A 72,089-nucleotide genomic window follows, 5' to 3' on the forward strand; every position below is an offset into this window, starting at 1 on the left:
GAAACTTGTTATCACAATCTACATGGAACAGATTCAATGACATACACAGTTAATCATCTTTAACAAAATAACAGTTTGTTTATGACCCTTTGGCTTCATGTACCTGCTGTTTTATCAGGATGTATAGTGTATTTTAATGTTCTTGGTTTTGTGCTCACACCTGTGTAATCATGTGACATTTGACAGAAAACATTCATGTCCATTCTCTTCTATGCAACTTTGACATAGACACGATACTGACACGTCGACACTAGTAATAATTTGATAAATCAAATCAATTGAATGCAATCACATGTGTTAATTTCGACACTGACACGTCAACACGAGTAATAATTTGATAAATCAAATCAATTGAATGCAATCACATGTGTTAATTTCGGACATCAACACGATACTGACATTACATGCATATGTGATTCAACAAAAATTGACATTTTAGAATTTGCAGAGTGAAGTAAAGCTAACATGCTTTCCATATCAGAATATTGACAGTTGTTTATTAGCATATACATTTTGTTAATTTGCAGAATTATTATGCATCAAGACTAAATGTCAGGCCAAAAAAAAAAATCAGAAGTGCACGTAATAACTGATGAGATTTATGGCCTAATGACTAGCAAAATCAGCATTTTCATTTTTTTTTTCCCTTCAAATTATGACCTAACTTACTCATACAGCTTAGAGATATGTTGGAAGCTTATTGGAGATGTGACATAGCATAAATGTAACCTGCTAATGATTACTTATTGACTCTCTCTCTATATCAATCTTCAATCTTTTTGGTTGCAAGAAAGTCATTCCTGACCATTTAAATGTGAGGCTCAATTTTGAGTGGTGGGGTAGCAAAAACATAATGGCTATGCATGATTAACCATTTTTTCACCAGACATAGAATCAAATGGAAAAATATACTACAGTATGTCCCTCAAAGTGCATGAAATCATTTCATGTTAGAATTTTCTGTTTTCAAATTTCAATAGAAATTGCTAGTAAGCTTCCCCAGATAAGTACGGATAGCTGACATTCAGATTTGGTATCATGTCATGCTATAACTTCAGTATAACGCTATGATTTCTAACACAAATAGTCCGTTAGCACTATGAAGTATCAAACACAGACATGTCGACATTGATAATAGTTTGAAAAATTAAATCAATTGAATGTATTCATATTGATCAGTGTCGGACACTAAATAGTGGACATGTCTTAGATCAGAAGTGTCAGTGCTATATACAGAAGATTAGGAAGTATTTTGAATTTACAAGTAGAGTCTGAAAATTGCATAAACATATCACAATATTTTCAACTTATTTTGTACAAAGTACAAACCATATATACTACTACCTCAAGTCCTATAAATCAGATACAGTCCTACTCCATATGATCACCATTACCAATTTCATTGCTGTGTTGAGGTGATGAATGTGGATGAGAAGAAGCACCAGCAAATCCTAAGTGTTGCATTAAAGCCACCACTTGTTTTCTAGTCTCACTCAACTCTTGTTTCATTTCTAATTTCTCTTGTTCCTGGTTTTGCAGCGACTCATTAAGTGCATGAATCCGACTTCTTAAAGAACAAGTAGCAGCTTTAATGCAATACTTGGGATTTGCCGCCTCTTCTTCTCGTCCGCATTCATCACCTCAAGACAGCAATGAAATTGAAAATGGCAATGATGATGATAGTGATGGTGATCATATGGAATTTATATCTTTTCATCTTACTCAAACAAATTCAGGTCATTTCAATTATAATCACTAATATACAATCACGAATGTGATTAAAAGTATTGTGAGAAGCATAAAAGATGTGCAAAAGTATTGCAAGACGCGTAAAATATGTTCGATCGTTAACTGAGGTTGCTCGACTAAGTTAGTTATGTGTGCAGAATTCTTTTTTGAGTCTCCGATGGTTTTCAAATCTGCTGAGATTTGCAGGTTTCTTTGTATCTGGTTGGACCTCTTTCGCGTTGGAGTTGACATCTTGGAGGCGGACTGCGAGCTGGGACTTATCTGCCTAGGCTTTCTTTCTACCGCTGTCCCATCATGATTAAAAGTATTGTGAGAAGCATAAAAGATGTGCAAAAGACAAAAGTATTGCAAGACACGGAAAATATGTTCGATCGATAACTGAGGTTGCTCGACTAAGTTAGTTATGTTGTCTATTAGCAACACTTCTATATGTGAAGCTTAGCTCTCACATGAAACATGTTATCATTGTTTCTTCTGTTGATGTTCTCATGAAACATGTTCCATAAAATTTTAAACAAAGAAAACTTAAAAGTTTGTAGAACACCATTATTTTTTTTTATTATATCAGACATTTGATTATTTTGTTTATTTATTTATTATATTAAAGGGAAAAATAGGCACATATACAAATGAATGGTGTTAGGCACATTCGCAACAAGTAAAAAAAAAAAAATCAAAAAGAAAATGTCAAAATTGTTAGTGTCGGATGTTAGGACCGGGGTTCGAATCCCGGTCACTCCACTTTGTATGTATGAATTTTCAATGATTTTGTCATTTCATCTCTCAACCAAAAAAATTATATCAGTGACAAATTTTTTGATTTTTTAAATTTGTTGATATAAAAACAAAAACTCAAAGTAATATACAAAAAACTAACTAGATTTATAGCTAGCAAGTATATTATTGAAAGTGTTGAAATTTGAACTTCAAAATTTTCATTTCTTTACACTTAATGTGTGAGCATCGACCGAATTGATACAAGTGATAATGGTCTTGATCTCCTAAACATATAGTCGGAGATACGTTTCCTGACTATATGTATGGAGAAAATTCGGCTGGGATGAAATAATTCATCTTATTCATCCTATCATAGGATTCCTATGTGCCACATAAGTTCCCGACGGAGATTAGTCAACGCTTAGTGAAGTTTTCTACAATTTTTGCTATAAATTTAGGGAAATATGTGATTAGTAAACTTTTTATTTGCAATATTGCAAATTTTAACTACAATCTTTGTTTTTGAATTTCTGATCTTCTACAGAAATAATTGAGATATAATTTGGATTTTGTCTTTGCATTTCTGATCAATATCTTCGATTCTTGGCTGTGTTTCTGATCTTCTATAAGAGTGTGTTTTGATTCTAGGTTTCAGTTTGTAGGTTGCTATAGTGTGAACTGAGGTTTTAAGCAGTTATGATAATTTTCCTGTAATTAAGTGCTTATGTATAAGCTATTTCTATAAAAATGAAGATAAAATTAAGTCAAATTGTTTTCTTATAAGCTATAATCTGTTTTTATAAGTTATCTTGGAGTGCTTGTAGAAGTAAGCTGTAAATAGCTTCTTGACATGTCATAAGTTGTTTCATTAGCTCTTCCATCAGTCTCGCAAGTGCTTATGCTAGTAGGGGACCATTTGGATTGACTAATTTTTGAGTTTGTGCAAAACAATTTATGCAAATAAATAAGTTTTTCAAGGTAGTTTATGAAAAAACAGTTTATAAAGATACAATTTTTGTTAGTGAAAACTTATAAATTAACATAAAAGTTTATTTATTTGAATAAGCTAAAAAATAAGTCAATTCAAATGGTCCCCTAGTGATCAGGAGTTCGACTAGGAGGGTAGTAAAGCATGACAAAAAATTATTCATTCTAGGACTTGAGGTAGTAGTATATTTGGTTTGTACTAAATATTGTGATATGTGTATGCTTTTCTGACTCTACTGTGTAATTTCAAAATACTTCCTAATTTACTTGTGAAAATTTCTTATGAATTCTTTTGCAAAATTATTTGTTGTGAATTTAAATGTTTGTTTTTACAAATTTATTTGTTGTGAATTTAAATGTTTCTTTCAATTCAAAGAGTTTTATTTATTTATTTATCTATTATTCTCATTGTTTAGTAAAAAATAGGATGTCTAATCAGTGATCGTTTGTAGCGCCGACACTTCTGATCATAGGTGTATTCCGTGTCCGACACCGACACAATACCAATATTACATTTAATTAAATAATTATGTTAGAAATCATAGCATGACATGATACCAAATCTGAATGTCTGCTATCTGGACTTATCTGGGGAAGCTTACTAGCAATTTCTGTTGAAATTCGAAAACAGAAAATTCTAACATGAAATGATTTCATGCACTTTGAGGGACATACTGTAGTATATTTTTCCATTTGATTCTATGTCTGGTGAAAAAATGGTTAATCATGCATAGCCATTATGTTCTTGCTACCCCACCACTCAAAATTGAGCCTCACATTTAAATGGTCAGGAATGATTTTCTTGCAACCAAAAAGATTGATATAGAGAGTCAATAAGTAATCATTAGCAAGTTACATTTGTGCTATGTCATATCTCCAATAAGCTTCCAACATATCTCTAACCTGTTTTATACTACTGACACTTATGAGTAAGTTAGGTCATAATTTGAAGGAAAAAATAAATAAATAAAGTGATTCAATATAATCGCGTAAATCGGCATCACACACGAGACATATTTTCAATTTGAAGTGCTAGTGATACATAGTTTCTATATGCTATAATTAGAAGAAAAAAGTTGAATTTGTTTGAAAGAGTTAATTTAGCTTATTTGAACTTAATAGTATAAACACATAAGTTTTTAGAAGAGTTTATGAAAATAACTTACTATATATCTCAATATTTGTCTCTCAATAAATGTGTTTATCCAAACACACCCTTCTCATTCAACATGCTGAAATAAATAGATAAGTTTTTTAAGAAGTCTTCTTAAAAAAATAAATACATTTTCTGTAAGTTTGAGAAGTAAAACAAGAACTGATCTAACAAAGAATCGCATTGCCTACACAGTTGTATTCTTAATCAGATATATAGTTATCATAATCTGTTCAATTTTAAGGGAAGTTTTCTGCACAAGCAATGACACTATATCCTATAACAGAAAGTTCTGCAATTGAAAATGGATGATATTGATCACATAATATAATTCACAAAATCTTTATGGCAATAATATTCTCACAGGTTGAGTCAACATACATAATTTGTAAAAAAAATGACAATCTGTATTTATAGAAAAGCAAAAAAAAAGTGTCCTAGCATTAGACATAAGGCAATCAGGAATGAAACCAAACCATCTTGACAATTTTGGCTATTTAACCTAGCAATATAAATAGATAAAACATGGAACACGACTAATTTAATGAAAAGACAAAACAAAACTTACATAATAACGCCAAGGCATCACATTCATGTAAACAAAAACCATCACGCAATAAATAATTGAAGCTCTGGATGAACCTTATTCAGTTTCATCAAAAGTTCATTACATTTAATGTTTTCTGCTACAGATGTATGTTGTGAAAATTTTGGAAGTATCTTCTTTATATCAAGATCTTTTGACATGTTACATAGGCAAGCTAAGATTGTTGAAGTTAATTTTGAGTCCAGAACAACGTTCTTATCAGCCATTTGTTGAAGCATGGAAACAACTTTTTCTGTCTTTCCCTTTGAACTATATCCCTTTAGCAAAGAATCAAATAGCACAGCATCTGGTATGTGACCACAAGAGACCATTCTCTCATAATGCGTCGTGGCCTCATCCAACTGCCCAAGTTTTAAGAGCCTGTTTATTAATATAGAAAATGTAATATTGTCGAGGACCAAATTCATGTTAACCATCTCCAATAACAATTCGTTGGCTGATTTAATATCTCTAGCTTTGAGGGTTCCGTCGATGATTATATTAAACGAGACAACATCAGGATTGTGATTCGCGTTTCTCATTTCTTGAAATAAACTCCTAGCCTGCTCCAAACTATCTTCTTTGCACAAGGATAACATTAGTGTATTGTATTCACTTACTGTCGGTCTAGTTCCAGAAGCTCTTTTTTTATTGAAAAGTCCTTTTGCAATACTTAGCATTTGCATTTTGCAAAAACCATTAATCAAGACAGTATAGGTCATTGAATTTGGGGAAAATCCCGAGTCTAATGCATCCTTCCATAATTCCAATGCCTTGGTAAGCTTTCCAGCGCTTAGATAACCGTCAATCAAAATATTATAAGTTACTATGTTACGCGAGAACCCCCTTTCAACCATTGTATGGTAGACCCTTTTGGCACAACGAAGACGCCGTTCTTTGCAAAGTCCTTGAATTACCAAATTAAACGCAAAGACATCGGGTTTCATATGGAACTCATTGCTCATCAACAGATTCAAAAGGTCCATTGCCTCATCAATTTTTCCAACTCCACATAGTCCTTTCACTAATGTATTGTAGGTAACCACATCAGGTTTCTTCCCCTTCTTCGCCATAGTTTCAAGAATCCTAAGTGCATCATCTACCCGACCTTCCTTACAAAGTCCATTTACGATAGCATTATATGTTACATTATTCGGCTCTTCCCCTTCTTGAACCATCAAATCCAATACTTTAATCGCATCCGACGCACGCCCATTTTTGCAAAGCCCATCAACTAAAACCGTATACACAACAACATCAGGACGAACCTTACAAGCCGTCATATCATCCAACATTTTCGAGGCTTCTTGCCACTTTTGTTTCTTACAAAGAGCATTCATCAAACAACTATAAGTAACAACATTAGGAGTAACATTCTTCCTCAACATCTCACTAAAAAGTTCCTTCCCCCTCTCAATATCACCTTTATTACAAAATCCACTAATCAAAGAACTATACACAAACACATCAGCCTCCAAACCCATCTTCTCCATATCCTCCAACAAACCAAAACCCTCCTCAACCATCCCATCCTTACAAAAACCATCAATCAAAGCACTAAACGTAACCGAATTCGGCTTGCAATCTCCAACCTTCATCTCCTCAAACAAATCCTTAGCTTCAACAAATCTCTTACCTTTACAAAGTCCATTAATAACCGTATTATAACTAACCCTATCAAGAACCACATAATTCCTCTTCATCATATAAAACAAATCCATAGCTTTGTCACAATAACTACTTTGACAAAAACCCTTTAACAAAAGGTTAAAATTATACACATTTATATGAAAACCACGCTTTATAATCAACCCCAGAACGCCAAAAGCAAAACTTGGGTTCTGGGTATTGACAAAACTTTCAATCAAAGTAGATAAAGAAGTAAAACAGGGGAAAACAGAGACACTGACCATTTTTGAATGAACAGAGATTACATGGTCGTAGTGTTTTGCTTTTCGTAGGTTGTCTATGAGAGTGTTGCAAGATGAATAAGAGGGTACTGAATTGGGGTAGTTTTCGAGGGAACGATGGAACTGAGAAAGGGATTCGAGAAGGGGAGTTGAAGAAGAAGAAGCAGATGAAGAAAGATGAAAGGAGTGAATAGAAAAGGTGGGATGAGAAGAGTGAAGGAGGCGTTTTGATATCATTGTTAGAAGGTGGTGGCGAGGTTTTGGGTGTAGGGTGGTTCTCACGGCGGAAGGGCTTAACGAAGTTCAGCCGGTGGCGGGCTAGGACCCTGCATTACAGGTGCAAACTAAGAGACTGAAGTACTGAACATGAACAAATCATTTTTTTGGTTATGGACTTATGGTATGAAATTTTTACTGTCGTTAACAATACTAGTCTCTGTCGAGAAATTTATGGAGCACATAAGGTGAATTCTCTTCGACCACATACTTAAGGGTAAGAGATCAGACACAAACTAAAATATTTATCCTCTTAACCAAGAAATCTATGGAGCATATAAGGTGAATTCTCCTCGAAATCGCATCAGGGAGTTATGCATCAATAAGGGAATGTGTTTGTTTTTTGTGTTGTTTTTCCTTATGACAAGAGAATGTTTGAGAATTTAATCACTTAAATTATAGAATCAAATTCTTGTCTTATTGTATTTCAATATCAATATGTACAACAAATCTCAAATGTAGCCGGCTTCATAGAATTCTTTACAATGCAATGCCATTTGTAGTTTTGTCCATTGTGTTATTTCTTCTCCATAAAATTAAAAGATGTGCATAACATAAATTCATTTACATGATACAAATTATTAGAATTCTTAGACACAAACATGTCACATGAAATTATTGAGGAGACAAAGGAAGTGTCTCATTGGTTTATCAACACAAAAGATCAAAAGGAAAAGATTATGAAGATTATTCAATTCCAAAAATCTCAATATTTGTCTACAACATCATCATCACCATCTTTGTTATCTTCAGCTGCATCTTCTTCATCTTACTCTAAATCTAGAAGTTTGTTGGAATTGATGAAAGGTGGAAGCACTTCTCTGAGGAGATTATTTGACATGGAGCTTACAAGTTTATCAAATCATTTTGATTATTATAGTGGTTCACCTATTATTAAGCCTATTTCTTTGTGGGATAGTGATTCAGAAAGAGAATTTCAAGACCCTTGGGCCTTGATCAAGAAGATTGGATCCACAAGTTCTTATGGTATTGATAGAGAAAGTGAGTTAGCTTCAAAGGGTAGTCACATGGATGGAGATTTTGGTTGTCAAAATATAAATGACAAAAAGGGTAAGCACAAATTGACTAGGAAGAAAAAATTTAGGAGATTGCCTGGATTAGGATTTTGGATATGCGGAAGATTCGTATTCACTTTGAGATTAAGACGAATTAAATTTCGAATTTGGAGTAAAAAATTCAGCTAGAGACTTCCGATTTACATTGGATTTTGATTTCAAACATGATTGAAATCAAGGTTTAACGAAAAGGTCATCGACGACAACCTGAATTACAACATCAAAGTTTTGTATGTCTCTGCAACAAAAACACGGCTGCAAGACTGCAATATCAAGGATCGTGATGCAACCTTGATGATTAAGGCTACATACATTATTATCCACAATATCAAAGATTGTGATGCGACCTAGATTTAAAACCTTAATTGAAATCATCAAGTGGAGAGTCTATGAGTTAAAAGAGAATTCCTTCACAAGTTACAAAGTGTTCCTATACATTAGAGAAAAAACTATTACACCTTACAAGTGACACAATGATTTGATACAAGTTTTGCTAAGACACTTCCTTCTTCAATAACCAATCCACTACTTTGTTTATTCCAAAGATGAATCCCATAAGTCTCACCACTAAGTTGTCTCAATTTGGCTTCAACCCATTTTGCTTCACTTCTATCTTTAGGCTTCTTAAAAAATCCACTTATCTTATTCCAATCAGCTGGATAAAAAGCAAAAGGTGGCAAAATTGAAAATTTCAAACCATGTTTTTCCCCAAGTCTTTCAACAACTCTAGAAACAAGGTAAGGACCATTATGCCCCCATTTATTTCCATCAAAAGTCAAAGCAAATTCATTAATGAACTTTAGAAGAAGTGGATGATTCTTATCAAAAATAAGAACAGCATTGTTTAATCTAGTCCAATGTTTAGTACCATAATCCATGCTTTGTGATCCAATACAATTCCTTAAACCAATCAAAGGTTTCAATAGTATAAAATCAATGTCTAAATACACACCACCATATTTATACAAAACAACTAGTCTTATCAAATTTGATAGATTTTGAAACAAAGGAATCTCACCAGGATCTTGTTTTCCTTTCCTTAACTCATGAAACCAAGATTCAGCTAGAGTGTCTTTGAACAAAAATGGCAAGTTTGGTGCTATAGCTTGAACTTTGAACCCTTTATCAATGAATGGTTTGAGAATTTTGTAGCCATGAATTGAGTCCAAACTTCTTGATAGAATTGTCAAACATGCTTTAGGTTGAACTTTGAAAACACTTTCTATAGACAAAAACTCTCTTTCTCCAAATGAACTTGATGGTGAAATCCATGTCATGAAGAATTGTGACTCACATGAGTCATTTTTGAGAAACTTATGGATTCTAGTATGGAATTGTTTTGCCAATTTATTTGGCTTTAGAATCTTGAACTCTTGTAGATTCTCTTTAAACCATGTAATTCTTTGTTCTTTGTTGAGATTGAATGGAGCAACTAGTACTTTTGGATTTGCATAATCAACCTCATCTAATTTCTCCTCTTGCATGGAAATTAAAGGTTTGACATTGTGATCAATTCTACTAAGAGTTGACCTTTGAGCTTGTAACATAACAAGACCTTCTTTTTTTGTAGCATGGAGTATAAGAGAATCATGGTGGATAACATGATCACCTTGTATGATAAAGAATATGGTAGATAATGTGATTAGAGAAAAGATAGAAAAAATCTTGGTATGTTGTTTAATCTTGGGATTAAACATTCTATTAGAGTTAGAAGATGTTCTATTAGTTTTTATGAGAGTTTTATTGGGAAAAGGACTTTTAGGATAGATATAACTTTAGGTTTGACTTTGATGTTATGATGAACATATTTTAATTTTGGCGATTTTTGAAGAAATTGATGTATGTTGTCTTTGTTTGAAGTATTCGAAGTTAAGTGAAGATTGGCTGAATTTCAACCATAAGGATAGCCGCCAAAGTCATAAACACACACGTCTTAGTAATACACATTATTAATCATTTAATTTTTGGTTTCCCTATTATAACGATGACTAATCTCCGTCGGAGAACTTGTTGGGCACATAAGGTGTGTGTTATATGCTTTCAACCGAATTTTCTTTATACGCATGAGTCAGGAATTGAACTTCTGACTACATATTTAAAGGGATCAAGACCATTATCACTTGGACTAATTCATCGTTGGTATAAACATTATTAATTTAATGGTGGAATATAGGAGTAAGTCCCCATGAATTCCAAGAAATGTTAAATTACATACATATCCTTCACTAAATTTAGATAATCTATTAATATATCTATTTGAGAGCCGGTTTTCAAAGACTTTTTGTACACGTGATAGCCTCTAAGTCATTCTTCTTCCATATTATTTTGGCCATAAATGAATTAAATACTTTATATGATTTTTCGTTTTCTTTTTCATTATTCCTCAGTGGTTTTTCAACTTTTACCCATGTCATAATAATAATAATAATAATAATAATAATATTTGAGTGGGCTAATTTAGCTTCTTCAAAAAAAAAAGTAATAATAATAATAATAATAATTGCCATTAAATCTTACAAAAGGAATTGTTTCTGAAGTTTTGTATATAGTTACAATTATATAGTCATTATTTTTATTGAAAGGAAGATTGTCAGCTGCCTGGATTAATTAGGAATAATAAGCAATAAGTTACAAATTAGTGTACCAAAAAAAAAGCTACAAATTTTTGTTTTTTTTTTTACTCAAGCTACAAATTTTTTTGAATTCCCACAATCTTCTCTCACACGTATTGTTTTAGCATTTAATGTGACGCGTAGACATTAAAGAAATTAAAGGAATGGTCAAAATATGATTCTCCTATCACTGTAAAAAGAAACAAATTAAAAACATTAAAGGAATTGACGCCAACTTTTTTTTTTTTTTTGAACCAAATTGACGCCAACTATTTGTATACAATTCAAAACAGGCAATAAAAAGTTGACATTCAAAACACTGTTAATGTACAAAAAAAATAATAGTAATCAATTCATCCTTCCCATACTTTTTTTAAAAAATAATTTATTAAAAACCTTTTCTTTACAATATAAAAATTTAAAACATTTTCCTTACAATATAAAAAAAAAAAATCATTGACAAAAATACATATTTTAATTCGTTTTTTTTATTTTATGCCAAAATTAATAACAAAATTATTTACTATATAATATATACAGCCAAATTCAAAGGCTTCCTCATGCATCCCATCTCTGGATCTTTTACCGATCAAGTTCAAAACAAATTATCAAGTGACTGTGCGCCATAGGATATAGAACAAATAGTATAATATTGAGATTGTTCTTTAATTCAAAAATACTGCAAATAGTTTGTGAATTTTGAATGTGATTGTGAATAATAAATAATACTGGATCCATTTTATTTTTGTAAATTATACCGGAGTTTATATGGGGTTCGAAGTTCGAACCCCGGTCCTTTGCATATATAATGCAATATCCAACCAATTGAGTTAAGCTTACGGGACACTGTAGTTTATATTCTACTCTATATTAAGGCGGAAGCCTATTTTTTATTATAATTTCGGCGTACCTATATTTCAACTCAATCATCAATGCAACAACCTATTTTTATATTTCTACTTATGCATTAATAATACAGATGTTTTTTTGTTTTTTATAATTTCTACTTCTTTTTTTTTTGACGCATTTATAATTTCTACTTAAATCTATATTTTTACTCATATATTAATATGAAAACCTATTTATTTTATAATTTTTACGGAATCAATATTTTTAGTCATATATATTAACAGCGAGACTCTTTTTTTTTATTTTTTAATTTCAACTGGAACCTATATTTATGCTTATACATATTAGTACGGGAATCGATTTGTTTTATTTATATTGTAGGCTATATTTCTACTCATATATTGGATACACATACTTTTTATTTTGTAATTCATATCCACCTAAAAGCGTTTTTAGGAAACCTCAAAGTCTCTTCCATATATCCCATAAAGAAATTATTTTTCATCAACTTTATAATTCTTTTAGCGGAGAATAATATAAACAACAACTATGATATATTTTCAATTGGATAAAAAAAAAACGAACTATAGGAATTTTCCCTAAAAAATATATGACACTATACATAAATTTTACGATTAGTTTTTTTATCACAAAGTGTTATTTTAATTATGAAATTATATAAGATTTTAAATGGTAATGTAGTTGTCATTATCTTCCATTAGCATTAAATTTTTAATTTTTCAGTTTAAAGTAGAATATATTAAAATATATTTTTCACAAGTCAATAAATCTAAACACATTTTTACCCGTGCTTGGTACGGATCTGGATACTAGTTATACTAGTTACAATAATGCCATGCCCTATTGAAACAAATTCCATGTATACGTTTTTCTTTTGTTGAATTGTCGCATCATATACTAATGAAACTAATTCCACATGTACATAGTTTAATACATAATGGTATGTAAGTGATTATACTTGGGCAGATTTTGTTATTAAAAAACATCTTAAAAGCCTATTAGGCAGATCATTAGGAAGCATAGTATCATGACAGGTATCCATGTTTCTTTTTCCTCTTAAATTTTACTTTTTTGCCCTTCAATAAAAACTTCGGTTTCTATGAATCAGATTTTTTTTGCCTTTAAGAAAAAATTTGATTTCTATTAACTGAATTTGAACTAGAAAAAACTTTGGTTTCTGCAAACCGAAATTTTTATCAAGGGTAAAATTGAATTTTTTTGGAATATAAAAGAAATATGGAGGGAATATAGAGAAGCCATCTCATATCATACTATATATTTGGGGTTTGTGCCTTATTTCAATCATGTGAATAAGTCAAACTGTATTCGAAAAAGCATATTCAAAGCATGTGGCATTACCCTAAGAGATCTAATTACGATTTAAGTATAATAAAAAAAAGAGTCAGGATCCGTTGACACCAACTAGTTTGACACCAAATGTTACACCTCTCAATAACGTTTTAACCGATATAAATTTTATAAAATCCACCGTTGGATTGAAAGTTTACATCATATAGATCATTTGTGTAAAATTTCAAATAAATCCAAAGTCATTTGATATGTTATTGAGATACATCAAAATTAACGGTTTTTGTATTTTTTTTAAATGCCGTTAATCTTTATGTGTCTCAATAGCATATCAAATGATTTTGGATTTGTCTGAAATTTTACACAAATGATCTATATGATGTAAACTTTCAATCCAACGGTGGATTTTATAAAATTTATATCGGTTAAAACGTTATTGAGAGGTGTAACATTTGGTGTCAAACTAGTTGGTGTCAACGGATCCTGACTCTAAAAAAAATATTCTTTATAAGCTATTAACAAGATGGTTAAGTAACAATCATAGAATCATACTAATTAAAGCTTTAACAAATGATCCAAACAAAACCAACCTTAGAGTATGTAGAGTCTCACATGAAATAAAAAAAACCTATAAAATTATAACTAACCTAACATCACTCATCTAATTGAGCATATGAAACAACATAATAGAACATTAAATACTTGTTCAAAGATTGAAGTGCAGAGACCTCATAATAAAAATGAGTAATGCGTAGAATCTCATTTTATTCATCTAAACGGGAGAGAATTTATACGAACATCTGAGAATACATGGTGAGAGCAAAGCTTGACGTATAGAAGTGTTGCTAATAGACAACATAACTAACTTAGTCGAGCAACCTCAGTTAACGATCGAACATATTACACGCATCTTGCAATACTTTTGCACATGCTTCTCACAATACTTTTAATCACATTCATGATTATAATTGATGAAATGACCTAAATTTGTCTGAGCAAGATGAAAAGATATAAATTACAGTCATAAGACAACAAAGAACACATAACATTTTTTCTCATATAAAAAGCTTATTCATATATCCATAAAAATATGTAACTAGTTTTACTTAAATTATACCAGAAATGTTTTAAGCATTATCGAACACTAAATGTGAACAAATCTTCCAAGCTCAAATCAAGAAACGAACCTTTGTTCCTCGCATAGGTGATGAGAATATAATGACATAAATAGAATTTTACATCGTAATCTAAATCGATCGTTAGGTTTTGAAAGTGAAACCAACACATGCTTAGCCTGGGTTAAACTATATTTAGGATATTTTCAGAATTTTCTTTGATAGTTTCCACAGTAAAGCATCCAACAAATGCAAAAAACATCATAACATGTTCAACTTTTTTTGTAGGAAACAAATATACCAACTGAAGTTCTATAAGTCAGATGCAATCAATCCTACTCCAAATGATCACCATCACTATCATCAGCATCGCCATTATCAATTTCATTGCTGTCTTGAGGTGATGAATGCGGACGAGAAGAAGAGGCGGCAAACCCCAAGTGTTGCATTAAAGCTGCTACTTGTTGTTTAGTTTCGGTCAACTCATGTTTCATTTCTAATTTCTCTTGTTCCTGTTTTTGCAGTGACTCGTTAAGTGCATGAATCTGACTTCTTAAAGCATTGACATCTTCTGAATTAGCAGAAAGTTTAACAGATGTAACCAATTTTTTGTTTACAGATCCGAGACCAAAAACCCTTCCTTTTTTCGTTCCAACTGAATCTACCCATATATCCAATTCAGACGGCATATCACCTCCATTCTCACTCGAAACAATCTTGGAAGATAATTCCAATTTTCTTCGTTCAAATTTATCCTGCATCACGTTTGAATACATCAGAAAAATATAAATAACTATTACAAAAGATAAAGATAGGACCAATTAATTCAATATGCAAAGAAAGGCAGACAGTGAGACCTGTAAACTGAAACAAAAATTCTGATAGGAGAATGACTAAAAAAAACAAGAATGGAGTGCTAAAATCACAACACTATCCACTACTAACCATCCGTAATCGAATATAAATCAAATATTTATCTCGTATAATATAAGATCATTTATGTGATGAAGATGGTAAACTGCAGTAGTATAATTAAAAGGAAGGATATTATATGAACTAATATTACAGATCATGTAAGAACCAAAATATGAATTCAAAAAAAAGAACCAAAAAAATATTACAGATCATGTCATTGAGAAACAAATTAATGATGCAGTTGTGAAAAGGATAAGGGGACTTACATAAGCAGACTCGGCACAAGGACCCACCCAACTTTGGTCCTTTTTTCGATGTGTACGAAAATAAAACTCAGCCATGGATGGATCTGTTCCATTTGCCTCCTTCTGTAATTGATAAAAGTACTTTTTAATGTTATTATTAAAGTTACTAATTTTGAAAACTAAATACAATAGTAAATTAAAGATACCATTCGCTTCCAATGCAAATGATGAGGAATTGATCCACCAGTGTGAAGAGAAGCACCAGCCATAGACTCGCCATTTCTTTTGTTTATTTCAGACTTTCTTTTGTATTCTAAGGACTCCCAATGTGCTTTCAATTGTGTCCACACCCGCTCTTCCATCCAAATTGGTTTTTGATCTAAATCTTTTCGAGCTTCTTGCATTAATTGAATCATTTTTGCTGAACCCCTTTTCTCAAAGTTACGTCGCACCAAGTCTTTATGTTGAGGTGGCCACGTAAACTTTGACTGCATTGATTTTGACATATAAAATTTGTTACATCAGACACAATTTTAAAACAATACCAAAACAATTTAATCAAAGCTGAAAATTTTATTACTTTAAATATATCAAACCACGAATCTCGTTGTTTTTTAGATAACTGCTTCCATGATGGTTTTCCCTCCTCCAAGTTAATTCGTATAATTAAAGCAATTGCCTTCACTACCAACCTGTGTTGATCAAACCTGTGTATAAAAATAAAAATTAATTACAAAAACATAACAATAACAACTCATATATGTTAAGTCGTTAAAAGTACTCACCCATCCCCTTCTGGAAGTATGGGGATTTTGTTCCCATTACTTTCTTTACTGACATGGTTAGATGAAGAAGATGGAGTTTCGTTGACCATTGGAAATTCTCGACATTGAAGGACTTGGGTAGGAATGGTTTGAGATATGATGGGTTGAGCTTGAGGCTGAGGTTGAGGTTGAGAGCGAGGTGGAGTAGGTTGAGGTTGAGTGGGTTGGGGTTGCAGGCGGAGTTGAGGTTGGGGTCGAGGTTGAGTGGGTTGCGGCTGTAGGCGGAGTTGAGGTTGTGGTCGAGGTGGAGTGGGTTGGGGTTGCAGGCGAAGTTGAGGTTCAGTAGGTCGAGGTACAGTTGGTTGGGGTCGCAGGCGATGTCGGGATTCAGTGGGTTGAGGTTGCACACGAAGTTGAGGTTGTGGTTGAAGTTCAGTGGGCTGAGGTTGCAGGGGGAGTTGAGAGTGAGAGAATTGAGATTGAGTTCGGAGTTGAAGTCGAGTTAGAGGCTTAGTGGGTCGAGATTGACTAAGCTTAGTTCGAGGTTTAGTTCGAGATGGAGGTTGAGTGGCTTGGTTAGAATAAGTTGGAAGGGTATCAGATGGAATTATCAATGGTGCATTGGTTTGAGCACGTTTCTTTTTACTAGACATCTTAGTTGGCTGCACAGTTCTCTTTGTTTTCCTAGAATATGAAGGAATTTCATTCTCAATGTGGCTTGACTCCCTCATAAACTTTATCACATCATTGAAACAATCTTGTGACATGTTGTGTTTAGATTGTAAACTCAACATTGCAATAGCAGCAGACATATTTGGTGTGTTTTGGTACCCTGACCGCGCAGGTTGTTGAGTTGAATCCGGCATATCATAAAATTCAGTTGATTCCATATTTGTCGGCACCTCTTCATTTTGTACAAAATTTTGGTCATTAAGATCAGCATCATCAAACCCCGTGTCTTGTTGACTGCTAAAAGGCATTTCATCTGAATGCATATCAACATCGAGATTAGTTTGAGGGACTTCCTCTCCATGAGATGTCCAATACCAATATCCAGGTGTAAACCCTTTTTGACGAATATGAATATTTACTTCCTTCAGAGTTAGGTGCCTCTCATTTTTACATTGCTTACATGGACAGCTTATTACACCTTCATTCAAATACTGTGGTTGTTGACAAGCAAAATCAAGAAACTCTTCGAGGCCTTGCAAAAATTCAGCTGTATATCCCTTTCGGCCAACAATACGCCTATTATACATCCATGTCCGATGCGCCGGCATTTCCATTTTCAGCTCAGCTGCAAAAATACTATATGATCACCAGTTTTTCTTGCATACAAATGTATAGGCAGTATAGAAATATCATCATATTAATAATTTTCAACAGTAAAACACAATTCATACAATACAAATCTGACTTAATTATACATGGTATGAAGTATGAACCATCCCATTCAAAAGGACACTTTGTAACTTTGGCTAATTTAATCATCAAATCTCAAGTGTTTAACTCGGCAAAATTTCAGAAGCATTTCACATTAGTCGGCAAAGTACACAACATGAACATTTGTCGGCAACATTTCAGCTGCATTTCACATTAGTCTTTAATTCAGCAAAGTGCACGACATGAACATGGTAACATCACATCTAACACAATCACGTATGCACCCTCACAACAACAAAAAATTTAGTAAACCGAATTGATTAATAGGTATATCTAGAAAGTAAAAAATATCAAACACAAATTGTATAATAAAAGCATGTTAATTATCGAAATGCCCATTCTCATGCAATTTTTTTGATCTCCTATACTATGAATTTGTGATAGTTTTGCATTATTAGTCGAAGATATTAAATCAACACTAGTAATAGACCCGTGCATTCGCACGGGTCGTAATGTTACGACGTTAATTTGTTAAGTCACACTTTGCGATAGCAGATTAAGAAGGCAAATTTATATTTTACATACTAATTATAAATTAAGCATATTTTATTCAAATATGCATTCAGTATAAAAAAAAATTATCGACAACTTATTTTTAATTGCAGAAGTATGCTTAGTATGCTCAGTATAAAAAAATGTTATATTCTAACACACCATGTGATAAGTATGCTTATATAGTAGCATAACAGATTCATACCAAACATGATTTACATAATTGACATACCAAGGAATTTTTTTGATGCATGGAAGTATGAGCTCCTGAAAAAACAAGATGCAAAGATAAGAACAACTGATAAAACCTCAACGGTACGTTTATGTTTGACCGATGATGAATGTTTCATGTATTATGCGCATTATGTAGCTGAAAACTTTGGCTTTCAAAAACCAACCAAAGTAAGTTTGGATTATCAAATTGTGAACAATGTGTTTGAAATGACAATAATTGGAACTGTTGAGCATCATAATAGGCCAACATCATTCGTGACGATAATCAATCCTTTTGAGGTATATGAAAATTTAATATAATCTGTATTTTTATTTATTTATATAATGCAAATAATTAATTTGATAACTAAAATTTCTGTCCAATTTAGCGAAACATTCAAATCCCAATTGAATTTTATGATCAATGGGAAAGAGAATTGCATCGCCTTGATTATGGAAGGATCGTATGGAACGAACGATCAGTACGTGTGTATTTTGAATTCAGTGATACTGAAAAGGTTATGTATGGAAATGAGGTTTCATACATATTTGGATTTGAAAGACCAACAAAAGTGTGTCTGGAATATCAAATTAAGAATAATAAATTTTCATTGAGTTTGATTGAATCGTCTGATGATCAGGATCATGCATCAACCGTACTATTGGTAAAGTACACTGTCTTTATTTCATTTAATTAGGTAACAAATTTGATTAGATTTTCCAAATTTAATGTTCTCTTACATATACTTATTTTTGCAGGATGGAATTCAAGAACATGAACCTGCTCAAGAGCTTGAATATGTTGGTGATGATGAAAATGCTGAAAACCCTCAACAAGTTGATCAACAACCAATCCTGTGAGTTACAATGCCATTATCCAGTACTTTCATTACAACTAAAGCTCCCTAAAGCATCCAATACTTATTTTAGGTTTTTCACATGTTTTCCTTATATGCTACCTTGGTTTTGAAATTTATAACAACATAACCATATCAATGTCTTTATTATCTTTGATAAAGTTATGAAACATAATTTTTTATAAATTTACCTATTACCAACTATGTCGTTTACATGAGAATGACTCAGATTACTTTATTGTTTCAAGTCCTGAGGTTGCTGCACATTCTTATGAAAATATCATTGAACCTGCAATTCCTGTGAATGAAGAAATCAATGATGAAAGTTTGTATAAATGGGAACTGATTGTCAGCAAGGCATACGCAAGCAGGACTAAATCTCAAGTTCTGGTAAGCAAAATACAAAACTATTATTTTTTACATGAATGCAGTAAGTTATTTAATTTTATATCATACATTTTGATTTAATATGATTATGATTAGTAATTGTTTCAATGTTATAGCATTTTCCACCTAAAACTGCTGAGTTTGTATTGATGGACAAGGAATATCTATTCATAGATACTCCACATAAATTGAGTGGCATTAGGTGCACCATTAAGACATATGAAAGAAAGAATAAGGACAAGAGAAAGAAAAATATTGTTGAGAAATATTTGACTAAAGGATGGTATAACTGGGTTTTGGCTAATAAGCTAAATGAAGGCGACAAGTTGATTTTCGAACTTGAGAGGGGATCGAATATTCTGCACGTTGACATTGTTCGTTTCAACAATTACAAGGAATTTATGACATGCTTTCTGTAATTTGAAGATGTTTTTTAAGTGCTATGTATTTTATTTCATGTTCTATGTAATTTGAAGTTGTATGTGTGAACATTAACAATTAATTTTAGTAAGTTGTATGAGCTCTCTTTGGTAATTTGTATTATAGAGCAGATTAACAAATTCAAGATTCATTGGTGTTGAAGTTTTGTGTGCTATCTTGATCTGTGACTTTTATGATGTATTAAGATTGTAATCTAACATTAACTATCATGGTTTATACTTATATAAGTCATGCTTGGTATGAGATTAACTATCATGCCTTATTCTTATATGCAGATGAATATTAAGGTCATTGTACTAATCTCTGGATGTAAATCATGTTTGGTATGAATCTGTTATGCTACTATATAAGCATACTTATCACATGGTGTGTTAGAATATAACATTAGTAATACATGGTTTAATCAATAAAATGATACTCAAATGGCATTGATACCTTACATCATCAATTGCTTTATTTATAAAATATTATTGACATGCTATTTACAAATTACTTATGTATTATCTATTTATGTCTTTCTGCAATTAAAAATAAGTTGTCGATAAATTTTTTTATACTGAATGCATATTTGAATAAAATATGCTTAATTTATAATTAGTATGTAAAATATAAATTTGTCTTCTTAATCTGCTATCGCAAAGTGTGACTTAACAAATTAACGTCGTAACATTACGACCCGTGCGAATGCACGGGTCTATTACTAGTGTTGATTTAATATCTTCGACTAATAATGCAAAACTATCACAAATGCATAGTATAGGAGATCAAAAAAATTGCACGAGAATGTGCATTTCGATAATTAACATGCTTTTATTATACAATTTGTGTTTGATATTTTTTACTTTCTAGATATACCTATTAATCTAAGATATACCTATTAATCAAGTTATGAAAAAGATTCTTCTCAGCCTATCCAACAAGAATAACTCGAGTTTCAATATAATGATTAGCATTTTAATCAACTATACTTAATTAATCATCATATTGAATTTCAAATAGGAAACTAGTGTTCACTAATTCAACTTTTTTTATTGCAAGGCTCACTAATCTATAACATAACATAAATGAAAAATCCAAATAATTGACACACAACCTATAGACAATCAAGCACGAACCCTCCTCGCCCGATGTCGGACATGCCCGACACGGCACATATGATTACATTGAATTATATCATTTTCTAAAATTATTATCGGTATCGACGTGTCCGTGTCCATGCTTCATAGCCTATGGATCATACATTTTATCACTCTAACAGTATAATTGACACATACAATCTATAGAACATACATTTAAACATAAACATTAAAAATAATTAAACAACATATAAATTATAATTGTACTGAATACTGATTAATAAGAAATTAAGCAATAAGTGTATACCTCGTGAGAGTAACACCAAAAGAGCAATGAATGCTGAAAATGGAAGATCTCGAGTAGAAATTCTAAGAGCGGGATCGAAATCAAAATTTGAATATTTTTGTAACAGATCAGAAATTGAAATAGGAAGTGAAAGATAAGAGCTGGAATCGATCGCTGAGAGAAGAGAACTGTGGTAAGAAGGACTAGCGAAAATGTGAAAGAGAGAAAGGGAATTAGGGTTTTGTTTTGCTTTTGGGAAATGAAATTAGGGTTTCATTATTTTCTGCAGGAAAAGTTGCGGTGTTAGTAATATATTTACGATTTTTGTTGGGAAATATAAATCTACAGGAAATACATATATTTTGGATTATTTAAAGCAAAAATTGTACAAAATTCCATTCAAAACATTTTGCTTAAATTTGTGCATACTCATAGCTTATACTAGCTAATAGTAATTTTATTGTAAAACAAAGTAACAGTAATTTAAATATGTTTTTATTTCTATAATTTTTCAGAATTTTCATTTTAATTTTGAAGTTTTTTTCGTTAATGTTTTTAGTCCTTACTTTTTATTCAATTTTTACATACCATTTTAAATTTTAAAATTTTTTTATGCGATCATGTTTAGTATATTATATGAATCTCTGTTACAAAAGTTTAAAATTTTTTAACAAAAAAATGAATTAAATATGAATTTTTTCGTTTTTTGCACATAAAAATTCATAAATAATATTATGTTAAAAAATTTCTAAATTTTTATCATCTTATAATATTATAAACATAATTACAAAAAATCATTAAAAAAATATGAAAGTATATCTGGGTTGAATGAAAAGTAAGGACTAAAAACATTGATGAAAAAAACTTCAAGGACTAAAAATTGTGAAGAAAAAAAAAAACTTCAAGAATTAAAATGAAAATTCTGTAAAACTATAGGGACGAAAAACATATTTAACCTTCGATAAAATATTTGTTTCTATTCACTTTCCACACAAACAAACATCATTGGAACCAATCGTTAGTTGGTTCAGTGGTGATTGGCGCTAAACTTTGTAGGAAGGACTACGGTTTGATCCCTGCAACTGCGATCGGTAGGGGCTGGAACCACATGATATCAGAACTGACCCCGAACCAGATTAAACCGGTGATGAAAAAATAATAAAAAAAAAAAAATATATCATTGGAGAAAAAACAGAAAGAACTAATCTGGAAACAAGTCAAAAGAAAAAGAAAAGACCAAGATCCGAGGTTTCTCAATTTGGTCGACTGTAAGTCTGTAATGTTTGAAACATTGATTTGATTTCATCAGTAAAAGATCAGTGATGAAGCAGAAAGAGTTGACTTTATTGTTATGCCTCATATGGGCACTAACCATTCTCTATGGTGAAATGTTCTCTTACTGGCTTCCACCTCTCTTCACTTGTTCATGGCCCCATTTGAAGGTATAATCTTAAAGTCTTCATTTTTTCACTTTTTCCATTTCTGGGTCACTCTCAATTTTAGAGATTGTTGTAGCTGCCAATGAGATATTCAAAATTGAGTTTTTAGTTGTGGGGAGATATGTGCTGGATTGGATCTATAATTTGTTGATTTTGTTGGAAATTAATTTATGGAGTTTTGTAGAATATTGAAGAATTTGATGTTTATAATTGTTTTTCTTGTTCAGTAGCCTAGTGGCTAGACTCACACGCTATAAATGCGGAGAAGTGGGGGATCCGGGGTTCCAACCCCAGCCCCTCCAATTAGGGGTGCTCGCGGTTCGGTTTGGATCGGTTTTGAGGCAAAAACTCATCCGATCCAAAAATAAATTCATTTGCGGTTTGGTTCGGTTTTGGATGACAAATAAAAAAAATCCGATCCAATCCGATCCAATATTATGCGGTTTAATTTGGATCGGTTTTTGGATATCCAAATTATAAATTGTAATTTTTTTTAATAAATATAAATATTATAAAAAACGCTACAAAATAATAGTTTGACATTTTTGACAAAATAAATATTAAGTTTGATGTAAAATATAACATATAATATATTGAAAATTAATATTTTGGAATGACAATTACCAATTATATTCGAAACATATAAAAAGTAAAAAAAAAAGATTAAATTTAACTAACATATAGTATTAACAAAATTTAAAATAGATTAAATTAATTAACAAAATTTAAAATGAAAAAAAAGGTTAATGCAATATATATATTTATACTAATAAAAAGATAAATAAATATTAAAATATATGTATGCGGTTTGGTTTGGTTTGGATCGGTTTTAAGAAATCAATCCGAAATCCGATCCGATCCAGCGGTTTTCACAAAAGAACATCCAAACACATCCAAAAAACTTCGGTTTTTTGCGGTTTTCGGTTTTTTTGGATCGGTTTTCGGTTTTTATTTGGATTGGTTTGGATTTGAGCACCCCTACCTCCAATAACGTCCTTAGAAGCTACCAACTGAGCTACCCTTACGAGACTATATATTACAATTTTATATTATCATGAATTTAGTAAAATGCTAGCTGACTAACCTGATTTTTTGCTAGCAGGTTCAAACAAAGAGTGAGAGTTACCAAACTGATTATGTAAAAGTTGCTGTTATTGCAGATCCACAGGTCAACTTTCTACTTTTGTGATTGTGTCATATACATATTATATTACCATATATATGTTTAGTTCTGCGGTGAGAAAAAATGATTTTGAGTGAATTGATTCTGACTAAAATTGAGTTGAAGGTAAAGTGATTTATGTTTGTATACATTCATGTAAAAGTGAGTTGAACATAAATTTGGGTGTAAAAATCAATTCTAGAATCAGAAGCTACAATTTCTTGCTTCAAGTAGAATCAATTCTTGAGCCAAAATCAATTCTCCTCAAGAGCAACCAAACATGTCAAAATCAATTATACCCTTTTAGAATCAATTTTAGCTCATACAAAAGGTAAACCAAACATAGACTAAGGATTTAATAGATATGCACTGGTATTCTGTCAATCAATCATAATTGTTACATTAAAAATATTTGACTTCAATCATATATATGTACCTTAAAAGTCATACAAATGATGGTTTGTGATTGGTTGACAATGGAAATTTTTTACACTGACGGTGTATCAAAATTAATCTCATATATTAGTGCAAAATTTACCTGCATTGCATGCATATGTCTGCTTAAGAAAATCTATTAATGTATGTTTCTGTTAATATGATGTGTTTTTTTAACATAACAGCTCATGGACAAAACTTCTCTCCCTCTTCCTGACAAATCTCTTGCGCTGGAGCTTGTGAAATTCTACACTGATTTAAACATGCGTAGATCATTCTTTTCATCGATCCTGCCTTTCAAACCTGATGTCATATTGTTTTTAGGCGATTACTTCGATGGAGGTCCTTATTTATTAGATGAAGAGTAAGTCACAAAAACAGATATCTATTTGTGATTTGGCTTTCTACAAGTTTTAAAGTTTTGCTGTGTCATCTAAAGCATGTTCACCGAATTTCCTAATATGAAATTCTTTTATAATTTTTTGAATGGACAGATGGCAGGAGTCTTTGAACCGCTTTAAACATATCTTTGGTTTGAACGCACAGGGAAAATACACGGACAAGGAAGTTTATTACATTCCTGGAAACCATGATATTGGTTATGAAACTCTTCATTATGCAAAGCCAGAGGTATTTTCAATATGTTATTACTCTACTTTTATTCTCCAAGTTGCAAAAGGATAGCTTACGGTGGGATGTAAAATAGGTAGCTATGAAAGAGTCAAATACTAAATGCATGACTGAGAATGTAGTCACAGTTATATTAGAAGCATAACTATATTTAAAACCTTAGGGATGAGAAATTACATATATAGCGCCTAAGTCTTGTTGATTTTAAAATCTGGACTCTTTATCGGTATCCACAGATTGCTGATGTATGGAATTTTGTATAGACTATACATTAATCTCCTTGATTTTTATGTACTATTGATATTCTCAAATGATGAATGTGAATGAAACATGGTAGATTTTGATAGGAGCTATGAAATGTCTTCATCTTATGTTGGTTATGGATGTCATGGAGAAATCCTGAAATTTTCCTGATGATTGATTCTGAGCACTCCTGTAAAATAACATTTGGCATCGCAGTATTTCAAACACCTGTATTGTTAATTTGTATCCGCATAAAGCAAGCCTTAAATCACATACGAAGTTTATCAAATGTTTTGTCAAGTGGTTATACACTCATGTTTTTTCAGTTCCGTTTTGCATAATTTACAATCTGTAATGTACGGAATGCGATGGACATGTTTATTGTTTGCACATTCTTTTAACTGTGTACTTCCTCTGGTGTCTTCTTTGCCCATAACATTTTTATCATTGTGTCCATATAGGTTATCAGACGCTACGAGGAAACATTTGGGATTAGAAACTACAGATTTGCAGTTGGAAAAGTGGATTTTATTGCTGTCGACGCACAAACTCTTGATGGTAAACTGGGTTTTGCCTTGTAGATTTGAACTACCACATTTCTTAAGTAGCAATACTTCAATTGCTTTACTCTTATATTGTGGTATCAAAATAATTTATACGTCTGAAATATTATAAATTTCAATCATATGCTATTTAGGTATTTGTACAAGTCATTGCATTAGGATTTTTGAAAGTTGAAATTACTGAACTCATTATGCTTTCTACAGGACACCGGCAAAAGAATCTGACGTCTCAAACTTGGGAGTTTGTAAAGAATATCTCTGTAGGTATAAACTGGCCTATACATCTGATTCGTTGTTTGGTTAGATCATGTTTCCTGTAATAATCCACAAGTCTTTTGTATTTTACTAGATAATGTAGTTCGTCCAAGAGTCTTATTAACACACATTCCTCTATACCGACCGGATGGTACTTATTGTGGCCCTGATCGTAGTTCTCCAATTATTAATCAGGTAAAGTTTATTTCAGTTTCTTGAAGTGAATCTACAGTAATCATGTATTTCGTGGAGCATTGGCCCTCAGAATAATGTTGTACCGTATTTTTTTCTCACCTGCCAGTTGTTGTTCTTGAAACGACTAATTAGTCTCTCTTTAATTTTTAGAGGATACAACGCGCTGCGTATGATAAAACTAATGATATTACGTAAGTTACTCACTCATCATATGGCATGGAATTTGCATGAACTTTTTATAAGTGGCTCATATATACTGAGATTTGGTTTGACTTTTGGTCCATTCAGGTATCAGAATTACGTTTTTGAGAAGACATCGAAGTATTTACTAGATACTATCAAACCTGTGAGTCTCCTAACTTCCTTTTGGATTTTTGTGCATGGTTGTTCCACCCTTGTATGAACTCGAGGAAAAAAAAATCCATGATTAATTCGAAAATAATTTATTTTTCATGTGTATATGCTATTTAGTTTATGTTTTCATTTTTAGAACTTTTGACTTTGGCAGAAGCTTATTTTATCTGGCCATGATCATGATCAATGCACCGTCACTCATCAATCTAAATCCGGGCCTGTAAAAGAGGTAAGAACCTGATCTTTTCATCTCGACAGTCTCGTTCAGTGGTTGAACACTTTAACTGACAGTAGCATGCAGCACACTCTAGGTACCATAAGTTGGCAACAAGGAAATTTGTATCCTTCTTTCATGCTGTTATCTGTTGATAACTCGACTCTTCCAAATGCTTCCATTCCAGAAGAGCATGTGTTGAGTCATCTATGTTATCTTCCAAAGCAATTACACATTTATATGTGGTAGGTAGTTCTAAATGTTCATAATGATTTTTTAATATAATTTTCCTCTAAGCTAGTTTTACACCGACATTCAATGATACTCCAGCATTTTGCAATTATTTTTGAGTTGCGGTTACAAAGTGGACCTATGTGACAGTATCATGAGTTCTCATTGGATGTCGGTGTAAAACTATTTTACATCAACAAAGCATTTTGATTGAACTCTTTCTATTTAGCTCTTATGTTTTGCTGTAATTTCCAGGTATATTGTTCTATTTGTTCTTACCCTCCTTGCCCTCCTACTTTGGCCAACAAGCAGCACAAGTTTCTGGCACCAGTGTTGGAACTTGGCGGGTCATTTTAAACAACTAATAGCTTCCATGGTATCTAGAAGCAAAACAAAAGAGAAGGACGAGGATGCCAACTATGAATACGAGATGATGTGGGATGCAGAAGGCTCAATGCATCTTATAAAGAAACCCTTGAAGACATCCACTGTAAATTCAAATGAACGAAGCTTAGGAGAAAGGTAAAGTTTGGTTTTAAATGTCGTACTACTACGCAATACATGGAAAGTATATTTGGAAGTTCAACCCTGGACAAATGTGATTTCTTAGTTTGTCATGAAACTAAAATTAAGTAACACCATGAGCCTATTCGGATTGACTTATTTGAGTTCATCTACCGATATAAATACTTGTGAAACTGTTTGGGAGTACTTATGGAAATAACTTATGACATGTACATAAGCTCTCTGATAGCTTATGAGAACAACTTATAGCTTATAAGAAAACATTTTGACTTTATTTTATCTTTTGTTATGGAAATAGCTTATACATAAACACTTATATGATAAGCGGTTATACTATAAGCACTTAACTAAGTTGTTTATCCAAAAAGGCCAAACTCTGTTGCATATTGGAGACATTAAACTTAAGCATCTTCATTTGTGTTTTTTTATCCTGCCAGGGGTAATGTTGTAATGCGGCCAACTGCTAGAAAAAATACTGGTCAAGAAGCTGATTTCTCTGTGAATATGGACATGGCTTCAAGCACCGGACTTGATCCTCTAGTAAAAATACCTCCCAGAACAGGAAAATCAAAGACTATTATAATCCAAAGATTACTACGCACACTACGAATGCTGACCGTTATTGCAGCAGTCAATGTTCCTCTTTACATGATGTTGCTATTCAAGGATTGGATTGACAAATAAGGACGAGATTCATATGCGAGTTATTATATTATTCAGGTTTTAAATTAAGGTTTTGTTGTAATGAAGAGTTATAGTAGATCCAATTACATAGTTCAAGTAGTTAAGTTCTATCAGCATGATCTAATCAACCATGTACTGATGCTTCTGTATAATCTGTAGCTTGAAACATATACTTAAATTATTCATGATAGTGCCATGATCATATGGAGCTGAATTATTGTTTCTTGTGTCAGTTTCAATTTTTTTAACACTGTCTTGTTCTTCATTTCAATTGCATTTACACTAAATAGAATCACAACTATATTCCCTATCCATCATAAAATAATGTTATAAGTATCGACACAGACACTAAACGCTACACTAACACGTTGATACTTATAATAATTTGAGAAAATATAAAATTTAATGTAACCACAGGTGACGCCGTAAGCAACTAACACACGGTAGACACCAGACACATTTAATGTGAAATTTTTGGTGCTACATACTATTTGTTCTTGAAAGTAGACAACTTTTTAACACAAATCTCTAGACTCTCCTTTTTCCCCCCACATAAAAATAAAAGGCTGATTATAATGACAAAGACTTTAACACACTCTCAGTGAGTGACTCATGTGGGCCATTTTGAAAATGTTCAATAAGCATTATAGGGACTTGAAAGCTAATTTAATATGACAGCTGCATGAGTGGCTTATTTTGGATGCAACCACTAACTCATCTCACACTTGGTTATCTGTCACACCAGAGAGATTTTGTGTTGCAAAATTGGGATGACAGAGAACCTGGATGAAGATACATATCCATACCTTTGTAAGGCCAGACCATATAATGGAAATTTGGAATAGCAAGAGCCAAAACATTTGTGTTGTCAAATCAAACTTTTGTCAAAGACTCCATGATCCTTCCAAATAATGCTGTCAAATCAATATCTTCATCTCAAAATCTTCTTAATCAAAACTTTCTATTTCAGTATGTTTTAATCAAAGCACTGTAATGCATAACGCTAAGTGGTAGTATGTTCTAACTTTATATGAAATGGATCCTCTTTTTCAAATGGGAGAGACTAACCCTATGTTTTTTTAGGTGAAATAGGGATCAGAAAAGTTGGTGAAAGAGAAGTTGAAGAGAGATCAAATTTCTCTTATTTGGTTTGAAGAAAAGTTGAAGAGAGAGATTACTTTTTTGTGAGTCCCGTGGTTTTGTAGTTTCTTCGCTGAACTGCGAAGAAACTGGAAAGAAACATGTTCTATTTTGCCTTTGAGACAACGATAGAAAGTGGAGAGAGGTTTGGTGGAGATGCCGATCCAAACCATATTCAAAAGCGGTCATAAAAGTTGAATTAGGTCAAATCTAAATTCTATAAACTTTCTCAAAACCTGTTTTACTAGTTCCATCCACAAGACATCAATGCAAAAAAGGGGTGCAAGTTGCTTGGTAACAACTTTGAAGAGCATAGAGAAGACAAGATAAGGCAAATAAAGTATAACAACAAAATTAATTGTGACTAAGCCCTAATTGTGACTAAGCCCTCAAACATACATTAGTCTCATCATAAGTTGGAAGAACCTAAGTTTGTGTAGATACTTTATAGATTTATTGGAAAGCTAAAGATCCTAATTACAGTGAGTTTGCAACAGAAAAAAAACTAAGTTATAAGAATTAGATGCATGTTCAATCGAATTTTTAGTGTATTGTATGCTTATTGCTTAAGACTGATCCTTTTGATTACATCTGAGTACTAACTGTGATGATTTAAGATATCTAAGGGATCATAATGAGGATTGTTTCTATAAGGAACACAATCAAAATTCGTCAACGTTACAAGAACGAAAAATTGTATTATTAATGATGCAACTTCATGAATAAAAATTAGTGATTTAACAACATGTCTTATATAATATAACATACAACATATGAGTTTATTCCCTTTTGTATTATTCAAGTTTGCATTGGGACCAAATCCTAGTTCTTTTAGACATTGTCGAAGAAAAAAACAATATATGTAATACAAAAAGGGTGATTATACAACAAGATATGCAGAAAAGTAGTGTCCATGTGAAAGGACTAATTAACATTCCAAAGTTACAATTATTCTAGCATCATATCATATCAGCTGAAAAACTCTCATTTAATTAGTTCCTTGCAAGCTCCTTATACAGTGATCATGCCTTGCTCATGTTGTGCAAAATCCAGAAATCTCTCCAATTTCCTCATGAAAACTCATTGATTTATCCAAATGAGTCAAAAAGTGAAGAAAAAAACATGATGGAAAGAGTCCATATATAAGCCAACATGAGCTAGCAGCATATGCATAGTAGGTAGCTTCAAGGTGTCATCGATCTTTTAGGAAGATAGATTGAAAAGAGTAGTGATGTTTAGGATATACGAAGAGAAAGGGTCGAAAAGAAAGTGTGTCAAAGAGTGTGTCGTTAGCCTTCTCTGGTTGTTATTTATAGGCTATAAAAGAAGACCAAAAGACGAGTTTGTTAGAGAGTGCGTTGCTTGCTAGTCTTCTCCTTGAATGTACCAACAAAGAAGCATTGTGGCACAACGGCGAACGATGTAGAGACGAGCTCGTTGCTCCTTAACCAAAGAAGCACACTTGCTACTAATCCCATTTCTTTTCTTCTTTGCATGAGCCTTTTCTCCTTGCTTGTACTTCAAATTTTGGAACTCAGCCATGGCTTCTTCTATATGGTACTATAAAGTATAATGGTGGATAGAGCTTTTGTTGATTATCAAAGAGGAAACCCCTAAAAAAAAGGCTTGTTGCACACAGCCTGAGGAAGTACGTGGGGGTTAAAATACATATATATAGACAGATAGAAGCAAACACCACACCTAAAAGGAAATGTATTATCTACGGTCGACATTTCTATCAATCGAGATCTTGACCGTTGAAGGAAGATCAGATGGATTTGATTTTAAATTATATTTTAAAGAGCATTGCTAGCTAGCAATATCTATTCTTATACTCTTTTTCCAACATTCATTATCTTATTAAGTGGAAATCATATTTGAATCCTCCTAGTGTCATTTGTTAGGTCAGTCCATACAGAGCAAAACTCTAGCTTTAAATGAGCTTCCCGCTAGTGGACGGTGGGATTGGTGTCCCTCACATTAATTGTTCATTGAGGCAGATACCGAGTCTTAAAAAAATGAAAATCATGTGGGTCTCACTGCTTTATGTAGGACCATTCTCAATTTGGTGTGATCCACATGAATTTCACGCGATAAAAATAGTGAGTTTTAAAAAGAGAACATCGGAGTGAGTGAGTGTTGCTAGCATTAGCTTATTTTAAAGTTTGATTCGATATAACTAAAATGCAAATCTTAATCTATAAGGTGTCAAGGCAGTGACAAATCATCGACTTCTTAACACATTTTGGGCTTGGAACGCGGATAAATGATGGATGGCCCAATCAGAAATCTGATAGCAGGCGGCCCAGTGAATCATGGAGGAGACTCTGATACTCTTAGAGTTGGAAGTTTGGTCTAACTCAACCCTACAAAACCAGTTTGTAACGCAAGGATTGCTCTCACTTATAAACACATATTCAGGCCATCTTGCAACCGATTTGAGACTTCTTAACAGATCTCAATCTAACGGCTGTCATTTATCTACTTAACTGACTGCACCATTACGCGACTTCACATAAACTAATTCCACATAAAAGTTGACTGAAAAAATGGAGTAAAATTGAAGTGAACGTGGGCAAGCTCGAAAAGTGAGGGATTTGCAGGCTTTAGAGGGTTTAAATTTCAAGGAAGTGAGTGAGAGGGAATGAACATGGTCTCATATTGAACATTTTTTTAACTTGTTAATGAAATAAAGTAATACATAACTTATGTTACCAATGTAATAAAAGACTAAGTAATGTTGCAAAACAAGAAAAGGTTAATTAGAAAAGTGGCAAAGTTGAACATGAAAAGAGGGAACACTGCTGTAATGGAGACAAAGCCATGGGAACAGGAACCCGGCAACCTTACCTCAACTCTTAGGTGGATTGGAGTTTTTGTTGGATTCTAAATTTGTTAACTCCCAACAACAACATCTTTCTTTGTTACTTCCAAATTATAAGTCCAGCTGTTTAATTTTATGTATTAATTAATTAATCATAGTTTGTTAATACAAGACATATTCTGACTCATGAGTTTAATATATTGGCAACTATGTGGTAGTAGTAATTAGTGTTATGATAAAGATATTGTCACATTTTTTTAACATGTTATCCTTTGATGAATGTTGATATGGATTGTGTTTGGATTTACTTTTTCTTTGGTTGTTTTATTATTGGTATGTTGAAGATTCACCTTAGTGGTTAATGATATAGTTGAGATTGTGATCTTAAGAGTATTTTCAATGCATGTTCTTACTATATAAATGGATGTTAAGAGTATGTGTCACATGTAAAGGGATGGTACTTAGTAGAACATGTTCTTGCAATATTCTTAATAACATTGTGTTTTTTTCTCTCCTCTACAACCTATAAAGCAATGTCATGCATATCATACACGACACGAACATTTATATCTGTAATAATTTGAAAAATAGAAGTAATTGAATATAATCACATATGGTAGTGTCGTGTCGGTGTGAGACATTGACACATGTCGGACACCTGACACACCTTCAATCTAAAATATTGGTGCTACATAGTCTATAATTGTCATTTTTTTTGCAATAAATTAAATTTCTTATCTCTTGCCTAATGATAGCTCTTGTGGTTGAGTTAGGTTCAAATTCAAATTTTATGATGGTACGAGAATTCATCATAGATCTATTGCAAACTTTGCATTCAAATATCCGGTCTTGAACACTAGGGTATGTATGATAGATCTAAATTGACTAGTCCAAACCCAAATTCTAAAATGTTGAATCTTGTCCATTTGTGAGATTGATTGATCACCATTTTAAAATACTAATAATACTATTTTAAAAATATTCAAACCGATGAAACATCTGAATCATAGTTTAACTACTCTAATTAAATCATTCAAATCAGAATAAAATTACAATTGAACCGTCAAATTAACTGAACTGCAATAAAATCCGGTTCAAGGTTCAACCAGTTGAACCGTCTAAAGCACTTTCAAGAAGAATTAACATCTAATGTGGAGTACTCAACTTATGTATATGTGTTTGACCATGACCAAGACCATGAGAATGCAAATGAGAATCAAAAGATGCTAACTAGATAGACTCATTGATAACTTAGTTAAATTGGTTAGTTCATGAGTTGGTAAAATTTAGATAGCTGGCTTCCATCTTCCAATGATATCCCAAAAGCTTGGATTCCAAACATATATAATCTGGAGAAAGATCTGTGTAGGTGACAAACTTAATTTCACCATGAAAATATTTGATTCATTGCTGGCATCTTGAATCCAACACCCTAAACTAAATCTTCATTGGTTTGAGCTTGGTCAAAGTATTGAAAATATGTCAAGAAAATTTGATTCCACTTATATTTGAAATAATTGTTCAAACACATGTCATTATATTTTCACCAATTGCATCTAAGCTATTTATTTTACATTGTTATGTTCATTATTATACAAACCAGTTAATGGCATAGATATCAGAGTGGAACATCAGATAATTTCTATTATCATATAGTGTTTAGATCATCTAAAAATAATTTATTATTCTATTCATTTTAAGAACATAAGTTTATAATTAAATAATAAAAACATATTAAGATAAAACATGCATTAATCCATTCCATGATACAGTGATAATTTTCAAATGGTTTTGAGTGTTCTGGCATTAATCAAAAAACATATGTATTGCCAATAGAGATGCACACCTTGCACAGATGAAACGGTTAAGTGTGTGCGCTCTTCAACTCTAACGAAGTTTGGACCGATTCTATATACATTATCGTTGGTTTTTTAATATGGTCGAATTTCACAATAACTTTAAGTGGAGGCGTGGAGCTATGGTTGTTTATTGGCATGGTTCGAAAGTTATGTTCCGAAACATACCCGGCGGAAACTATCTTTTGAATTGGGTTTAAGAGCAAAAGTCAATTTTTAAGGCGCTTATGAGCAACTTAGGAGGTCCAAAGAATAAAATTCTATCAGAAGTAGCTTAAATACTTAATGCAGTGACCAAATTGAAGAAAATTTCTCATCCCACCTACCCACTTTCTCACCACACCCCTGGAAATTCCATTTTTGTCCTTGGTCAAAAAATTCGGAACGCGTTTTCCGAATTTTTTTTGCCTTCAAAAACAACTTCGGAATGTGTTTTCCGAATTTTTTCCAAATTTGAACTAAAAAAATTCGGAAAACGCGTTCCGAATTTTTTGACCAAGGACAAAAATGGAATTTCCAGGGGTGTGGTGAGAAAGTGGGTAGTGGGATGAGAAATTTTCCAAATTGAGTGTTGTAGGAGACTAATTTCAGACCCGGCCCAAACATACTCAAACCCTTATTTTAAGTCCACCTACAACAAATATATTGAGTTATTTTCTCACCCCCCCATAATACTTAAAAGTAAATTACACTACTCTCCCTTCTTTTGCAAAATATATTAGAGAAAATTACACTCCCTTTCTTTGAGAGAAACTTGAATTTCATTCTCTCCCCCTTATAGTAAAACATATATTCTCTCTTTTAATAAACACTCTATTTATGAGTTATAAGGATTGATCATCTCCAGGCTGGAGCAGTGCTGACCATTAACAAGTGCAAACAACTCTATGTTGTTGGGCCTCCATTTTAACGAGACCTCCAAAAAAATTATTATAAGGTAATAGACCTTTAAAAAAATAAATAGGAAAAGGAAATAAAAATAAGAAATTCCCTCCTCTCAACACATCACCGAGAATAACGGTCTCGCTTTCATAGTTTCACTCTCTCAACACACATATGAATATTTTTTATGTTAGTTACATAGGTGACTATTTTTTTGTGGGGGTTTCTAACCCCATTTTTTGACAACCCAAAATTATTTAACTGCTTTCCAGTATGCAGGGGTTATAAACCCCCTCTATTTGGAAGTTGACATTCTAATTTAGATGGTTATTAACCTCCCTTTAATAGTTCTGGAAAAAAAAATCTCTATTATTCATAAGTCAAATATCCTTTCTAATTTCCTTTTTGTAGGATCCATTCAAATGTTTTATTGTTTGATAATTTATAGATGTTTTTAAAATTTGTAATTTATTTTGTAATAAAGTACTCAACTTTTTATTCAAAATAGAGTTTTAGTGTATAAAAATTTGTGTTTAATCAATCTTTTGTTACAAAACATAATTTTTTATAAAGAGATTTATATAATACTATAAACATAAATACAAGAACTAATTAAAAAGAATCAAGTTTACACATGAATTGACATAAAATATATTTCATAATATATTTTTAAAATGTATTTATTAAAAATATTAGTGATCCATCTTTTGACTATTTTTATATATTCAAATTAGATACACCCTCAATATGATATGCTTTTTTTTTAGTAAGTTTTTTGGATATTCGATTTATATTTAAAGCAGTCCGCCCCCATTTTTTGGACTAGCTCCGCCACCGGTCCAGCCCCTTAAATCATAGCGGGATGGGCCGAGTTACTCCATTTAGACAAGTAGTTAAGCTACTCATCCCTTCCCATAAAATACAATAGTTTAATTAATTCTTTTATCAGTTGATTGCACATAGAATTAATTATATATCATTTAGACAAATAACTTAAATAAATTACTTTATAATTTTTTTTATCCGCTAAAAAATATGAGATTGGGCTGAACAGCTTTTGTTGTACCCTGTTTGGTTTGAAACTGGTTATGGTGGGACTGGACAAATTAGGTAGCAATGGACAGGACAAAAACAAGATTTTTTGTCCTTCGCTAAGCCACATTACAACTTTTTGTCCACAATACAACTATAAAAAATATGAAAATACTTTTAAATATAAAAATATTATCGCTCTATATTTCTCCGGTACAGTTTCATCCTTCCTATATTATCTTGTTTTGTTAATCCTTACTATTTTACGAATCAAATGCACAGAAAGTGTGCTATAATAGAAACAAAAATCATAGGATGGTTGTATAGTGTTTAAAACTGAACTCTGAAACCATTTTTGGAGATGATATAAAACTGATATATATATATATATATATATAATGGGAGCAATGTGCGGAAAAATAAAACATAATAGTAATAAAAGTATTGCATGAAGAAAATAAAGGTAAAAGATTAATAAATACTGTTAAATCATCAATAATAAATATAATGAATTTAATAACGTAAAGGTAAAAATAAAAATTATTCGATAAAAGCATTTTATTCATAAATTCTTACAATAGTAGAGGCAAAACAAGCTTCTGAGGTTTTGATTCTCAAAATTTTTGCATGCCTTACATAATGAACGAAACATCCTTTTATAGGAGAAGGATGAGTTCGGATTCCAAAATTTAATAAATTACGATCAATAATTCTATAACAGCTGTAAAGTGAATAGTAATAAACGACAAGAGTAATAAAGTAATAATATGTGGCCGACAGGAATGGCAGACAATTTCCCACCAGGCACCGAAAGCAGATTCCTACAATAATTTCAACAATAATTTCCTTCAATAATTTCAACAATAATTGCAGAGTCTTTAGAGATCTAGCATCCCATAACAGTCATCTTCATTTTGATTATCGGTAGCACTTGTGATGCTAGTACTGTCGTTGTCGGACAATACTGACATAGCTTCCTTTAATTTTTCCATAAACTCGCGAGGATTAGTAACCTTTTGTAATGATTCCAAAAGCTGGGGCTGTAATGTCGAGAATTCATTAAGAGCTGGTAATGTTGCCTGAGATTCTTTACAAAGGCCAGGATTGGCCGCAAACCAAGCATTTAATCTGGTAGGGGAGATTAGGTCGGGGTTGAACTTGCTCCACCATTTTACCGAATACTTTTTTATTAATTGCTGAGGCAAGGCTTCCTCCCATAAAGGGGCGGTGGACATAGTCCAGGAAGAAATCCAAGTAATTCCAAAAACCGCACAAAAACAAAGTAAAGCCTTATGAGGCGGGCAAGTAGTAATTTCTTTGAAAACATTAAAAGCTTCTTGAGCATAATCTGGTAAAATCTCTAAAATTGGTCCAACGGTGTAAAACCATTCTAAAAACCAATTTGGGAAGTTAATTGATATACCTTTATTAAACCAAATAAACCAAGTATGGTTGAAAGGCTCAATATCTAAAAAGTGATACCATGCCTTCATATAATCAAAGTAGTTGTAGCATTGTGGAACAAATGTTCTGCTTAATGTTTTTTCTTTATAAGGGGGTTGGTTCCAGTCGACTGGAGAAAGGACTTTATTAATCTTAAATTTGGAAAAGGTAATTTTATTTGAATCCTTTTGATCATAATGATGGGTTAACGTAATAGAATCAGTATCTATCAAAATGAATTCGTAAAATTTTCTAGTTTTAAAAAGATTTGAGTCTTCTGGTAGGTAAAAGAAGCCCGGAGGTAATATCTTGGATACTATCTGGAGTAATGAGGAATTAGCTGGACAGTATGACGATTCTAATGGCAAGATTGGTACAATTTGACTTTTAGTAATAAAGGTTGATTTGGGAGTTGATTCTGGGGGTGAATAATAGGCTAATTTTGATGGACGAGATTTTTGAGATGCTGGGCTAGCCAGTTGTGATGAAAAATGTAAAGGAGATATTAGACAAGGTCTAATTCCTGATTGTGGTCTAATTTTTGATGTAATTGATTGGGGACTGGACATAATTTTATTTAAATAAGAAGGTGATCCTAATGCTAATGTTTTGTCTGATGAGGAAGATCCCAAAGCTAATTCTTTGTTTGATACTTTTGGTGGACCATAATTATCCCGAGGATCTGATGTTGCTTTGCTACTCATTTTTTCCCTGTAAAAATTCTCTGGTTAGAAAGTCTGGCAAGGAATTCTTAATTCCTTGTATATGCTCAATCTCGAAATCAAAACAGGAGAGTAATGATTGCCATCTAGCAAAAATATGTTTTGAAACTAAATTTTTTACATCTTTTTGTAAAACGCTGGTTGCAGCTTTGCAATCAGTTTTTAATAAAAATTTCTTAGAAAATAAATCATCTTGAAATTTTGTAATACATAAAACAATTGATAAAATTTCTTTTTTAATAGTACTATAATTTAATTGGGCTGGGTTCCAAGCTCCAGAATAATATCTGACCACTTGTTCCTTATCCATACCCGGTAATATTTGTTTTAAGATTCCTCCAAAACCAAGGTCAGAGGCATCAGTTTCCACTATTAATTTGGCTGTAGGATCTGGTATTCCTAAACAGGGTAATTTTTTTACTATTGTCTTAAGTTGTAGTATGCTCTGTGTCATGGTATCATCCCAAGGGGGTGGATTCTTCCTAAGTCTTTTAAACAAGGGGATACATATGGTTCTTAAATTAGGAATAAAATCAGACACATAATTAACACAACCTAAAAACCTTTGTAATTGGGTCTTATCTTTTAGTTCATTAGGAAATTTACTAACAAATTCTAATGACCTACTAATTGGAGTGTACATTCCTTGCGTTATATCAAAGCCTAAAAATCTAATTTTTGACTGATATATCTTTAATTTTCTTTCAGATAGTACTAACCCATTATTTTTAATGATCTGATAAAATAATTCCATATGGTGAAAATGTTGGTTAATCGAATCCGAAAAAACTAATATGTCATCTAAATATACTATGGTGAAATCTGAATAATTATTAAATATGGTGTTCATAATATTCTGAAATTCAGAAGGGGCATTTTTTAACCCTAAAGGCATAACGTTCCATTCGTAATGACCAAATGGTACCACAAATGCTGTTTTATATTTATCTTTTTCTTCTAATTGAATTTGATAATATCCTGATTTTAAATCAAATTTTGAGTAAATACTTTTATTATGTAATCTGTTTATTAAATCTTTTTTATTAGGTATAGGATACCTAATCCATTTTAATGCTTTGTTTAATGGTTTATAATTTATTACTAATCGAGGACTTCCTCGTTCTAATTCTGAAGCATTAATCACATAAAACGCCAAGCAACTCCAGGGAGATTTGCTTGGCCTAATTAACCCTTTATCTAAGTACTCTTGTATTTCTTTTTTACAGTATTCTAGGTGTTGTTGATTCATTTGTATAGGTCGAGCTTTAGTTGGTATGTCAATTTCTTTAAAATCTTGTTCGTAAGGTAAAGAGATAGTGTGTACTTTTCTTTTCCAGAACGCATTGGGCTGTTCTGAACAAAGGTCCTTTTTAAATTTTTCTAAAACATTATCAATTCTTTCTTTAATAATTGGTGATCCTATCTGTTCTTCTATTCTCTTAAATCGTATTTCTTTATTAATAAAATTAATTTGCTTTTTCTTTTTACTTATCAAGTTAATTCGAGATATAGCTCTTTCTTGAACAGAGTTTAAATCTCTAACCTTTGGTTTATCTAAGAACTCAAAATTAATTTCCCTATCTAAGACTGTAGTGGTTATACCATTTTCATCTACTTTAAGAGGGTAAAGTAAGGTTAAAAAGGGTGTTCCTAGAATAATTTCTTCTGTAATATTTTTTACTAACAAAAAGGAAGTTATGTAACAAATTTTATCTTTACAAACTTTAGCGTTAGATAATTTATAAGAAACTTGTAATCTAGTTCCATTAGCTCCTCTTAATGATTCCTTAGTTTTTTCGTAAAACTGAGTAGGTATTAATCCTTCTTGTATGCAATTTAAGTCTGCTCCAGAGTCTACTAAAGCAGTAAATTCATAAGTTGTATCTTTGATTATTAATTTTATCTTAGTATACCATTTATGGGATATCATTTTTTCTATTTTATTAATGTAGATTTCTTCTTCGTGTTCTTTACTAGAACTAGTAGCTCGTAACCTATTTTGTTCTTGGATAATCATGGTTCCTTGTATTTCTAGAAGTTTTACCTCTAGCTCATCATCTCTAGTTTTTAATGACCTAATCTCATTTTTAAGAATCGTAATTTCTTCCTTTAGATCTTTTATTGTTATAGTTCCTGGCGAGGGTTTTTTAAATAGATCCATAACATCTTTAAATTCCACTTTATGTAATTCTTTTCTAGTTATTTCATTATCATCTATAATATCTTTAATCTGTCTCATAAAGGCTTGTTTACTTTCAGATTCTTCCATTTTATCTAGTATTCCTATTAAAGTATTAGCCTGATGATTAGTTAAAACATTAATGCTTTTAATGCAGTTGTTACAATTACAAAAATCTATACCTAAACACTCATCTGATTCTTCTTCGCTAGAATCACTAGATTCAACTAATTGATTAATATCTTCAATTTCATTAGACGAAGAGGATTCTTCTTCTGATAATAGCATTATATTTTCTAATGTATGAATTAGATTTTGTTTTAATTCTTCTGAAATATCTAATTTACTTATTTGCTGAATTTTTTCTCTGACTTTACAGTCATTAGCATAATGTCCAAATCGTCCACACTTGTAACATTTAGTGTCTTTATTTTTGTTACTAGTTTTCTGATAAGGTTTTTTACTATTTTTATGTTTTGGTTTTTTATAAAATCTTTTATCTTCTTGATAATTTTCTTTTTGGTTTCTACCTTTCTTGTAATAATTGGAAATGTTTTTCTTATTCTTATTAAAGGATTTTTTCTTGCTTTTAGGGTTACTAGGAGCTCGAATAGGAGTAGCACCATACTGCTCACAAAATGAACCCATTTCTCTTCTATTATTTGCTTTTTCATTTTTAATCTTATTTTGTAATTTATAATCTGTACAAATTTGCAAACCAGTTTCTACAATATAATTTGATATCTCTCCCAAAGTTAATGAATTAAAAGGGATTTCTCCACTATAATTTTGTCTAATATTACTTTTAACTTTTTCTGCAAATAATCTAGGTAAACCACTAATAAATCTTTCTTTCCAATAAACGGCTGCCCCATCAGGACGCAAACATAATTTAGAAAGAAACATATCTTTGTACCAGCGATAATCCGACATAGTTGGGCAATAAAGATTTAATAGTTGATCGGACGCTCTTTGTTGTAATTTTAAAGGTTCTCCTATAAAGAACTTGGTTATCGCATATAATAGGGTTGTAACACAAATTTCTTCGTTTGTTTCTAATTTAACTGCCGAATCGATTTTGAACTTATCTTCCTCACTGAGGATATTATCCCACCAACCTTTTAATTGACCAGTAAATCCCATTACTAGCATATCTTTTGTTTTTCTATCTGAATTCTTTTTAATTTTAAAGGCAGTGGCTGCCATGGTCATGTTTTGAATAATATTTAATATATGATGTTCAGATGCACCATCTATGTTCCACTCTATAATACAGTCTCCGGAGTAACTATCTCCTATGAAACTATTTCTTTCCTCAAACTGAACATCAGCAAAGGAAGGTCTAGGGTAATAATTTCTAGTTTTAGGCCGGGGGGCCTTATCTAAACGAGAGAGAATATTCTCTTCGTTATCTTCAAATGATAATGTGTTAATTTTTACTTCTGATGTGGATCCTATGTTTAAGATTTTTAATCTATCAACTAATTCATCTAATTTTTGTTCTGGATTAAATCCTAAGGTTAAATTTTTAATTTCTTTATCTGAGGGTATATTGTAATGATAGATTGGTCTAGTTGGGTCAGATGTTTTAACATCTAATGTTTCTGGTAATAATTGTTCAACTCGGTCTAATTGTTGAGCCATGGTGTGTAATATTTGGTTTGTGTAGTTTAATTGACTATGAATATTATTTATTTCTTTCTTTGATTCAGTAGGATTAGTTATAATTTTAAAAGGCGAGGCTTCTATTTCAATATTTTCTTTAGGTGGGGTAATTTTAATAGCTTCTAAAGGGGGATGAATAGCTTCAACTATTTCCCTCCGAGCAGTCTTCCACTTAATACTCATTCTGGTTTTAGTGTTTAAAAATAATTTTTTAGCATAAGGGTTTGGAATATTGTTATCTAAACAGTATAATTCAAACCATGTAAAGAAGTAAATATTTACTTCGTGATATTCTAAAAATTGATAAAATAATTTTAGATATAGATTTCTTTCATCTTCAGAAAAGGTACTAAAATACCATTTACGTTTCTCTTTGTTATAATCAGCTAGAAAGTCTTCTCTAATCCATGTTTTATCAATTTCGAAGGGCTCCTCACTTTTAATCATTCCTAATATTTGAGATTCAGTAGGTGAAGGAGATCTACTGATTCTTTCTTGGTAAATAGGTTGTGGTATAGTTGGAGCGAAATTTACTCCTGCTAAATTTAATCTAATTGTGGAGTCTACAGAACGTCTAGCAGAGGAAGATCCTATGCTGGGCGACTGATTATATCTAAAAGATTGACTCCTGTTCATTCTAATCCTAATGTTTCCATCCTGGTCCGTAATGATATCTCTAATGGATCTAGCTTCTAGCTTCTCAGGCTGAGAGGCATGTTCTATTATCCATTCTTCGGGTATTTTATCTTGTAATTCAGATATTGTTAGAATCTTTGGGGTAATAACATTAGATTTTTTAAGATTTGCTTCAATAATACAGGTTTCATTTTTCGGAGTTGATCTTAATGATTTATAATTATAATTAACATTAGTTATTTTGTATGTTATTCTGGTTATAATATCTACGTTAGAAATTCCTTCGGTAAAATTATCGTTTTGATGTTGGACACAAATAACTAATGAACTACTAGTTACTTCATCTCCTAAACTCATAGAATAATTTGGATAACAGTTAAAGTAAACCGGTCCATCATTAAGATTGGATTCCAGCATAGCTATAACTGAATCATGAAAATCACGTATTCTTGAATCTCGTAGAATTAGTAATATTGGTGAGTTTAATCCTAATTTATGAAGTGGTTTAACAGCCACTTGAACTAACCCTAGATGAATATATCTAAAACCATCTCTGTAATGTTGATCTAATAGCTTTTTATCTAGTAAGGTAAATATTTCTTGTTTATTTTTTACGTTTCTAGCTTGTTCTAGAGTATGTATAATCTTTTGACTTTTAAAATCAAAGGTACTAATTTTATAGATTTCATTTAACTTAACTTCTGGCATATTCCAATTAATTAATTTATTTTCTAATTCTTGAACTTCTAATTCTTGATTTTGAAAAGTATCTTGGTTTAATGTGGGTTCAGTACTTGAGGAAGTAGGTGGAACTAAAGTTCTGTTAGACCTACTGCTTCTACCACTAACTCTGCTCCAAGCCCTATCCAGTAACCGAGACATCTTTGAATTAATTTCTCTTTAAATTTTCAACTGTTTCGCTTTAAAATAAAACTCTTTAAACTTTAAACTTTATATATATATATATATATATATATATATATATATATATATATATATATATATATATATATTTAACGAATACAAATTTTACAAAATTCACCATTGGATTGAAAGCTTATATCGTATAGATCATCTATGTTGAATTGTATAAAAATCTAAAATCGTTTGATATGTTTTTGAGATAGATAAAGATTAACGGTATTCAATAAAAACGCATAAACCATTAATCTTCATCGGTCTCAATAACATATCAAACGATTTTAGATTTTTGTAAAATTCAACATGGATGATCTATACGATATAAGCTTTCAATCCAACGGTGGATTTTGTAAAATTTGTATTCATTATAGCGTTATTGAGCGTTATAACATTACTCAAATGTTACACCGGTGTAATTTGATCTCTCCCTATATATATATATATATTAGATGATATTCTGAAATTGAAACCAATTTTCCAATCACAAATCTGTGATATTGATGTTGCTTGCATAAACACAACTCATTACGCGCAATGCTGACCTTATTTTTCAACATATTTAAACCTTGTATCACCTTCATATGTCAATGTCTTACTCACCACCAACACCACCATATATATTTTTTAATTGGCATATTACTATATTAATATATAATACATCATGGTCTCCAATATAATCATTCCAATACTCAAATTAATTATTGACCCGTCATTGTATTGCAAGAAAAGAAAAAGGAATTATAATATAAGGCCTTGTGTTGTGTTTCTTTAAGAAAATTGATGATGTTGGTTAAAAGGTCTTTCTTTCTACCATAATAAAAGATTAACAAAGTATCACGCTAAAGTAAGAAATAAGATATATTAACATTGCTTTGTTTTGTTTTACAATTTTTCCTATAAATGTTTCATTGTTTTGGTGAAGATTCACTTCATTTCCTTTTAATTTTGCTTATGTTCACACTTCACATTATTACAGAGTTTTAGAAACTTTGAATCATTTATTTTTTAATTGTTATTTTTTATTCGATCTCTCTAAAATAAAAAATTTCGGTGGTTAGGTGTTAATGGAAAGAGATCCTCTCCCGTTTATTTCATCTGAGGTAGTCCAATTTAATTTCCACCTTTCAATTTTTTATTTTTATTTGAGTGAACAGTGCAAAACAAAAAAAAAATGTAATAGGAGGTAAATTTAATTGGAGAGAATATGCTCTCGTGTTAATGGTATGTTATTAAATGTCGTTGATGATCATATTTTGCAATTTTGTAACGTTTAATAGTGACTAATGACTAATCTTGAACCCTTAACAACTATCTAATGTTGGGGTGCTCGCGGTGGGGTTTGGTTCGGTTTTGAGCATAAAAGTCATCCTAACCGCGAGATAAAAAAACATGTTGTTCGGTTTGGTTTGTTTTTAAAAAGTCATCCAAACCAAACCAAACCAATTTTTTTCCATAAGAATCGGGGTGTTATAACTTATAAGTAAATATGAACTATACTAGAATCTTTTCCCTTAAGACTATTTTTGTCTTTCACAAATTTTAGACGGAACTATTCAGTCCATGATAAAAATAAAATTCAAACTAATGCAGCTTCATAAATTTTTGACGGGTCAATTTAGTCTCAAACAAAAAAAAACTTAAATTAGTCTCTGATATTTTTATACCGGGTATAAACTAATATGTGACTTGTTATGACAAAGGAATTAATGTGTTCCCACTAGAGGCTGTTTGTTATAGCTTATTCTAGAAAAAAAAATCACTTTTTTTTATAAAAATAATCACTTTTTAATTGTTTTGCAACTATTTGTTACAGATTTTTAAAATAATCAGAAGCTAAAAATAATCAGAAAATAGCTAAAAATGAGAAGTTACTAGTAGCTTATAAAATAATAGATTTTCTTTAGAGCAAAGAGAAAAGAAATGTTAAAAGAAGAAAGTTATTTGTAATTAAAAAAAATCACTTTAAGAAGGTATAACCAAACAAATTAAAGATTAAATTTTTTATATGGTGTATTTGTCATAATTCAATTCTAACTCTTGATATGTTGCATCATCGACATCTAGCCCAAAGTATTATTTGTTCCAGATGTTTAGCAAATGTAGAAACTACTCTGCATTGCCTTAGAGATATTGTCCAAATGCTCCTTGTATTTGGGATGCTATTGGCTTTCGAAATGGTGAATTCTATAGTCAAATGAATCTTGATCTTTGGCTGAATAATAATGTGAAAGGTTCATGTGCTCAGTTATTTGTAGTAGCGTTGTGGTGGAATTGGAGAGCGAGGAATATTGTCTGTGTTGGTAAAGAAAACATCAGTTTGTACAAAATTGTGTTGGAAGTGCACAAACTTGCTGATATTATTCATTCTTGCTTTCCTGGTTCAATTCAGACTAATGATTTCATAGATGGATTTCATGGCATCCTTCTCGACAGGAGGGATATGTTTTAAATGTGGATGGTAGTTGTTTGGGCACCTCAGGCATAACTGGTTTTGTAGGTTTAATCCGTAGAAGCGATGGTAGCTGGATCATTGGTTTCGGTGGCTACTTGGACTTAAAGGACAATACTTTTGCAGAACTTATGACAATTCACCATGGCTTGAAGATTGCGAGAGACTTGGGTTTTTCGAGCATCTTGTGTTATTCAGATTCCCAAACAGTCTTGGATCTTATTTTGAAGGGACATAGCATCTATCATTGCTACGCTGTTGTTATTACTAACATCCAGGATATGCTGAAGTTGAATTGAAACATTACTTTATCTCATTCTCTCCGGGAAGGAAACTTCAGTGCTGATTGGCTTGCTAAGTTGGGTTCGGCAAATGATATCAAGATAAAAATTTGGGAGTCCCCTCCTGAAGCTTTAAAGAGCATTCTTCTGTCTGATGCTTTAAGGGTGCTCCACTCTAGAGCTTAGTTTTCTTTTTTCTTTTTAGCCAATGTACCAAAAAAAAAATAAACTAAAGATTATTTTATTTAAAAAAAGTGATTTTTATTATAATAAACAAACGCAAAGTAAATTTAACTTTTTTAAAAATCTCTAAAAACTAATCTCTAAATTATTTTACATCAAAATCACTATTTTTTTAATCTGTAATAAACAGACCCTATGTAATTATCATACTCACTACATGCAATATATCTATCAACTTCTTATTTATTTACATTGTTAGTATAGTTATTGATTTTTTTTCCAAGTAGCTTAGTGACTAGAAAATTTACCTTAAATGTGAATAAGTGGAGTGTCCCGGATTCAAATCCGGACTTCTGAACATATAATGCGACGTCTCTACCAACTAAACTAAGCGTATAAGTTGTTTAAAAAAAAACTAAGCTTATAAGAACGTTATTGAAATATTTTTTTGAATATATAAATAAATGGTAAAACTTACTGGGATACCGTAATTGTATGTTATCTTTACTATAAACTAGAACTTTGACCCATGCGGTGCATGGGTCTAATTGGGTGTAATATGTAACAATAAAAAATAAAATACAAAAATTTTAAGAGCATTTTCAATAAGAGTAGTATAGGAAATTTCATGGACTAATTATTCTATATTTGTTTATGTGCTTATTTTATATTTTATATATTTTTTAAATAATTTTGGAACCCCGTCGTTTTGTTTACTTATTAAAAAAAAATTACTGATAACTAAAGGTTAAAAAATTGATGATAATTAAAGGTTAAAAAAAAATTAAAGACATAATCAAGAACATAAACTTAAGTAGACATCCATAAATAAAAATTGTGATTAATTCCGCCGTTCAAATTTATTGAAAACAGGGTTAACATATTAGAATTCCTAAATTCTTTCATAATTGAAGCACATGTTTTAGCGGTTGAAAGGTTTTATTGTAAGTAAGGGATGCAGGTTCAATGACAAATCTGTATTTTGTTAATATAAAGCTGCAATAAAAAGAAAGAGAAAATGAGAGGGGAAAAAATTTGGTTTAGGGTTAGCTTATGTTAGCAAGCTTATAATATATGATATTATCGGTTTTTAATTGTTTAAATTGTGCAATGAAAATTGATGGTTCTTAATTGTCGTATGAAATCTTTCCTATGAAAGTTGATGGAGCTTAACACTTTGTGGACATAGTTTAAATCACAATTGGTCTGCTAGTGCATATTGTATCAATTGATCATCGGTTAATATTAAATTTGCAATGTTAAAATCAAAATAATGAATGTGATTAGTGACATGACTATGGTTGTGTTTGGTTGTATATTGCAAAAAAAATTGATTTAGCAAAATTGAGTTTGATAATAACTTTCCAAATTACACGTGATAATAACTTTCTAAATCCCACATGATAATTATTCTCTAAATTTATGATCCGGTAGAAAAAAAATCATTGATTACTAGGAAAGACATAAAAATATTTCGTGATGAATAATATAGTCAACAATAATTTTGATATGATATACTTTTAAAATTGATGGTGTTTATCAATTATTGCACATAATTTTAATCACAATTGGTATACTTGCCATATTGGTTGGAAATATTGCCTTGCACAAAAGGGTTGCGGGTTCGAATCCTATTCAAAACAAAATTGTGTTATTTTTTAATAAAAATTGCAAGATAAAATGGAGGAAAAACAAAGAAAATAAATTAGGGTTTAGAGTTTGCCTGTGTATACAAGCTTATAATATAAAAGATGTCTTCTTTTATACAGAAAATATCTTTACCTTACTATGATCTACAAAGAATCTACAAAAAAGACAACTAAAAATTTATATTTAAGGATAATTAATGTATTTGATTTTTTTTTATCACGATATTGTTACGAAGTTTCTATCGTCGTTAGCGATGACTAATCTTCGTCGGGAAACCTGTGGGGCAAACAAGGTAGGTTTTTTCTTACCAACTACATTTTCTTCATACGCATGAGTCATGAATCGAACCTCTAACCACATGCTTAAGTGGACCAAGACCCTTACCACTTAGACCAATTCATAATTGTTATTTATTTGATCTTTATTACATTAATTTTTGAATGAATAATTCCTTATATTTGTTATAGAGTATTGAACCATAATTGGTAAAATATTTGGCAATTTTGGTAAAACCTCTGCACTGTTTAGTTTTACTTAAAAAAATAGCAAAAATAAACTTGGAAAGAACAATAACAACAACGTTAATTTATATAGAATTTAGACAGTGAGATAAGGTTAGAAAATAAACAACATACGTGTCCTTGGAATCTACTACCTAAATCGTGCTTGCCAGCTTTACTCTTACTCAGTTATGAAGCCAACATATATAAACAACAACGGAATGAAACCCATTTATTAAATATTAATCAAAATCAAATTTTGACAAAAAGGGGTGCATTGAATATTTATTTTACTTTCTGGGTAGGAAGATTTTTTTGGTTCAAAGATTGATTCAGTGAGAAAACATGTCGGTGGATCCATGGCTGATGCTGATGTTGATGTTCATCAGCAGCACTTGTACTCTTGTCATCAATGGTGACACAGATCCAAATGATGGTAAGTGTTTCTCTTTCATTTCACATCTTTGTGTCTCTTTTTGTTGCATTGTGTGCTAGAGTTAGTTAAGACTAGTACTTTATTGGCTTTGTCTTGTTCTTTTTCTTTCATTTTGTTTCTTTTGATTTTTAATTATCAGCTTCTGTGGATTGTTCTGTTAATTTCTTATGAGATTAGTTTGATTTGGACAAAGTTTACTTTTTGGTTTTTGTTTTTATTGGTTTTTGTCTTGTTGGATTAATGTGAAGTTTTCTAATTGATCTGTTTAGTGGCGAATTTTATTAACCTCATTATAGCTGTTTATTCTGATTGATTAGGTTCCTTATGCTTTATTAACTAATGATTGTTTTTTTTGTTGTTTATGATGGGTTTGAGCTATTTGTGATTATTGCAATTCTTACTTAATTTCTGTGGATTTTGAATGTATGTGTGTGTATCTTTAATGTAGAAACAATTTAATCTAATTATTCCATCTTGCTAGATTTTCTTGTCAGAGTGAAGTTGACTTGTATTCGATATTTTTATGTTTTCTATCTTATGTTCTAATTCATCCTTCTTGTATTATGATGAAATGTAACAACCTTATGTTTGGTCCAGATTGGATTAGTTTCTAGCGTATAAGAGCTTCTCAAATGCGATAATTATTTGTTTTTTTTACTTGAGAAAAAGCCTTTATAAGTTTATAGGTGCTTATAAACGAAAGTTAGATGAGGGAGATTCTAGAAATGTTGACTTATATAGGTTGATTTCAATGATCAATTTGTTCCCTTACTGTTAGAAGTAATATGTTTGTGAATGTTATCATAGTGGTTTCAAATTTCAATCAATTTGAGAGGAATTTATATATCTTGAAATTATGTAAAACGGATGGTTGTGCGGACAGGTACTGATGTATTAGGGTACATATTTCCACTATATATGTTTGTGGTTTGCTTACTATGTTTTGGTGAATGTTCAATGCAGTCTCTACTTTAATGTCTTTGTTTCAAAGCATGAACTCACCGTCCCAGCTAAATTGGCCGGCCAATGGCAATGATCCTTGTGGACAATCTTGGACAGGCATCACTTGCTCAGGCAACCGAATCACCGAAATGTAAAGTCACACTCTGTCACTTTATATGACTTGATTGTTATTTTGTTTTGTTTCTGATTTTGATGATTTTTGTTTTTCTTACTTCTCATCAGTAAGTTACCTGGTCGTGGAATATCCGGAACTTTGAGTTACAATCTACAATCCCTGACAGCTCTGACCAACCTGTAAGTTAGGGAGCTTATATTTAAGGATTTTTTCTTTTCTTTTCTAAAGGGGGCCTATAATTAGGGACAGAGGGAGTATGTTTTAATATTGTAACCGATGCTTTGCAACTTTTGCAGAGATTTGAGTAACAACAATCTTGGTGGCACTATACCGTACTCGTTTCCTCAACAAACATTGCAGCACTTGTATGTTTCTATAGCATATATTGTTACTTTCATGTTATTTTTGTTCTGATAATGTAATTCCTAATAATTTTGTTACTTTATTGCAGAAATCTTGCTAATAATAATTTCAATGGAGGGATACCTTATGTTTTTTCTGATATTCCTTCTCTTATAAGCCTGTGTGTAATTATCTTCTTTGACTTCTTCTACTTCTCATTGTATAAACCTTTTCACAATTATTTGGATTCATTTTTAAAATTATTTTTGATAATGTAGGAATCTTGGTCACAATCAACTCAACCAAGGACTGTCTATGAGCTTTCAAAAGCTTACTTCCCTTACTACATTGTGAGATTTCTTCCTGACACTTCAACCATGTAAAAGTCGTGTAGATGTCTATCAAGTTTTGCCTTGTTTGGATGAAAAACTTAACTAAGTGCTTATTTCATGAGTGCTTATCATAATTTAAGTGCTTCTTCTCTTTCTATAACAAAATAAATTAAAGTCAAACTGTTTTCATATATGTAGTGTTTTCATAAACTATCCTTGAGAGTCTAAACAATATGCGTTTTTAACGAGTAATGATGGAGGCTATGTTTGTTTGGTTTTTATTATAGAATATGCTAGAATTTGGTTTGATGACGAGTCAGGGTCACAGGGCAATGTATGTTTGTTTGAATATGCTAGAATATGTGTTTTTAACGAGTAATGATGGAGGCTATGTATGTTTGTTTGACAAATATCTATTACTTGTTTCAGGGACGTTTCTTCCAATTCTTTTACTGGAGAGCTCCCTCAGACTATGAACGCACTATCAAGCATAAACACCATGTAAATGTCCAATCTCGTTTTTTTTTTGTCAATAGTTATGTGGTATTGATTACATTCTAAGTTGACTTGTTTATGTGTGTGTGTGTAGGAATCTACAAAACAACCAATTTACTGGAACCATCAATATCCTTGCTGATCTTCCTCTTCAAAATTTGTGCGTCTTTTTTTGTTGTTTCATATAACAGCTTTGGATATCTTTACCTGCATTTCCATAGAATTAGTTGTATTTAATTTATTAAATGTTTCTCAGGAATATCGAAAACAATCATTTTACCGGCTGGATACCAGAACAGTTGAAAAACATAAACCTACAGTAAGCATTGCCATTATGAGCGATTTCTTTAAGAATGTGTTTTTTCATCATACATTGTATAAACTTTAAAATGGTCAAATTTAATGACAGAAAGAATGGTAATTCGTGGAGCTCTGGACCTGCACCCCCACCTCCTCCTGGTACACCTCCAATAAACAAAAACAATGGTAATCACAAGTCTGGCGAACATAAAACCTCGTCAGGTTCTGGTTCAAGTGATGGAAGCAAAAAATCCGGTATAGGAGGTGGTGCCATTGCTGGAATAGTGATCTCTATCTTAGTTGTTGGCGCAATAGTAGCATTCTTTCTGGTGAAGAAAAGATCCAAGAAGTCGTCTGGAGATGTGGAAAAGCTAGACAATCGACCCTTGGCTCCTCATACTTCAAATGAAGTGCATGGTCAGAATCTCGTATACTCTTGATAAATCCTTTTTTTGATCTTTTATGAGAATGTTTCTCTTGTTTTACGTCACTTTTATATCTGATTTCATAGAATTTAACATTGTTATTAGTCAAATTGACATATTAGTATCTGTCATAATGTAGAAATGAATTCAACGCAAACTTCTTCTGTAATTGACTTGAAGACATTTGATACTTCTGCGGCCTCAATAAATCTTAAACCCCCTCCTCATAAATCGTTTGATGAAGACGAGTCTCCAAAGAAGCCCGCTGTTGTCAAGAAGACCGTAGCACCTCCTGCAAATCTGAAATCATATTCTATCGCTGACCTACAGATTGCTACGGGAAGCTTCAGTGTTGATCAACTTCTCGGCGAGGGGTCTTTTGGACGTGTATACCGTGCTCAATTTGATGATGGAAAGGTATTCCTTATCTATCTTGCTGAAAATCTGCTTCTATGAACCAGTTTGGATTAACTTTTAGCTTATGAGAACTTCTTGGTTAACATAAATTTATGATTCCTTTGAAAATAGTCCTTATTAGCTTAAGTGTTTAATGGAGAAGCAGATTACAACTCATACAAGAATTTTCTGTAGTGGACCAATGTCTTGAACATATGTATCTGCATATAAATGGTTTTGATTTTTTTTTTCTTTCTATTGCTGAAAACATTGCAGGTTCTTGCTGTGAAGAAGATAGATTCATCTGTCCTTCCTAATAATTTGTCTGAAGATTTTATGGAGATAGTTTCTAATCTCTCCCATTTGCATCATCCGAATGTGACGGAGCTTGTAGGTTATTGTTCAGAGCACGGACAACACCTCTTAGTCTATGAGTTTCACAAAAATGGATCACTGCATGAATTCCTTCACCTCCCTGATGAGTTCATTAAACCATTGATATGGAATTCACGTGTCAAGATTGCTTTGGGAATTGCACGCGCTTTAGAGTAAGTTGTTTGCTATTGTTGATACATGATCTTGATAATGCATTTTTAAACAGGTTTTAGGTTTAACCAAGTTACACTTAATATGAAATTGCCACTTTATGGAAGAAACTACGGATTTTTAAAGACAATAGAAGTTCAAACAGATATTTTAACACAAGAAAACACAGTGTCGTGCATCATGCATCAATTTAAATTATTTCGCCCTAATAATTAATAGCCTAACTCTATTAACTTATCTCTTAGGTACCTACATGAAGTTTGTTCGCCATCAATTGTTCATAAGAATATAAAGGCAGCCAACATATTGCTTGATACTGATCTTAATCCTCATCTAGACAGTGGATTGGCCAGCTATATTCCAAATGCAAACCAGGTATTTTATAAGTGACTTAAATGCGGTTTTGGTCCCTGTATTTTAGCCGATTCACGATTTTAGTCCATTTCTAAATTGGAAAATATAGTCCTGCAGTTTTTGAAATTTTTCCCACCATGGAATTTGGGGCTTATTTTTGCTGATATGTCAAGTTGAATAATGAGCTGACAAGTCACAGGGTGGTGTTTGCATTTTGTTTGATATATGTATGGATTTTGTTTGACAGTGCTCTTGCTGCTTGCAATTTCTCCTTTTGCCTAGTCGCATTTAATTCAAATACTAAAATTCTAACTTGTGTCTCATGTTCAGGTATTGAACAATAATGCTGGATCTGGATACGAGGCTCCAGAAGTCGGGATGTCTGGTCAGTATACTCTTAAGAGTGATGTCTATAGCTTTGGAGTTGTCATGTTGGAGCTTCTAAGTGGACGCAAACCATTTGATAGGTGAAATATTTGAATACTTTAGGCCTTAAAGTTACAGCTTTTACACTTGCATGCTTCCTAAAACAATACATGATTACGTGGACATATTATACAGTTCAATTTACAAATTACAACAATTCAATTATTTATGGCAAGTAGATACAGATACAGTGTCATGTACCTTTTAGTTGGGCTGAACAATATTGAGTACAAAGGTTTTAGACGATAGATAATGGTACATAGAATAACAAAATATTGATGGGGAGGTATATCTACTAAAGAGAAAACTAGAGTATGTCTACTCTATTCGCAATTTTACTATTTTTTATTCTTCTTCTTTGTGATGGTTCACTCTTGCTATCTATGAGGCAGTGTTTATGTCTTCTAATTGTTTTTGAATGTATGTGGAAACTTATTGTTATTACTGTGTTTGAAATTATGCACTGGTATAATATTCTAACTTTTCATTTTCTGATTATTGAAACATTCCCTCTACAGTTCAAGATCAAGATTTGAGCAGTCGTTGGTTCGATGGGCGACACCTCAACTCCATGATATTGATGCATTGGCTAAAATGGTTGATCCTGCACTAGAAGGACTATACCCTGTCAAGTCCCTTTCTCGATTCGCTGATGTCATTGCTCTTTGTGTTCAGGTAATGTCCCAAATTTCTGTTATGTTTTTTTAATAGCAGAAACGATAGTCTGTGAACTTGGATTCACACAGTTGGAGATCCAGACCGTCTAATCTTGAATTTATTATATGGTTTACATTGACTTTATGTTTTTTATACCTATTGTGAAGTCAAAATATAAACTTTCTTAGTCAAACGACTGGATTGCGTGAATACAAGTTATCAAGATCCGTTTGAACGATTAATGCTAATGCATTATTATATGGTTCTAATTTATAACATTTTTGTGGCAGCCGGAACCTGAATTCCGACCACCTATGTCAGAAGTGGTTCAAGCACTAGTTCGGTTAGTGCAACGAACCAACATGAGCAAACGGACATTTGGAACTGATCAAGGAGGATCCAACCGAGGAGGTGATGACCAAGACACCTTAGACATGTAAATGGAAACAAAATCCTTGTGTTGATAGAATGGCTTAAAAGGAATATAATATGCGTCTCATTTTCATCGTTTCTTTTTAACCCTTTGACAGTTTCTTCGAGTGAGATTGATTTGTACCATTGATCATTGAGGCTAGACAAACTATTCATGTATTTTACTCAGCTATTTATTTTATTTGTTATATAAATCTCAATAATTTAATTGTTTGTAAACTTGAAGCTTTTTTTAATGGATAGAGGGAGGGTCAAAGTTCAGAGAAAGGAAATATATAAACTAATTGAATGTGTAGTAGCAACTCCAGTGCAATCAGCTAAAAAACACGAACGGACTTGCTCATAATAAATTAACGAATCATTGTAACATTCGATATTAGCCATTTGCACAATAATTGACTTCACGATATGAATGACACTTATCCTTCCAACCCATTTGAAGCAATCATCCAATCCTTTGCGCCAAATTCTGACAAACCCCGGATAAGTTTTTTAGGTTTTTGACAACTACGTGAGAGTCAACGTGAAGTTCAATAGCTCGAAACTCACAAGACTAGGCCAGCCTCAAACCCTCTGAAACATCCCTAGAGACCCAAAATTTTAAAAAATACACTAATTATTTCCTCGTTATAATGTCGCAACAACCCTTCACAACCAGAGTTCAACTGACCTTTAGACGCTCGCCAGTATTAAGCTCGATACAATCTAACCTAAGGGAGGTGGCTACCAATTATCATAAACTAGACTGCACCTTAGTACTAGTACTTCGACTAGGCATATGTTGCATCAACTTAGCTTTTTGAGTAACAAAATTATTAACCTTAATTACTTCAAGCGAAGGTTTGATAAGGAAGGTGGAAATACTCAAGAGCTTTGTTCAAAAGCTACTCATAATTGAAGCTTTGTTTTGACGGTTGCTTTTGGGTTGTTAATGGCTGTTGGCTACTGTAACACCCAAACCCGTTATTTAATTAACTCTGCCTTTATAAAATATTTTTCGAAAATACACAGCGGAAAGATTGAAAATCTGATTTATAAAGCGCTGGTTTGAATATCACAAACTTCATTCAAAGATAATACTAATACATTTATCTAGTAAAATATTCGAATGAACTAAAAACAAAACCTCGCATCGAACGATGCGTTATTAGTTATACAAAACGGATACTTTTCAAATGAAAGCTTAAGACCAACAGAGTATACTAAAAGGACTACATGCATATACATATAAAAACCCCTTTTTCCCGTGTCTTAATCAGAGCAGAGCTTCACCATTGCACTCGGACGAGGCTAACACATAACCTGTCAACCTGGACCCCCAAAGGTCCAGCAATTAACACAAAGCAGAGAGTTAGAAAACATAAACATAAATATAAGTGTGAGTAGTATACTACACACTTCACACGCTATCATACATTTCTAACTCACGCACATACATCGTCAAATACGACTACCAATTAATCATTCATTTACAAACACACCAATCATATAGTTTCACGTCTTCTCGGACACTACCAAAGTGTTCATTTTATGGTCATGACGGACTCTACACTTGTTCATTTTATAGTCATGACGGACTCTGCTCATATACCAAGACATGGCAACAATCACAGTATTAAAGAATTAGTAAATACCAGAGCTTAACACATACGGAAAACACATTACAATCCAATCAGATATTGTCACATAACAATTATCAAATACATGTGCATTTACCCTAATGCATCTAATGCCAATTATCCAATGTCATGTCATCCCTAGACACGACTAATGCATGTGGTACCAATTTACATTGTTCAGATTTCAGTCATGACGGACTGTTCAGATTATAGTCATGTACGGACTGTTCAGATTATAGTCATGCACGGACTGTTCAGATTATAGTCATGCACGGACTCTACATCAGTTTTACATCATGCAGGATGCTGGCCAACTTAGACCATCTCATTCAGTTTTACATCGTTGCTGGATGGTGTCAGTTTTAGATCATGCAGGATCATCATCAATACAGTTTAAAATCATGTCGGATCTCGGTTATCATCAACCATCTCACTCATAAAGAGGAGTCACACAGTTTTATATCATGTTTGGATATGGGCTCCAGATCTCGGATAACATAATCCCATCTTCGGCCACTTTTCATAAACATAGTCCATTTTCATCAATTATTGGAATTCACATGATTCCCATAACACAATTATTCATGAATGCATGATTACTTTTAAACACATCAAATACATGACGCTATCTAGCTCGAAGCTATTCATTCACTGATGCGGAAACACAATTCCAACATCTAACACATTAGGATAACACAATATCCTATCACTCAAATCATAATTATTCACATGATAATTATCTGCATACTCATTTTTATACACACAAGGTTTCATTTACACTTATGTCATAAAACATACATCATTCTCTTATCATTGCAAATTAATGTTAAAACATATACATTGCTCACTTTAAGCTACGACTTATTGCACACACGTTTATCAATCATATAACGATCAACAATAAGCATTAATAGTATCAACATGTATCAACAATCATGTAAGGATACCCTTAAACCATGTTACAAGTGCCTAATCACACTTACAAACATTAACAAATATTGCTGTCACAGAGGCCTTCGCTAAGCGAAGCCTTAGCGAGACTTGGCGAACCTCACCAGAGGATCACCTGCTCATAGCGAGCTTTGGCGAGCTTCAGCGAACCTGTTCGCTACAGCGAACTCCTGGTCGCTTAGCGAACCACACCAGAACAGAATATCTGTTCTTGAGTTATCTAAGGCGGTTTAACCTCAAATCAACTCAAAAATCCATCTAGACATGTTATAAATTCTTATAAACAGCTAATTCAAGCATATATGGTATCAAGGAACATTAATCATCCTTTCCAAACATCCAAATACATCAAACAATCAAAATCATGTCAATTTCTTGCACTTTAAGCAAGTTTATCAAAACATGCAAATCATTGATCAAACATCTACATATTCCCATTTTCAACCCCCCAAAGTTGTTTACCTCATCTACCATGAGTTCACTACACATGTTAGGATCAAAAGAATCCATTTTCCATTAAGAAAATCACCCACAAAACCCACAAGAAAATAGAGTGGAAAGAGTTTGGGAATGGAGGAATCGACATCCTCCCCTCTTTCGAATCACTCACGAATATGTAATCTAACTCTCGTACCTTAGCTCGACGAATCCACAAGCTTGCTCTTCTCTTTCTCTCCCACGAGCTCTTCCTCTCCCTCATGAGCTCCTTGCCCTAGCTAAGCTCTTGAACTTCTCATGGAATTGTAACTTATGAGACTATTCACCCAAACTTATGCTACTTATAGCTCTCTCCATTCTCATGGATCCAAGCCCACTTGGCTTAGGCCCAATGCCTATTCCACGCCCAAAGGCCCAAACAACATAACTTCTCGCTCATTAACTTACGTTCTCGCTAAATGATTATTTGCCGCTTAATCATTTAATTATAAATCACGCCCTCGCGTAATAAAATAATTAAATAACGAATACTAAATTTTGGGTCGTTACAACTCTACCCCCCTTAAAAGATTTTCGCCCTCGAAAATTACCCGACTCAAACACAACTCCGGATAAATTCCCTCATCCGACTTTCTAATTCCCAACTTGCATTCTAACCAGCGGGTTTTCTAGTCATAATACCTTAACCGGTACGGTCTCTTACACAAACTCCGATTCAAATTCACACTTCTTCCGGATTCGTACCAACACAACATACAAACTCCAAACCAAACCAAGTTTGACAAAATCAGTCAATCCCAATCGACACAATCTCGTCTACTCATCAACAATAGATCAAGGACAGCTAATCCCTTGATTTGTCGATAGATAGTCAACAATCGTGATGATGGCATAAACCATTCTCATCAAACTACTTAAAATTTTCTCTTAACATCTTACGGTACTCACAGCACCGCCCCAAAAACAAATTCTACTCCGTCTAATGCACTCCGAAAAGACACCTCTGTTGCATACTCCGCAACTCCTTAAGTTCCATAGGTTCTCAACATTTTCTTAAGTCGTTTCACTGTGCCGAATCCCATTCCAACTATTCATTTGGTAGCACAACTTCTACACTCATTTGTTGTCCAACTTCTCAAGGTTCTTAACACATTCCAAAAATATATACTATCCAACCGTCAAATTCCTTTTTCCTTGCAATTCCCAAATCATCGCGTCGAACATTCAACATAACTGTTTTATTTTCCAAATAATCTCTTATCCAATTTCTGACTTCCTTAACATGACCTTTCCAATGTCACTTTTCCGTCAAGGTACTTTTATCCAAAATATTACCTTAAGTCACTCGTCGACTAACTATCATCCCACCGTTTACGATGAAAATATCCATAATCATTTATTTCCTTCCCACATGGTATTACTATACTACTCCAACATATACGATGTTCCCAACATCACTTAGTTTCCACCGACTTTTCCATTCCATAAATAATTTTCCAATTGCTACAAAACATCTCTGATACTTACTTCAAGCATCACTTCCAAATTCTCAACACACATTTTCCAAACACAACAATCACTTATGTGTGAGATAGTCCTTTCCGCAAATTCTTACTTGACATAAGTCACTTCTTACGTCTCTCTAATACTCGTGCTCGACACGTTTCCAAAGGCTAACTTTCTTATTTCCAAACATCCAAAAATGATACTTCGCCCTCAGTTCCATCTCAACCTCCTAAGGTTTCATCCAGCTCCGACACTAATCGCCCGATCATTATCCAAATGAAATTATTTCTTTCTCGACAAGCTCTTACAAAATCCATCAAATTGTCACCCCACCTCCATCTTGAAATAGCTCTACTACTCATACCATTCCCTACTATGGTATCTCTTAATTCCATTCTCATCTACTATGAGAACTCACTTCTTTTCCTTGGTTATACACCACTAATGGTTCTCTAAGTTTAACATCCATATTCTAAGCTTCTCAAATCTTTCCAAGAAATGACTACTCGATTCTAACACACTCAACCGCTATAAATCCTTCCTAGGCTCTTCTCGATCACCTAGTAGTTCCATATTCAATCTTGGTGACTATCAAAAGTTGATTTCCAAACAACCACAGTTCATATCTTGTTGATCCCAACAACGTCCTTATTTGTCGCACACAATCCAACTAGTCGCGTTCCTTATCGTTCTTCACTGTGACAAACATACTTTCTCCATTCGATCAGTTCTTATTCGCATCTCGTGACTATCTTAAAGTCATAACATCCTAAAGTCCATCCACACAAAATCTTTATTCCAATCTTGACTAGTCTCTTCGAACTATTCAAGATGTTTACTTTCCTTAAAGGTTCACTTGCTAATAATTAACAAGTTTAGCTCACACCGATACAACTCTATAGGTATTCCCACCATTCTTATAACCTTCACCTAATCATCACTAGGTTCGACTACTCTTAACGCACAACGTCTTCTCCGTTTTCCAACAACGGTTTCCATTTAACATCTCTGTTCGTTCCACCATTCCACAATGGTCACATTCTCTTTACGGCTAAACAACTTTAGTTCGACTCATTCTGAATCTTCCGGAATGATCATCTAATATTTCCTCCAAAATACTCTCCAATTAAGACCCTTACTTTCAATCCCTTATTAAAGTGACGTCTACTCGTCATTACTCAACTTGTCTGAACGACAACGTCCTACTCCTTCCATTCCATGGTATTGCTTCTGAGAAATTCTTGTAGTTCTCATCCGCCTCTAGTCCATACTCTTGTACACTACACGATCTCCAATCGTTTCCAAACGGTCTTCATCTTTCTTAACCAATCTCAGTGTTGATCCCATGATGAACACTTAGTCCAACAACTTTTCATCTAGAATTCTTCACAACTTGCTGTCCAAGTTCCTTCCACTTCGAACAACACTAATCAATCTTGAACAATCTACTTCAAGAGCATCTCCATCCATCCTAACTTCTTCACATTCGAACCGTCTCGGAGAGACACAACTTTCTCCCCCACTTATTTCAAACCCATCTATACTCTTCCACTAGAACTTCCGGTATAAACACCTAGTCATTCTATCGATTCTAAATATATTCTCCCAAAAAGAATCTAGTACCGACAACATTTACATGTGTGTCGCATACAAGGGTAAACGTAAGGCATTAAACCTAGACATCTACACAAATATCCTGTATAGTCCTCTTGACATATACGCCACTACGCAAATACATAAGTATTCTATTCCCCACATATACTAGTGTAACAATCTTCATACCAACTAGCATACGCAAACACAACAACATGTCAATACATATATTTATAACAAAAATATATGTAAGACAACAAAACATCCATGTACACAAGACATCGAGTCAAGTACATGCATTACATTTCATTTGCCCGCATACTTACAACATCTACTCAAGCATGTATAAAACATAGCATGTTCTAAAACAAGTTCTCATCATGAGAATACATTCACATTGTTCAATTAAAGAACCACACTAAGTACTAGTAATCAATCTACCACATGTTATAAACAAACATATAACAACACACATTAGGATCTACTTACATCCTACTTCTTTCTCACTCTAGTGAAAAATTCATTTTCACTTACACAAAAGAAAATAATCTTATGTTTTCAACAAAATCTTCATCACATGCAGTTTTACATCATGCTGGATCATCAACTATTAGCAATAAGCATCTACAAACCAAAAGTTCAAACCACACAAATTTTTTTAAAACCTTAAGCATAAAAATACTCAACCACTACTTGACTTGATAACTTATAACAATGATAAGTATCAATCGCATCAAGCACACACAACAAGAAAAGACAGACACCACTGGCACACGCTCACTCGATCTGAATGCACAGACCGGCTCTGATTGACACCTAACCTCACAGTCCGAAGACGACCTGCTCTGATACCACTTTGTAACACCCAAACCCGTTATTTAATTAACTCTGCCTTTATAAAATATTTTTCGAAAATACACAGCGGAAAGATTGAAAATCTGATTTATAAAGCGCTGGTTTGAATATCACAAACTTCATTCAAAGATAATACTAATACATTTATCTAGTAAAATATTCGAATGAACTAAAAACAAAACCTCGCATCGAACGATGCGTTATTAGTTATACAAAACGGATACTTTTCAAATGAAAGCTTAAGACCAACAGAGTATACTAAAAGGACTACATGCATATACATATAAAAACCCCTTTTTCCCGTGTCTTAATCAGAGCAGAGCTTCACCATTGCACTCGGACGAGGCTAACACATAACCTGTCAACCTGGACCCCCAAAGGTCCAGCAATTAACACAAAGCAGAGAGTTAGAAAACATAAACATAAATATAAGTGTGAGTAGTATACTACACACTTCACACGCTATCATACATTTCTAACTCACGCACATACATCGTCAAATACGACTACCAATTAATCATTCATTTACAAACACACCAATCATATAGTTTCACGTCTTCTCGGACACTACCAAAGTGTTCATTTTATGGTCATGACGGACTCTACACTTGTTCATTTTATAGTCATGACGGACTCTGCTCATATACCAAGACATGGCAACAATCACAGTATTAAAGAATTAGTAAATACCAGAGCTTAACACATACGGAAAACACATTACAATCCAATCAGATATTGTCACATAACAATTATCAAATACATGTGCATTTACCCTAATGCATCTAATGCCAATTATCCAATGTCATGTCATCCCTAGACACGACTAATGCATGTGGTACCAATTTACATTGTTCAGATTTCAGTCATGACGGACTGTTCAGATTATAGTCATGTACGGACTGTTCAGATTATAGTCATGCACGGACTGTTCAGATTATAGTCATGCACGGACTCTACATCAGTTTTACATCATGCAGGATGCTGGCCAACTTAGACCATCTCATTCAGTTTTACATCGTTGCTGGATGGTGTCAGTTTTAGATCATGCAGGATCATCATCAATACAGTTTAAAATCATGTCGGATCTCGGTTATCATCAACCATCTCACTCATAAAGAGGAGTCACACAGTTTTATATCATGTTTGGATATGGGCTCCAGATCTCGGATAACATAATCCCATCTTCGGCCACTTTTCATAAACATAGTCCATTTTCATCAATTATTGGAATTCACATGATTCCCATAACACAATTATTCATGAATGCATGATTACTTTTAAACACATCAAATACATGACGCTATCTAGCTCGAAGCTATTCATTCACTGATGCGGAAACACAATTCCAACATCTAACACATTAGGATAACACAATATCCTATCACTCAAATCATAATTATTCACATGATAATTATCTGCATACTCATTTTTATACACACAAGGTTTCATTTACACTTATGTCATAAAACATACATCATTCTCTTATCATTGCAAATTAATGTTAAAACATATACATTGCTCACTTTAAGCTACGACTTATTGCACACACGTTTATCAATCATATAACGATCAACAATAAGCATTAATAGTATCAACATGTATCAACAATCATGTAAGGATACCCTTAAACCATGTTACAAGTGCCTAATCACACTTACAAACATTAACAAATATTGCTGTCACAGAGGCCTTCGCTAAGCGAAGCCTTAGCGAGACTTGGCGAACCTCACCAGAGGATCACCTGCTCATAGCGAGCTTTGGCGAGCTTCAGCGAACCTGTTCGCTACAGCGAACTCCTGGTCGCTTAGCGAACCACACCAGAACAGAATATCTGTTCTTGAGTTATCTAAGGCGGTTTAACCTCAAATCAACTCAAAAATCCATCTAGACATGTTATAAATTCTTATAAACAGCTAATTCAAGCATATATGGTATCAAGGAACATTAATCATCCTTTCCAAACATCCAAATACATCAAACAATCAAAATCATGTCAATTTCTTGCACTTTAAGCAAGTTTATCAAAACATGCAAATCATTGATCAAACATCTACATATTCCCATTTTCAACCCCCCAAAGTTGTTTACCTCATCTACCATGAGTTCACTACACATGTTAGGATCAAAAGAATCCATTTTCCATTAAGAAAATCACCCACAAAACCCACAAGAAAATAGAGTGGAAAGAGTTTGGGAATGGAGGAATCGACATCCTCCCCTCTTTCGAATCACTCACGAATATGTAATCTAACTCTCGTACCTTAGCTCGACGAATCCACAAGCTTGCTCTTCTCTTTCTCTCCCACGAGCTCTTCCTCTCCCTCATGAGCTCCTTGCCCTAGCTAAGCTCTTGAACTTCTCATGGAATTGTAACTTATGAGACTATTCACCCAAACTTATGCTACTTATAGCTCTCTCCATTCTCATGGATCCAAGCCCACTTGGCTTAGGCCCAATGCCTATTCCACGCCCAAAGGCCCAAACAACATAACTTCTCGCTCATTAACTTACGTTCTCGCTAAATGATTATTTGCCGCTTAATCATTTAATTATAAATCACGCCCTCGCGTAATAAAATAATTAAATAACGAATACTAAATTTTGGGTCGTTACAGCTACAAATCTTAACAAAGGTTTTTTTTTGACAACAAAGCTTTTTTTTTGTTTACAATGAGTTGAGAATTGAACCCGAGACTTATAGCATACTACTCAAACCCCTTACCACTAGAACAAACCTAGTGGCTTATCTTAACAAAGCTTTTTGTTACGTGATGCTTCAAAATGGAAGATTCGTTTAAGATAATAAACTAATTAAAGCATATTAGCATATCAAATTATCAATTGCTTAAGAGAAAACTGAGTTATCATGTATATTAGAATGTAGTGCTATATTACACGACAATATTTACCAAAATTGCACATGATTGTATTATATCCTTAACTATTTATTACTCTTTTTCAACTCTTGTGAATTATATCTCTCAACACCGTTCCTTAATGGATGGAATATTAAATCAAATATTCTAGATAGTTCTCAAAATCAACTAATGTTCTGTTTGTTTCACCGGTCAATATATTTTGGATGTATCCTAGATTGAAGCTTCGATATAACCACAAGGTGCAAGTGATTTGGAATGTGAAAAATGAATTAAGTTTCAAACAAATGCTTAGCTACATTTCCAAACAGTGCAAGGTCAAAAGGTTCAATATAGCAAAAAGTCTCGAACAATTTTGGATGTAACATTACAAATCATTTGATACAGAAGGAGACCTTTAAGAGTCTGCAAATGAAATATGCATTCAACCAGACTAGTTTCATAAACTGCTCACCAAAGAACCATATGCCCTTAAATAATTTTCTCTGAAGAAAATAAATATTGTTCATGCATGTTATGGTCTCTGGGAAAGTAGATGAAAAAATAACTCAATTGTAGACCATATATTTGGGAGTGGCACTGAACTTCTGGTACCCTTTGATGACTTTATTCACTGCATCAAGGAAGTCTTTCTCTGTTACAGTCTTCCTTCGGGCGCGGATAGCATACATACCAGCTTCTGTGCATACACTCCTTATATCAGCTCCTGGAGATAACAAAAAATATCTTGGTCAGAAAAGAAAACTAAACATTTCATGACAGAAAGCAAGTAGCAAAAATACCTCAAAACCAGAACAAGTTTTGCTTAAAAAGGATTTAAGCCAGAATATCAAAGTATTTAAAAGATCAATGGTCAGAAGGTAAAAGCTAAATTAAAAATTGCCCAGTTGTTAACTTGTTCTTACCGGTAGAGTTTGGGCAAAGCCGAGCTAGAAGTTCAAAACGAATATCCCTTTCACAGTTCATGGTTCTTGTGTGAATCTTGAATATCTGTGTCCTACTCTCTAAATCAGGAAGGCCAAATTCAACTTTACGATCCAATCGTCCAGGTCGTAATAGTGCTGGGTCCAGAGTGTCGGGCCTAGAAATTTTGGACAAAAGCCATTAGCAATAAAGCTAGCATAATTATGGAAACTAGCAATGCAACCTTGATTTTATCTCTATTTATTACAAGAGGGTTGGCAGACATTATGACATCAATTATACGAAATAGGACAGTGAATACAGATAGTGAGACACTTTGTAGCCATATACAGTTAAATAGAGAACAAAGGAAAAACCAAATAGTAGTAAAATCAACCAACCTGTTTGTTGCCATCAAAACTTTGATGTTTCCTCGAGCATCAAACCCATCAAGCTGATTCACAATTTCAAGCATAGTTCGCTGAACCTCATTATCACCACCAACACCATCATCAAATCGTGCACCTCCAATTGCATCCACTTCATCAAAAAACACAATGCATGCCTTCTTTGAACGAGCCATCTACAGGAGGTAACAAATTCTGTCAATGGTACCAATCAGGGAACAATGATCAAAGCAAAGCTTGAAAACAAGACTTAAATATTTACCTGAAATAGTTCACGAACCATCCGAGCTCCCTCACCAACATATTTCTGAACTAGTTCACTTCCAATGACCCTAATAAAACAGGCATCAGTTCTATTAGCAACAGCCCTGGCTAGAAGTGTTTTGCCAGTTCCTGGTGGACCATAACAAAGCACGCCCTTTGGAGGATCAATTCCAAGCTTGACAAATTTCTCTGGATGAAGCATGGGAAGTTCAACAACCTTGCAGAGAAATAAAAAAAAATTAGTGCCACGTAACTTATTTCCTTTGGTATATGAAATGTGGAAATTTTCAAAAACTTACTTCACGCATCTTTTCAATCTGTTCCTTACAACCACCAACATCATTATATGTCACATCTGGTTTCTCTTCAACTGTCATCATTGTAACACTTGGATCAATTTTTGGAGGCAAAGGAATCTGAATCTGATATTTGTTTCTATCAACACTGCAATGATAATCAAATAAAGGTTAAACAAACACAATCAAGGTAATGATGTTGTTACTCTTCTTTCAATGGGTGATATTTTATCATAAATGGTTATTTTTGGATACATACCCAACACGCATTCCTTCCTCTATGTCTGTGGGGGAAACCTTGTCTCCGAGCCCAACAACAAACTGTTATCATCAAAGCAAACGGAATATTAGACCGAGCGTAAAAAATGCGTGAAAATCTTGGCATATTAAACAGCACATAAACAAGTGATGCCTGACATTTGCAAACAAATATCAATATAATATACAATGGTTAAATGAAAATATTGAAGTGATGTATAAGCACCTTAGCAATTTGCTTCACATTGATAACATATTTGGCATCCTCGGAGTTTGGATTTATAATTTTTGTGCATCTTGCAACCTGTTCAATAAATACTCATTGTTAGCCATTCCTACAAATAAAAGAAGCGCTTCGAACAAATTCTAAAAAATGAGAAAGAAAATCACCTGAAGAGGCTGCTCCTCCTGCATCATCTGCTTATCAGAAACAAGATCCCACTGACTTGGTGCCGCTAAACCAGTATCAGACTCCTTGATACCTATTATTACAACAGGAAGTTAAACATCTAAGGAAGTGTGCATGTGTTAACAGCATCCAACTCTAGCAACTAAGACAAACCACTATGAAATATGAATGCCACGAAAATAAAACGCCTAGAATTAAATTTGGAGATAGATATATACCCAATTAAGGGACTACTTGTAAGCATCAAAATGAAAATAGACAACAAAGGGGCATAGAATAGGCCACAATACCAAGGGAAAAAAAATATAAGATGTATTTTTGTTTGGTTTAAACAATTTCAACCATGTACAAAGCAATCAAGAAAAGCAGAAACAAACTAAACCTTTTTCACATACCACATAAGTCATTCACTTTCTTTGCCATATCTTTGATTTCCTTCTCCACTTTTTTTATGCCTGTGGAATAAGGTCCCAAACCCTGCAGAAAGTAGAACAAATATTTCATAAATGACTGATAAATGCACTAACAATGAGAAAACTACTGATTAGAGAGAAGCATTTTCAGTACAACAACTAAGAAGCCCGGCAGGTAAAGTACACAGTTCAAATCCCATCGGGAACAGTTGTCATACAGCCATCAATACCACTTTAGTAAATAAATATTCCCCCTTTACCCAATTTTTTGGAATCAACATGAGCAAAACATCACCATAGCTTTCTATATGACAGAGCAAATAGACTCCACTAAATACATAGCTACGCTACGCACACGAGTAGCACTCAGTAACTCTCAATTAAACCTATTCATTTCATTGGCCACACTTAATCGCCATATAAAAAGTTTTGAACTTTACATCATATAACCACGTAATACGTAGTTTCCAAGTATAGTGTTCACGGCTAATGCAATCCCCAATTTACATAAACCCACACCCAACAAATCAAAACAAAATCTTTCTTCCGCATACACCTTCACCTCTATAGAGTTATAAAACTAAAAAAAAAATTAAAAATTGACCTTTAAGTAACCCTAGATCCAAAATCATAAAATATCCCAAAAAAAAAAACACAAATTGATCAAAAACCCAATACCCACGTACTTAAAAATAAATTGATAACAAATTAGACCATATTCCAACGAAATAGAACCAGAAAAAAGTAAGTCTTCGAATTGGTAAACCTAAAAAAACAGAATTTGACAAAATTAAGGTTTTAGAGAGAATTTTACATAGGTTTTAAGAAGAGCGATGTCATCCTCGTCGAGTGGGCGAGGATTCTTTTCGTCCTTCAATTCTTCATTATCGATCGCCATTGATGGAGGTTGATTTTTGAGTGAAAAAGAAAAAGAAAGCTTCGATTTGGAATTGTGTGTGTCTGGTCTTGATATTTATAAGCGAGTTTATTTTTTGAACAAGAAATAAATAACAAAAGATGGTAACCCAAAAAAAAAGATAACAAAAGAAAAAAAAAAGATTTCTATAAAAATAAAAATATATAAATAACTCCTTCAAAAAAAATATATAGATAACAAAGATTTTTGTTTTTTTAAGAGATACAATAGCAAAAGATATCTTATTATAGATTATAGATGATTCCAAATTTTGCATCCTTCATTATAATTCTACTAAAAAAAATATAAAAAATATTGGAAAAATATAAGATAAATACAATAAAAAGATAATATACTTAAAAATATGAATAAAATATATTATAGATATGTTAAAAAAAAATTCCCCACCAAAAAAAAAGCATAAAAATAGGAAAATCTACTACTGTATTAAGCTACTAACTATATATTAAAAGTAATTATAAGACAACATTTTTTTCGTTGATGAAATATAATATTTTAACATCTACTAATAATCTATCAAATATGATAACATCAAATAAATTACTCCACGATTATCAAAAAAAAAAAATTTCTCCACCATCTATTTAAATAATTAAAAGCCAAGTAAGCGTCTCATGTCATCGTTTTTCACAGTCAGTGTCTAACTTGCCATATGAGAGTCCTAAGTGATGGAATCTTCATATTGCAGAGGGATCGCAAAAAAATAAAAATTATGAGGGTTAAAACAAAACTCGCCTACTTTATATGGGTAAAAATTTATTTACACTATGTTTTATTCATTTTAGAGGATTTAAATCCAAATCATATTCCAAAATTGCTATTTTAGTCATGTGGGTAGTAGAAATGGTGAGATTTTCTTTTGGCACCCTATGTGTTTTCTCAGGCGCCCTTCTAACTTATCAAAATACCCCTTAAGTAGCGGACACAATCCATTACATAAGTAGTGGATGAATAAAAATTTCTAAAGTTTGGATGATTTAAGATTTCACGCGCCCCACAAACCCTAGGAGAAATTTACAATTTTTGCCATCAGCTACTTATGTAGCGGACAACCATTTTACACGAAAAAAACAGACGAGAATTACGTTTGAAAGAATTAATAAACGATTTACATTACATTGGAACATTGTTAGTTCAATAGGAATAATTTTATTACATTCAGCAATGAATATTATAACATAAAACAAATTCAAAAAAAAAAACAAAAATACATTCGGTTAGTCATAGTGATCAGTCTTCTTGGGGTAAAAGGCGACTTTTGGGGGACCCGGACAATCAGCCCTCTATGAGTAAAATTAAATATAGCAAACAGTCTCAAAACAATTTTGGATGTAACATTACAAATCATTTGCTACAGAAGGAGACCTTTAAGAGTCAACAAATGAAATATGCATTCAACCAGACTAGTTTCATAAACTGCTCACCAAAGAACCATATGCCCTTAAATAATTTTCTCTGAAGAAAATAAATATAGTTCATGCATGTTATGGTCTTTGGGAAAGTGTAGATGAAAAAATAACTCAATTGTAGACCATATATTTGGGAGTGGCACTGAACTTCTGGTACCCTTTGATAACTTTATTCACTGCATCAAGGAAGTCTTTCTCTGTTACAGTCTTCCTTCGGGCGCGGATAGCATACATACCAGCTTCTGTGCATACACTCCTTATATCAGCTCCTGGGGAGAATAAAAAGTATCTTGGTCAGAAAAGAAAACCACAACAGGTTTTGCTTAGAAAGGATTTAGGCCAGGATATTGAAGTATTTAAAAAATCAATGGTCAGAAGGTATAAGATAAATTAAAAATAGCCCAGTTGTTAAGATGTTCTTACCAGTAGAGTTTGGGCAAAGCCGGGCTAGAAGTTCAAAACGGATATCCCTTTCACAGTTCATGGTTCTTGTGTGAATCTTGAATATCTGTGTCCTACTCTCTAAATCAGGAAGGCCAAATTCAACTTTACGATCCAATCGTCCAGGTCGTAATAGTGCTGGGTCCAGAGTGTCGGGCCTAGAAATTGTGGACAAAAAGCCGTTAGCAATAAGGCTAGCATAATTATGGAAACTAGCAACGCAACCTTGATTTTATCGGTATTTATTGCAAGAGAATGGGCAGACATTATGATATCAATTATAGGAAATATGACTGTGAATTTCGATAGTTGAGACACTTTCATGATAACATCTACAGTTAAATAGAGAACAAAGAAAAACCAAATAGTAGTAAAATCAACCAACCTGTTTGTTGCCATCAAAACTTTGATGTTTCCTCGAGCATCAAACCCATCAAGCTGATTCACAATTTCAAGCATTGTTCTCTGAACCTCGTTATCACCACCAACACCATCATCAAATCGTGCACCTCCAATTGCATCAACTTCATCAAAAAACACAATGCATGCCTTCTTTGAACGAGCCATCTACAGGAGGTAACAAATTCAGTCAAATGGTACCAATCAGGGAACAATGATCAAAGCAAAGCTAAAAAACAAGACTTGAATATTTACCTGAAATAGCTCACGAACCATCCGAGCTCCCTCACCAACATATTTCTGAACTAGTTCACTTCCAATGACCCTAATAAAACAGGCATCAGTTCTATTAGCAACAGCCCTGGCTAGAAGTGTTTTGCCAGTTCCTGGTGGACCATAACAAAGCACACCCTTTGGTGGATCAATTCCAAGCTTGACAAATTTCTCTGGATGAAGCATGGGAAGTTCAACAACCTTGCAGAGAAATAAAAAAAAATTAGTGCCACCTAACTTATTTCCTTTGGTATATGAAATATGGAAAATCTCAAAAACTTACTTCACGCATCTTCTCAATCTGTTCCTTAGAACCACCAACATCATTATATGTCACGTCTGGTTTCTCTTCAACTGTCATCATTGTAACACTTGGATCAATTTTTGGAGGCAAAGGAATCTGAATCTGATATTTGGTTCTATCAACACTGCAATGATGATTAAATAAAGGTTAAACAAAACACGGAAACAAGGTAATAATGCTTTTACTCTTCTTTCAATGGGTGATATTTTATCATAACGGGTTATTTTTGGATACATACCCAACACGCATTCCTTCCTCTATGTCAGTGGGGGAAACCTTGTCTCCGAGCCCAACAACAAACTATTATCATCAAAGCAAAAGGAGTATTAGACCGAGCGTAAAAAATAAATGAAAATCTTGGCATATTAAACAGCACATAAACAAGTGATGCCTGACATTTGCGAACAAATATCAATATAATATACAACGTTTAAATGAAAATATTGAAGTGATGTATAAGCACCTTAGCAATCTGCTTCACATTGATAACATATTTGGCATCCTCGGAGTTTGGATTTATAATTTTTGTGCATCTTGCAACCTGTTCA

The 72,089-nt window shown here is 32.8% G+C and overlaps 7 protein-coding genes across 13 annotated transcripts in view; 2 read left to right on the forward strand and 5 right to left on the reverse strand.

Moving 5' to 3' along the window:
- Positions 1-4,934: 4,934 nt before the first annotated feature.
- LOC123885741 (pentatricopeptide repeat-containing protein At4g28010-like) lies at positions 4,935-7,966 on the reverse strand. The gene has a single exon (XM_045935053.1). The coding sequence runs from the start codon at positions 7,337-7,339 to the stop codon at positions 5,216-5,218; it is 2,124 nt and encodes a 707-aa protein (XP_045791009.1). The 5' UTR covers positions 7,340-7,966; the 3' UTR covers positions 4,935-5,215.
- Positions 7,967-8,869: 903 nt separating this feature from the next.
- LOC123885742 (uncharacterized protein At4g19900-like) lies at positions 8,870-10,151 on the reverse strand. Its single transcript, XM_045935055.1, has one exon. It carries the CDS (start codon positions 10,149-10,151, stop codon positions 8,907-8,909), a length of 1,245 nt encoding a protein of 414 aa, XP_045791011.1. The 3' UTR covers positions 8,870-8,906.
- Positions 10,152-14,508: 4,357 nt separating this feature from the next.
- Positions 14,509-21,797, reverse strand: LOC123884763. Of its 6 annotated transcripts, XM_045933962.1 has the most exons (9): positions 21,500-21,797; positions 19,480-19,586; positions 19,173-19,286; positions 18,451-18,485; positions 16,305-17,580; positions 16,100-16,226; positions 15,726-16,007; positions 15,541-15,642; positions 14,509-15,114 (listed from the first exon to the last, which is right to left on the reverse strand). In XM_045933962.1, coding segments are annotated over exons 3-9 (2,244 nt in total). In that variant the 5' UTR covers positions 19,175-19,286; positions 19,480-19,586; positions 21,500-21,797; the 3' UTR covers positions 14,509-14,694. The 6 variants fall into 6 exon arrangements, with proteins under 6 accessions (XP_045789918.1, XP_045789921.1, XP_045789917.1 ...); XM_045933965.1 differs by lacking the exon at positions 19,173-19,286; XM_045933961.1 differs by having other exon boundaries at positions 19,173-19,586.
- An 868-nt stretch (positions 21,798-22,665) lies between these two features.
- On the forward strand, positions 22,666-28,640 carry LOC123884764 (uncharacterized protein C630.12-like). Of its 2 annotated transcripts, none has more exons than XM_045933967.1 (13): positions 22,666-22,920; positions 24,017-24,085; positions 24,700-24,878; positions 25,009-25,144; positions 25,849-25,945; positions 26,155-26,214; positions 26,300-26,400; positions 26,551-26,591; positions 26,689-26,746; positions 26,909-26,983; positions 27,056-27,213; positions 27,455-27,721; positions 28,162-28,640. In XM_045933967.1, exons 1-13 carry the CDS (start codon positions 22,801-22,803, stop codon positions 28,406-28,408), a joined length of 1,608 nt encoding a protein of 535 aa, XP_045789923.1. In that variant the 5' UTR covers positions 22,666-22,800; the 3' UTR covers positions 28,409-28,640. The 2 variants fall into 2 exon arrangements, with proteins under 2 accessions (XP_045789923.1, XP_045789924.1); XM_045933968.1 differs by having other exon boundaries at positions 24,020-24,085.
- Positions 28,641-48,830: 20,190 nt separating this feature from the next.
- Positions 48,831-55,182, forward strand: LOC123884152 (protein STRUBBELIG-RECEPTOR FAMILY 6-like). Its single transcript, XM_045933172.1, has 16 exons — positions 48,831-49,207; positions 50,171-50,300; positions 50,393-50,464; positions 50,582-50,650; positions 50,737-50,808; positions 50,906-50,977; positions 51,389-51,460; positions 51,549-51,614; positions 51,711-51,773; positions 51,864-52,171; positions 52,319-52,596; positions 52,852-53,123; positions 53,367-53,496; positions 53,806-53,942; positions 54,420-54,576; positions 54,849-55,182. The coding sequence occupies exons 1-16, from the start codon at positions 49,117-49,119 to the stop codon at positions 54,996-54,998; spliced, it is 2,139 nt and encodes a 712-aa protein (XP_045789128.1). The 5' UTR covers positions 48,831-49,116; the 3' UTR covers positions 54,999-55,182.
- A 9,979-nt stretch (positions 55,183-65,161) lies between these two features.
- Positions 65,162-68,760, reverse strand: LOC123883369 (26S proteasome regulatory subunit 7). The gene is made up of 10 exons (XM_045932143.1): positions 68,593-68,760; positions 67,761-67,842; positions 67,347-67,438; positions 67,183-67,260; positions 66,958-67,019; positions 66,702-66,846; positions 66,401-66,619; positions 66,133-66,314; positions 65,734-65,909; positions 65,162-65,534 (listed from the first exon to the last, which is right to left on the reverse strand). The coding sequence occupies exons 1-10, from the start codon at positions 68,674-68,676 to the stop codon at positions 65,377-65,379; spliced, it is 1,278 nt and encodes a 425-aa protein (XP_045788099.1). The 5' UTR covers positions 68,677-68,760; the 3' UTR covers positions 65,162-65,376.
- A 1,084-nt stretch (positions 68,761-69,844) lies between these two features.
- The window catches only part of LOC123883370 (26S proteasome regulatory subunit 7-like), a 3,406-nt gene continuing 1,161 nt past the window's right edge, over positions 69,845-72,089 (reverse strand). Inside the window, exons 4-10 of the mRNA XM_045932144.1 lie at positions 72,005-72,082; positions 71,780-71,841; positions 71,521-71,665; positions 71,220-71,438; positions 70,951-71,132; positions 70,548-70,723; positions 69,845-70,393 (exon numbers count right to left, since the gene is read on the reverse strand). Of these exons, the coding sequence (XP_045788100.1) occupies positions 70,236-70,393; positions 70,548-70,723; positions 70,951-71,132; positions 71,220-71,438; positions 71,521-71,665; positions 71,780-71,841; positions 72,005-72,082 (1,020 nt within the window). The 3' untranslated portion in view covers positions 69,845-70,235. The remainder of the gene's footprint in view (positions 70,394-70,547; positions 70,724-70,950; positions 71,133-71,219; positions 71,439-71,520; positions 71,666-71,779; positions 71,842-72,004; positions 72,083-72,089) is intronic.

The sequence above is a fragment of the Trifolium pratense genome, linkage group LG5, assembly GCF_020283565.1.
Source record: "Trifolium pratense cultivar HEN17-A07 linkage group LG5, ARS_RC_1.1, whole genome shotgun sequence".
Lineage (NCBI taxonomy): Eukaryota > Viridiplantae > Streptophyta > Magnoliopsida > Fabales > Fabaceae > Trifolium > Trifolium pratense.

Excerpts from the sequence above, each read along its gene's own strand:
- LOC123884763 (XM_045933960.1), bottom strand. The coding sequence starts at position 18,568 with ATGAAACATTCATCATCGGTCAAACATAAACGTACCGTTGAGGTTTTA. Across the intron at positions 17,581-18,450 it reads TGCATCAAAAAAATTCCTTG|CTGAGCTGAAAATGGAAATG; the intron begins GTATGTCAATTA and ends GTATTTTTGCAG. Across the intron at positions 15,115-15,540 it reads CTTGTGCCGAGTCTGCTTAT|GATAAATTTGAACGAAGAAA; the intron begins GTAAGTCCCCTT and ends AACGTGATGCAG.
- LOC123885742 (XM_045935055.1), bottom strand. The coding sequence starts at position 10,151 with ATGTTTAATCCCAAGATTAAACAACATACCAAGATTTTTTCTATCTTT.
- LOC123883369 (XM_045932143.1), bottom strand. The coding sequence starts at position 68,676 with ATGGCGATCGATAATGAAGAATTGAAGGACGAAAAGAATCCTCGCCCA. Across the intron at positions 67,261-67,346 it reads AGGAGGAGCAGCCTCTTCAG|GTTGCAAGATGCACAAAAAT; the intron begins GTGATTTTCTTT and ends TTTATTGAACAG. Across the intron at positions 66,620-66,701 it reads AGATTGAAAAGATGCGTGAA|GTTGTTGAACTTCCCATGCT; the intron begins GTAAGTTTTTGA and ends TTTCTCTGCAAG.
- LOC123884152 (XM_045933172.1), top strand. The coding sequence starts at position 49,117 with ATGTCGGTGGATCCATGGCTGATGCTGATGTTGATGTTCATCAGCAGC. Across the intron at positions 50,301-50,392 it reads GGCAACCGAATCACCGAAAT|TAAGTTACCTGGTCGTGGAA; the intron begins GTAAAGTCACAC and ends ACTTCTCATCAG. Across the intron at positions 54,577-54,848 it reads TCATTGCTCTTTGTGTTCAG|CCGGAACCTGAATTCCGACC; the intron begins GTAATGTCCCAA and ends TTTTTGTGGCAG.
- LOC123885741 (XM_045935053.1), bottom strand. The coding sequence starts at position 7,339 with ATGATATCAAAACGCCTCCTTCACTCTTCTCATCCCACCTTTTCTATT.
- LOC123884764 (XM_045933967.1), top strand. The coding sequence starts at position 22,801 with ATGAAGCAGAAAGAGTTGACTTTATTGTTATGCCTCATATGGGCACTA. Across the intron at positions 24,086-24,699 it reads CTGTTATTGCAGATCCACAG|CTCATGGACAAAACTTCTCT; the intron begins GTCAACTTTCTA and ends TTAACATAACAG. Across the intron at positions 27,722-28,161 it reads GAACGAAGCTTAGGAGAAAG|GGGTAATGTTGTAATGCGGC; the intron begins GTAAAGTTTGGT and ends TTATCCTGCCAG.